At 45.8% G+C, this 71,074-nt stretch overlaps 4 protein-coding genes and 1 pseudogene across 6 annotated transcripts; 2 read left to right on the plus strand and 3 right to left on the minus strand.

The window, feature by feature from the left end:
- Positions 1 to 223: 223 nt before the first annotated feature.
- Positions 224 to 12,067, minus strand: LOC119389587 (E3 ubiquitin-protein ligase RNF185). Of its 3 annotated transcripts, none has more exons than XM_037656929.2 (6): positions 11,958 to 12,067; positions 6,347 to 6,508; positions 3,477 to 3,605; positions 2,104 to 2,161; positions 1,742 to 1,859; positions 224 to 1,608 (listed from the first exon to the last, which is right to left on the minus strand). In XM_037656929.2, exons 2-6 carry the CDS (start codon positions 6,502 to 6,504, stop codon positions 1,511 to 1,513), a joined length of 561 nt encoding a protein of 186 aa, XP_037512857.1. In that variant the 5' UTR covers positions 6,505 to 6,508; positions 11,958 to 12,067; the 3' UTR covers positions 224 to 1,510. The 3 variants fall into 3 exon arrangements, with proteins under 3 accessions (XP_037512857.1, XP_037512858.1, XP_037512856.1); XM_037656930.2 differs by having other exon boundaries at positions 224 to 1,605; positions 11,712 to 12,008; XM_037656928.2 differs by having other exon boundaries at positions 11,712 to 12,008.
- A 2,415-nt stretch (positions 12,068 to 14,482) lies between these two features.
- Positions 14,483 to 19,216, minus strand: LOC119389588 (glutathione S-transferase C-terminal domain-containing protein homolog). The gene has a single exon (XM_037656932.2). The coding sequence runs from the start codon at positions 19,092 to 19,094 to the stop codon at positions 17,274 to 17,276; it is 1,821 nt and encodes a 606-aa protein (XP_037512860.1). The 5' UTR covers positions 19,095 to 19,216; the 3' UTR covers positions 14,483 to 17,273.
- A 2,444-nt stretch (positions 19,217 to 21,660) lies between these two features.
- Positions 21,661 to 26,371, plus strand: LOC119389589 (tubulin alpha-1C chain). Its single transcript, XM_037656933.2, has 5 exons — positions 21,661 to 21,757; positions 23,330 to 23,593; positions 24,072 to 24,348; positions 24,988 to 25,515; positions 26,006 to 26,371. Exons 2-5 carry the CDS (start codon positions 23,343 to 23,345, stop codon positions 26,303 to 26,305), a joined length of 1,356 nt encoding a protein of 451 aa, XP_037512861.1. The 5' UTR covers positions 21,661 to 21,757; positions 23,330 to 23,342; the 3' UTR covers positions 26,306 to 26,371.
- A 6,653-nt stretch (positions 26,372 to 33,024) lies between these two features.
- LOC119389590 (mitochondrial fission process protein 1) lies at positions 33,025 to 37,613 on the minus strand. Its single transcript, XM_037656935.2, has 3 exons — positions 37,444 to 37,613; positions 35,734 to 35,861; positions 33,025 to 33,359 (listed from the first exon to the last, which is right to left on the minus strand). Exons 1-3 carry the CDS (start codon positions 37,577 to 37,579, stop codon positions 33,057 to 33,059), a joined length of 567 nt encoding a protein of 188 aa, XP_037512863.1. The 5' UTR covers positions 37,580 to 37,613; the 3' UTR covers positions 33,025 to 33,056.
- Positions 37,614 to 64,802: 27,189 nt separating this feature from the next.
- Positions 64,803 to 71,074, plus strand: part of LOC119389591 (mitochondrial sodium/calcium exchanger protein-like) — a 111,883-nt pseudogene continuing 105,611 nt past the window's right edge.

Raw genomic sequence — 71,074 nt, forward strand, 5'->3', positions numbered from 1 at the left:
AAGCTAGGAGCCTTGGACATGGAACCCCACCTATCCAGCTCCTAAACCCCTTCCCTTTCTCTCAAAGTTGTTATTCTTGCAGTGACAATAGCCACTACAAGATATGGCACAGCTCGTATTGTCCCAAGCCTGCTAATGTGTGCTGCGAAGACTTGGTACAGAGCATTACCAGTACCAGCTGTTGCTCTAGTTACAAGTTATAAGAGAAGAAAGAGGCAAACTGTGTGGTCTTTGTTTCTTTATTTCCCAGAGAACGAAAAAATATATAAAATTCGAACCATTCAATATCCAACAATTTCTAATCCATGAAACCAATGACTGACAAGGCCCATGGCTGCAAGGACTTCCAAAGAATTTTTTTTTTCTGCAGTAAATATACTCCATCTTGCCTAGTATCTCACAACAGGGCCGTTTATTTACACACAGTTGACAAGTACGACTGGAAAGATGAGAGAAAAAAATAAAACAACTGCACCATAAAAGCAGTGCAGAACACATTTCCACTCCGTGTATACACATTTATTACAAAATATCAACCCCAATGCAAATGCCTTGATGTGTCGCAGCGTCTGGTAGCGACACACAATGGCCAAAACTGTGGCTACTGTAGAATGGCACAAAAGCCTGAAAGACCTCGGCCTCTGCCACAGCTGGGAAGGAATGTCAGCAACAGGTGCAGAAATGTCCCAGAAAAGAAAAAAAATCAAGAAAAATATGGATAAAAAATAAATGAAATAAAGCTACATGTGAGCAGTCTCTTCTCGTCGTCCCGAACTTGAGGAAGAGAAAGAGTAAACAATGCAGTCCAGCCAGCTGCAGCGTCATCATTACGGAAAGTCTAAAGAAAGAAAAACAAACAGAAAACACACACAGAAATCACATCAGGCACACATTGCACACGTCTGTTGATCGGTAAAGCTGTTTTTCCATTTTTTTTAAAGGCTGATGCTTTGCACTAACAAAACGAAGTCTGACACCACGAGAGCGACACAGCCGGAATTACACAAGTACTATGCCCACCCCTTTGTTACACCCCAGACTCGACGAATGTATTTCTGGTCTGCACGCACGTGGTCTCTTCGCGAGGGGCTTGTTTGTCAACAGATGTCTAGGGGAGAGAGCAACAGTCAAGACCACGTTTGTTGCCCAAAAGCTTCCGTGCGCTCGTGCCCACCCGCCCACCTTCCGACACTGGAGGTGGCGGCGTAACGTCCAGTCTTCGGTGCCCCTAGGGGCACACCTGTCTAGCAGACAAGCCCGTCGCACATGCTTTTTAACGGCAACGTGACGTACAAAAAGGAGCGGAGAAGAAAGGTGGCGGGGAAGGGAGGGAACTCCAAAGGGGGGAGGAGGCCTTCGTTGAAATGGACGCGAGAATTTTCCGACCGCCGCAGGCTCCGGGGAGACCAGTCCAGTGAGAGAAGCGGTTCGGAAGGCATTGTTGCCCCACCCCCCAAGACTCTTTTGGCTGGGAACGGCACAGCTGACGTTTCGTGGCGGCGAGAACCAATCACGCGATGATCAGCCACACCAGAAAAATGCAGGCCACCCAGAGAAACACCTGGGACACGATCTGGTCCTGGCGGTGCTCTTGGCTGCCCATGGCTGCTGGGATGCCGCAAAGATAAATTGAAATGAGAATCACTAATCCGCGCTTTCATGACACGAACTTAGCAAGCGTCGGTGACGAAATACACATCAGTGACAAAATTATAAAAAACTAAAGCAAGACTGTACTCACTCGGCGGAGGACGGCCGTCACCGAAGTTGAAGGTGGAAGCAAACAGGCCAAAGGGAAAGGCACCGATTCCAAACGACATGTGAAAGCCGGTGTCTCCAAAGCCAAAGGAGGTGAAAGACTGCAAAGGAAACGAGGCTGTCAGTATACTGCGCAACGTCAGTACCCGACTACATACACACTCTCTTTAAGATCTGTTCTCGTGCAGCAAGAATCAGGCCCATCAACAGCAAAAGTAAGTGTACTACAACGAGTCAACAAACAAGGTCACAATGTAATTACAAAGTTTGACCTTAAGTGCACAAGACATTAAGAAAAACCCCTTTTACAATAGGAATATTCGTAGGAGCTTCCGTAATTCTTACCCCAGGGTGACTTTCTGGTTCGGATCTCTGTCCCGGTGGTCGAGGAGGCAATTTCTCCCTGCGATTAGCAAGCGGAAGACAAAATTTTATCGTGAGTGTTCGGCAAAACACCCAATAAGGAAATAATCTTAAATTCTGTCAGCATTAAGAGTCAAAATGTGTTGTGTGGTCAACTTTCTTGCTCCAGAACCCCATCCATCATTCAAGCAAGCAGCAGGCCCAGGTTCATAATCATGGTCAGCCTAAGTCCACAATAGCATGAAGGCCTCTCGCACCAACCTCCAATTGCACTAGCACCATCCTACAGCTGCAAATTTCCAGTTTTCATGAAATTTCATTACCTGTATCTCTGCTGTGCCACTCCCTTTGAACCCATTAGCAGCAGTAATACCTTATCCAAAGCATATGCACAAAATCATCTACAATGCTCCTAGTACATACCTATCCCAATGCTAGATGACTATCTATGCAAGCACTACCAGGTAATGACAGTCAGGACAACAAAATCCAACAATGGAGTGCAAGAGGAGGAATACCCAAATGTCCACTTTATGCACTAGGTTGCCTGCCAAGCTCCATTTCTTCTTCCTTTAAGATATTAACTGCCTCGGCTTTCATTTCTTATGCAGAGCTTGACCTCTTCCCGTCATGCCTCTCACTTTTGTTTCCGTCGCTCATGACGTGATCCTCAGCATGTTTCTCAAGCTTCTTTATTAACCAGCACATTACGGACCCTTATGTTAGTGCAGTCAGACTGCTACTGGTACCCAAGTTCATAGTGTATATTGAAGTCAAGAGCGAAAAATATGAGGACGCTTCAGCTTTGTTTTCAAGAGTAGAGCGCGATATAGTGATCAGGCCCCATTTGCATTGTCTTCTCATTCGCTGGCCAGGCTTCGCTTCTCAGCGGACACCTCAACTGTACTGTGAGTACGTCTGTGCGTGTAATACTGGCCATTTGAAACTCTCCTAGAATGAATGCTTATTGCGAGCGCAGTTGCGAAGTGCCCACTACTCCATAATTCATCATATTGCGAGTCAGCAAAGCACCCACTATGCATCTGTAAGGTAATACATGCAGCTGCACACTTTCTTGATGGTGTTGCTGCTGCTGATGAAATATTACGCTTTGACATGAATCCTCACACTACATGACGCCTGTATAGGACTTTTTTCCGAAGCACTGGCATGGCTCTGAGGTAAACATGATGAGACTGCTACGCAGAAGGCCTGGGTTCGATTCACACCCTAAACGACAATATTTGTTATTTCTTTGCACCTATCTCGATTTTTTGCTCACAACCAACGACATCAATGCCGATGCTGGGATTTCAGCGAGACGGGCTCTTAAACACAATTGCGTCAATACTCACCTGGGGTCCTGTTTGGAGCCGCCCCTGCCATAAAGGGGAATCACCTTGTCTCGGCTGATGCCTGCCTTGCAGACTGGGCACACCTGGCGGTTGGGCCGTGTCTCCAGCCACTGATGCAGGCACGGCCAGCTGCGAATCGGTAGGCAGAAACCGACATGAGAGATACAAACCTCGAGGAATGTCGGAACAGACAAGCTCTCGCTTCGAGGATGTCAGTGGCGCATCAGGCGTAATAAATTCGGAAAGGCATGGAGGTGACCGCATGTGCGCGAACCATTCCTAGGCCACTAACTGGAGTGAAAAGTGGAACAATCTGAGATAAGTGCCTGTCTACTGTCTAGCTGGCCTAATTAATTACAAAGACGTCTCCGACCAGAAATGTGGGATTTATTAAATTAAATGCTTCATAAACAACTGCGCTATATCCACTGCCAAGCCCTATTTCAACTTCGTTGTTCACTTTCATCACGAAAACGCTTGTGCAGCAAAAGTTGCAATGCAAACTACCTTCACCACATCCTGTGAGAGGGGTGTCCATGGGCCAATGCCTAAGCCACATTCCCCACGTGAAGACACTGACATGTGCACCTTGTGTTGTGGACTTGCTCAGGCACATGATGCAATCAACACAGATGCAATGAATCATTAGACACAAGAAAACAAATCCGAAACGTTTTTCACCGACATTGGCATGAAAGAAACGTATGCCTGTAATGAAGCTTCATTACAATGAAGACAGACTCTATTTAGATGTTTCACAAATTTTTGCTATGTCAGTGAGAAGTCTGCGGAATCTGTAAATCAAGTAAAAAGCTTGCGGTTTCCTTTCACTTCCTCCCACCCCCCTACAAATCAGAGTTACAAGAGTGCACCTGCATAAAAACCATACTGGAAATCTCCAAAGCAGATGAAACGTGTTGCCCGCAACAATGGCTCAGTGGCTGTAGCACTGTACAGCCGAGGTTTTGGGTTCAACTCCCTGTTATGGCAACCACATTTCAATGAGGGCGAAAATGCTGATGTACTCGGGTTTCAGTGCACATTGTGGACAACCCCAGGTGGTCACAATAGATCCATATGGCGTCTCTGACAATAACAACATTGCTCTTGCAAGGCAATGTAGGTCTGATTTACTTAGGTGGCGTTTAATAGTGTAGTTACCCCCTATGCACCTGTATGTGCTACCTGTCATAGTGATGTCTTTTTCTCATGCAGATAGTGAAAGTGACAATTGAGCACAGCATGCGGAACTGCTGTGATTTCTGAAGCCCACTTTCACCTTTTCTACCTGCACAGATGCATTATCTTGTGCACTTAGTGGAGCACAGCTTGCGTTTGCTGCATGTAAATATATGCGCATATCACCTCATGCCTTTGGCTGCATGTAGGCATAATTTATCTGATCAGAGCATGATGCTAATCTTGAAGGTCCGTATGCGCATATCTAATATCTTGTTTGCGTGCTGCATTTATCAGTATGCCGACACATCTACATCCTTATCGCACTTTCATCAGCTCTTTCGAATGTCTTGTATAGGAAAGCTTGATCTCTTCATCAGTCTGTACTATATCAGCCTGCATGCCTCGGAGTACAAGAAAACCTCGTTCACTCATTATGGCTAATTTTGTGTTTCGGTTTTCCATACCTCTGTACATGTTCTAATATTACATTTTTTTCTTTTAATAACTTCTATGTGATAATGCATAGCCGCTACCGCTGTTACATTACCAAACCTCAATTTCAATTCAATTTCAAAACAAATATTTAAAAAAAGCTCTACATAAAAGATATGTACATCTACAAATAACCGAAAAACATGCCCATAAATGTTAAGGCACCAATGAAAACAAGAAATTATAGCTTTTTTTTTTGTTTTTTGCAATAAATTTCTTCGGTGGTGTCCAAGTATACAAGTGCAGAAAAGGAAATGTTCATTCCGGTTTGCTTTCACGTTTCCTGCTTGCATGAAAGTGTGTAGAGTGCCATCTGCTGCTAAACAGACCACTCTAATATGCAACTTTCCACTTTTGCTGGCTGGCTAAAGCAAAAATGTTAATATTTTTCTACTGTGTTGCCTGTAGACAAGACCCCGTCACACAAGTTGCAACAGCACTACACATGCACATTAATGAAAAGTACACCGCCCACCTGTAATGGCAGTATACGCCTGAGAACGTAGTCAAGAGTTCGACGGAATACCATCTGGTCAGGTATAGGCATTGTTAAAAAAGCAGGCCACTGATCAATGTTAAAAAACAAAATGACATTTCGGGGTCCGTACGGATCCCTTGTTAACACTGGAATGACGGCAGAGCACCAAGTTCTTTAGCGTTGAGTGCATGATGCAAAGTCCAGGAGTACACGTGGTTTAGTGGGCGAGATAATCTATTGATTGCGTTACTTGTTGTCTGAATTATTAGTGATTCGAGATTAAGCCTCGTTGTCCAATTCTCCTCCGTGGCCATGATGCACGCTTTCCAGCTTATCTTGTGGCCCGTCTTCTCGGAATGCTCTGCGAGTGCATTTGTCACTGTGTGGCCCTTGGCGACGTCAATCTTGTGCTGCTTCAAACGTCTGCAGAAATTTCCGCTTTCCCCAATGTACACCGATTCGCAGTAGACGCATGGAATCTTGTAGACCACACCAGGGAAACGTTGCCGAGGTAGAGGGTCCTTCACATTATGCAAGTCACCCTTAAGCTTGCTTACTGGCACATGCGTGATCTGCACACCACGTTTTCTAAACACACCTGAGAAGTTCCTCGGCACCTTGGAAAATTAATAAGATGCCACATTCCACACACACAACACACACAGGTTGATAGCAAGTTGACCCATCTCTCCAGCATTTTGTCCAAACTGACACTTACCAGAACAGGTGGCCACATAGGCTGACCACAGCATCCTTGGCCGTGTCTAGGCAGATGTTGCACTCGAAGCTGCCATCCTGTTGGCCGCTCGTGCTGCCGCCTTCGTCGTTGCTCGAAGAGGCCGATGCCCCTTTTGGGTTCTCCGACGTCACCACCATGCCCCTGCACAAAAAGGTCGAACGAAATCACTGAAACGGCAGCCGAGATTCAAGTAGCGTTCAGGGATAATCTGAGTGCAGCGAAAGCAATCTTACAAGCCATCAGAAACTATGTGCCTTTTAAGCCTTGCTGCTACCTACTTACTGCTAAATGGTAGAGCAAACCATGCATAGCGACCAATGCCACCACATGCAAGGGAGTACTGGTATATGCGTACAAACTAGCAGCCATTGTGCCACTTGTTCACCTCATGCACATCTGTAAAACCCACTTACCCATTTAGCTTCAACATGAATCCACACTAATTAACTTTTTTCCCGTCTTACACTTAGTTAGATAGTACCACTATCTTAGTTGCAACCCCTATTCACTTTTGCATTATGGCATCACTCACCTCGGTGGTCTAGTGGTTATGGTGCTTGATTGCTAACCCAAAGGTCGTGGGATCGAATCCCAGCCACCGCGGCCACATTTCGATGGAGGCGAAATGCTAGAGGCCTGTATACTTAGATTTAGGTGCACATTAAAGAACTCCAGGTGGCTGAAATTTCTGCAGCGCTCCACCACGGCATTCCTCATAATCATATTAAGGTTTTCGGGTGTAGGGGTGCCCCTACAATTATTATTGCGTTACGGAATCACTGACAATTGCAACCTGCTTAACATACATCTTTGGTGAACAGTATTCCAGGGTGCATTTCTCTTCAAGCACCTTGAAGCCTCGTTAATTGTTCTTCCTGCAGAGTCCTATCATTAGTGCATGTATATATAATTGGTAAAGCTCATAATGTGCCAGTAACAAATATCTGAAAACTTGCATTTCCAGCATGCTATAAAATATCAGGCATCTTCTGTCCATAATACATCAGCGAAGACAAGGAGGTTATGACACCGGGGAAGAAAAAGAAAGAGACTGACATTTCAACACCTCTGCAAGCTTCTTTATAAGTGAAAAGCGTGACACCCTTACAAATGTGACTGGTTTTCCTTGTGGCTATGCTATCTCCCTCCCACTGTTGCCAAAGGCCAAAAGGGCCCGTTGAGAAAGCGCACACAAAGGAAACAAATCCTGCTAGTGATGCAATCTATGATAAGCACGAGCCACCTTATCAGCGAGGCTTTTGTCTCTCGACTGCAAAGTACAGAGACAGGAAGCTTCAGCACTGCCAAATTGTCAGATTGTGCCGCTAAAGTGCTGATGCACATCCTGACAACGAAGTTTAGAGGAATTCCAGCGAATGGGCACTGAACTGTAAAACAAATTGGCAGACAAAGAAAACAAACATATGCTTCAAAATGGTTTCTTTCTGCCTATACTGCAGCTCTTTTTTGCGAGAGGAATCGGAAAAACAAATATCCAGCTATCGGAACTCCTTACATTATCGCAGCAAGATAACATTCTTCTTGCAAAGTGTCTATGACAGCCAGCCCCCCCCCCCCCCCCGTTGTCCACCTTGCATCCATCCCACAATATGGTGTGTTGGCGACAGCATCCTACTGTCCACAGAAGAGGTCAACAATGACTGACTGATTGATTGATTGGCTGTCTGATTCATGGAGTTTAATGTTCAAAAACTAACAATGGAGCTTATGGGGTGCTGCAGGGGAGAGATGCACGTTTGCTTTAGCTGCAGTTTCCCAGCCAGTGAGAGTCTGACAATTCTAGCACACAGAGTGGTCTAAACACTCATTAGTGCTTCAAGCGGCCTCACAACTTTGCGAATAGATAATTTTGAACGATGTGCTTTGAAGCATCAACAAAATATCGCGCTGAAAGAGTCCATGAAACAATTTTTGTCACACCTACAACTGCCCAGATACAGACAGCATCTCTTGCAAAATTTTTCCTGACAAGTGTACACACTAAACATCATCACCGTACAATTTTTGCCTTTTAGAAAGATGCGCAGTCCACACCTGTAGTGTCTACTGGCATGTCATTCTATCTGGAAGTGGCTATTAGATAACTGAACATATTACATTATGGTCTTTAATGTTATTATGTGAAATTTTGTTTGTAGCAATGACTAACCGCATATGACAAATTTAACCTCACTTTCCACAGCTACACTCAGTGACCGACTTATCCTAAAACTAATACTGAAAGAAGTAAAATTGAACGTGAAAGAAACAAAGATGAAACCAATTAGCACAAGCTCGTTGAACTTCCAATATAATCTGCACATTCGTTCTATCCTAAAGAAAATATGCAGATCCAGTGCACTTATCTGAAGCTATATGAGGCAGTTAAGCGCTTTAGAACTAATGGCAGTGCATGTGATTTCATTTTATTTCATTCCATGTAATGCGAGATCTCGGACAGTGTTTACATTTGTTCTTGTGTAATTTTTGGGTCTACATAGTAGACCACAAGTTGTGCCGAAGTGCAAGCACATGATTAGGAGGATGCACGGTGATGTATGATGCTTGCTGACAGATCTATGTACAGAGACAGGCAATGCATTCACAGCAACATTTAAGAATTCTTTACCTCAAACTGCTGCAATGATGGACAAGTTAGTCGCAATAACTTTTTTTCACAGCACACAAAGACAACGCAAGAAAGGAGACAGGACAGGGTGCTAGTCTCAAAAGTTGAGTTGAGAGTAGTGTCATCCCCTTTCTTGTGTTCTCGTTTTTCACTAAGAAACAAGTTATTTTGTACCTCTTGTGGCATGCACCTTAAGAATGGGCAACACCTTGATACACCTACCGAATGGTTACGTCACAAGAGATCAAATCGAAGAAATTGCTGAATATGTTCCATTCACAAGTCGGTGTGCTTCAGAGACACCTGTGGGCTACATATCTTCCCGTTATATCAGCACGGCCTCATATGTTCCTATCATACACGGCACAATGGATTTAAATAGGAAAAAGGATATAGAAAGTTTTATGCAAACAGAGGTGCACATATTGGCACCAGTTTGAGGGCAAACATACCATGGCTGCATAAACCTGTATGCTTGTATTTGCATTCAGTGCACATGTATGCTTTGTCGATTGAGCTGTATACAGCTCAAGTCTGTCAAGCATCTTGCGTGTACATAACATAAAGATGCTTCCTAGCTTCTCCCAGACCAGCAACAATGCCGAGTCTCTTGTCTAACAGTGCTAATGTAATGAAAGCAACGTTATTATATTGTTACGAGGCATTGTATGAGCACGCCATTGAAGACTGCCGAACGACAAAGAGAGAAAGAGAGTGGCATGCCGTACGAGATGCTGTCAGCGATTCTGTGGCGCAGCTCCTTGAAAATATTGTAATATGCTCGCTTCCGCCTCTCCTGTGTATTCATGATCCCTGCAACAATATATAACTGACACTGCCCGGCTCAGAGCAAAAACTCCATAACAATCGCCGCATCTAGTGAAGTTACATTTGGACGTGTGGCAGCTGTTTCCGGAATATCACCCTTCTGTTGCTCGCATGACGCACTGACGTAAGCTGCTACATCCATACATGGCTAGTGCTTAGGTTTATTTGAGTCTATAAATGGCTTGCACTGACGTCACTGAAACCGCAATGTTGGTGCACTGCATGGAAGGATACAAGATTTGTGATGTCATGCTAACGTTATCATTACATCACTTCCAAGGTGTTTCGTTACTTACACACATAGGCCAATAACAATGTGGTTGCATTGCTATCATATTGAAGCAGGTTAAGTGCAATATGATTATACTGCCTTTACGTCATCATGCCGCCACGTTGGTGGACCAGTACGTTATGAAACTGCGTCCACGACATCACGTGCAAGCTATCTAAACAGCCGACTACATTCATAAATGGCTAGCGCTTTGGTTTGTTTGAGTCTTCACAGCTGACTACATTTCTGTCTAACTAAAGTCACCGTTGCATGATCAGTACGTTGGGAAAAACACAGAGGTACACCTGGAGGTCGGGGACTAATCCACAGCACAATCTCTGTCGTGCTAAAAAATAAAAAAAAAAGAAAAAGAGGCGCCCCGAAGTGCAATTAATAATGCGGGGTAACGGAGAAGATGACAGAGACAGATATGCGGGTATTAACATTTCAAGCAGGCCCGGATTTCGACAGTCCCGAACCCACGTCGGACTGCGCCGGCAAGGGAGACGGCGGCAAGGTCGCACTTCCGTCTTTACGTGCACGCGCGCTCAGCTAGCGACGTCCTCCACCAGGCAGTTGTTGGCAGCAGCAACGGGCAGGTGAACGTCTGCGCCGCTTGCACGTAGACGCGGTTGAACAGCTTTCCATCGGAGTCTCGTTTCTTTGTTTGTTCGTTTCCTCTCTCGACTACGGCGCCGCATCAGTCGCGCATTGTGTTAACTATACACACACCTACATTCTTCCTCCAGTGTGAGAAGTAAAAACGGAGGGATCTAAGTTTACGAACGCGACATACAAGCATTCTTCGTAGGAGGTCGCGAACTAAGCGGCTGTAAGCAAAACCATCACGGACTGGATTTCGTTTCGACCTTTCGCGCTTCGGTTAGCGAAGTGGGTTTCCAAGCGAGGTCACTTACCGCGTACTACACAATACCCGCAAACTTACTTCTAGTGCACTGTACGCAGACTATACATACGTGTTTGTCGGGACGCAGTCGCTAGCGAGTGGTGATAAGGGTCGGGGGCCGTAAACGAGACCATTCGTCGTCGTCCCGGGCGCTCTTTTTCGATTATTCTTACTTTCCTCAGTACCAGAGGCGCACGCACCGCAACGGAGCGCACGGACACCTGAGGCGCGCACCAGGCTATTTCTATATAACACTCGCAGGAAGTAAAAGTCGGAAATGGGCACACGTGCTCACCGTTCGGGGGTGAGAAAGAAAAAAAGAGAGAATGTAGGTTGTCCGCGTGTGCCGAAAAGAAACGAGGCGATAGCCTCGCTTGGGAGGCGGCCTCCTAGCCAGCGCCCGCTCGTCAACTATGGTCGCAATCGAAATCCGCTTGTACGACGATCGAGTCAGGTGCACGACACGTAATAACCATCGAGGCCGATGAGGCCCGTTCAAGGTCTCGTTTTTCGTTCTTTCACAGAAGGGTTATATCATATGACGCACGACAAGCGATCTTCACGATGAAGGGTGGGGGGAAGAAGCGGCGGTGTTGGGGAGGTCGCGATGAGCTCGTTTCTCGGCCGCCGACGCGAGAAAACGTTGAAACGTTCTATTGCCGACGCAATAGACACTGAGATGCAAGCCCGGGCACAAACTGCATCTTACCTCGAAGTTTCCCTCGCAGAGCGCGGGCTTCTTTACGGGCAGAGCCAAATCACCACTACTTTCACTGCCAGCAAGCCAAGCGTGCTCCCAACCACAGGGACGGCGTTCTCTCACAGCTCGGGGGGATGTACCGGACAATTCCTCGTAGCCGACATGGCGCAGCAGTTCCCTCAAGCTACGTGTCCTCTCACGCGCGGCGAAATTCCACGACCGTTTTCAGAGGCAAATTAAATTTACTGCACCTACCTATCCTCGTATTCCTCTCGTCAACAACAAAACTCTCCGTCCAAAGTCATGGCGTACTTCCGATGACGTAACATCCTTCGCGACCAGCGTGAAGAGATATCTTAAAAAACGAAACAAGAAAGAATCACTCAAACTTAGAGCAACAAGTAGTCAGCTACGTTTAAACGTGGTAATTCAGGGCAATTTTTTGTTTCTCATGACGCGCTGGCAATGCCACGTACCCATCGCCGTTGCTGTCGCTGACGTCACCGCCGGTGTCCGCCGTCAAGGTCACGTGACATTCCGTAGCAGACGACATTTTTCTCGAAGCTAACGGCACAATCCTACAGCGCACAGTCCAAGGCACAGTCCCTGTGCTTCATTTGAGCCCGAATGAGTTGTTTCGCTGCGCTGTCGAGGAGCGTGAGCACCATGCCACCTTTTTCGCGAGCCCACTGTGCGGTGCGCTGATCAGCCTTGAGTCGGAGACGCAACTGAACGAACGAGTCGAGAGCGCTTACCGCCCCTGCGCTGCGATGCCTGCCAAGTTTTAAGCCTTGCCAGCATCTATCCCCGTTGTTGAACCAGAGATCTATATCACCGCATAGCCGATTCGCCGTGTGGTTCCTGCACGCAATTGTATTGCCCAAGCGCTGACGTTGTATTTAATGCATAACTCGAATAAGCGCGCAAGTCGCACACTCAAATTATTGGCGCACGGCGGCTAAATCGGTCGGATCACGTCGCAATACAGCGCAGTGTTTTTGTCACGCAAACAAGCGCTCGTGGCTGTGTAATATGGGTGGAGATTGCTAAAGGTGCCCCGGAGGAGCGCGAAATAAAATAAGCACCGCTCAAGGCAACCCACAAACGTGTGCCAAGTTCTGGCAATATGTATAAACTCCCTGCTCCAGTTTTGCCGGCTATGGCTGTCTGCGCAAGGTGAACAAAAACGAAAACTCGCGCCCGCTTCGCGTTTATTATCTTTTTTTTTTCTGAAACCGCTCAAGCATTTCTATATATCAGATATGCCGAGAAAGTGTGTCAAGTTCCCTTGGTGTAATGAAATGGAATACTTCATGGATTTAATGAAACAACCCTGACACTTCACTTACAGAGCATGTGCTTACTTATAATTTATATAAACACTTCTACGTTATAGTTAATGCAGATAATTGCATATCATATGCGTCAAGCAGGGGCGTAGCCAGAAATTTTTTTCGGGGGGGGGGTTCAACCATACTTTATGTATGTTCGTGCGTGCGTTTGTATGTGTGCGTGTATATATGCGCAAGCAAAATTGAAAAATTTCGGGGGGGGGGGGGTTGAACCCCCCCAATCCCCCCCTTGGCTACGCCCCTGGCGTCAAGCAATCGTTTTATTTACCACTTCAGGGAGCAGAGGGCATGGAAAGAAAAAGCTCTTGTGAGCTTGACTATGCTTCCCAGCCTCTCATTTCCAGTCTGTTCATTGGTTTAATTTTTAACCTACCAAACAGGATTAAGACAAACACGCAGTGGTATAGCCAGGAATTTTTCTTGTGAGGCGTCACATCTTTGACCCAGAAGAGGCTGCTGTTGTGTATAACTTCAGGCTGGCTATCTCATGGTAGACATAAATTTAGGGAGAGGCTTGTGCCCAGTGTTCCACCTGTTCTCTACACTTCTGCCCACACCTAACGACTGTTGACACCGAGCTGGCCCAAAACAAAAGTACTCTGATTGCAAATCTAGGGGCCAAGCAAAATGCGTGAGCAAATGATCTAGTACGCCGGCAAACTACAGGACAGCCAGAACGCGTACAGGTGACACTTGAAATATGAGCGTGTTGCTAGACAGGGGCAAGCGCATACTACCAACTGAAAGTTTATTTGAAAGCAGAGACATAAATATACAGACAGATAAATTTTTTGGAACAATATGCAAGATGAGAACACAAATGACAAAAAACTTCTATGACTTGCCAAAGTCTGCATTACCTGGTATAAAATAGTTAATGCCTGCGGCATGTGCCGCTTTCTGAAAACCTCAGCTCCTTATCTCACAGGGCGATTGAGGGTTTAGTGACACAAGACCGGTGATCGCGCGCAATGCTTGCAGCTTCGATAATGATTTATGTGTGTTCATGTTTATGTTTATCAATCACAGTTGCACTGCCAAACCGAACCTTGCATCCACATCTGCTGGATGTAAAATTGGGAAGCAGTACATGCTGCAGGTGTTAACTATTTTCTACTGGGTGATGCAGACCTTGGCAAGGCGTGGCAGTTACTTTTTGTCGTTTGTGTTTTCTCGGATGTTGTTCTGGAAAATTTATCTGTCTGTATATATATGTCATTGCTTTCCAGTAGACGTTCATGTGTGTAGCAATGTGCTCGTATTTCGAGTATCACGAATCATCAGCTTGCCCTATCAGCCACACATAAGTGAAATGCTGGGTGCAGAAATAACACATTTATTTCCCTTCCGTGAGCCTAATGATAGCGACCATTACTCTAGTGAGAAGTATCTTTGGAAAGAAAGGTTTCAAAATGATTACCAGAGATGTACCATTTTATTTATGACGGTGCATGTGCTAAAGAAAGGCATGCAGCCACCCACTAGTACCATTTTAGGAGCTCTTTTGAAAGACGAACAACTTACACTGCTAACCTTACAACAAAGCATGGCATAGCAGCTTGGAATGAGCGCAATGTACAGGCTTGGTTGTGATCCACAGTAACTCTGGTTTTTGCTGCAACTTCGCATGAGAAAACCAATGTGAGCTTTGTCTCAACGACTTTTGTTCTGATATCACTAATAATTAATTCAGTAACTGTATAGCACTATTTCTACAGAAGTTTTACAAAGGGGCTTCGGGTGAGAAATTTTGTTTCATAGGTTTACGACTGTTGGTTTCTTTTGCTGCTGAAGAGGCCTGAGAACACTATCTACTTGGTGGGCTTTGCAGAACCATTAAAAACATTTTAAAACATTCTGTTGTTTCATGTGCAAAAGAAATTAAAGCAACTTCGCACTAGTGGAGCCAAGCCTGAAGGAAGTGCGGAGCTGGGCAGCCTTCCTTGTTCCTCTTTACTTTTCTCTTTCATTCTATCTCTCTATTTCTTTTTTTGATTCTTTCTTTCTAGCTCTCTGTTTTTTGTACCCCTTTTTTGTGTCTATTTCTTTCTCTTTATATCTTTTTCTGTCTTCCTTCCCATCTTGTTCTCTTTCATTCTATCTCTTTCTTTCTCTCTGCACTCGTCCTTTCGTCCATCAGACTTATTGCATCCCACGCCAGACAGAAGAGCACATGTGTGCTGGGAGCGAAGCAGAAGATAAACATGGCGTGTGCTGGTTCATAATGATGATAATTTTTTTCGTGACTTATGGGGCTTCTCCGAGCTTAAACAGCTCTGCTGTTAAAAGCACAATGTGATTATAAGGCACACCATAGTCGTGGACTCCACATTATTTTTAATCGCCAGGGGATCCTTAATGTGCACCTGTATCTAAACAAGTGGATGTTCTTCATTTCGCCTCCACTGAAATGCAGCCGGTGCGGCCGGGAATTGAACCTGCGCCCTCGAGCGGTGCAAGGCACTAGTTTCTAAGCTACCACATCTCGCAAGGGAAACATCAGGCATTTTATTTCCTATTCACAGCAGGCTTGCAAGGGTATAAATGCTCACGTCCTTTTCAGACACATTTTTGTTTCCCACACATGACAAGACGTTAACTTCTAATCCCAAAAACCTGAGCAATTCTGCAGGGATTCAAAGTAGGACTTCACAGAGTTGACTTCTCATTTCTTGTGACTGTGCTTTGCACGCCTGACTTTTGTTACCATGCGTAAGCTTTGATACAAAAACTTGTATGAGCCAAAAACTTGTACTTATTTACGTGCTTGGAACCATGGTGCTTTTATTTTTGTTTTGCAACTCTCGCCCCTGTTTATAATGTTTATGGCTGTGAGAGTAAAAAAAGCTCCATTGAAACAAAACACAGCAAAGTATGTTCCATCACATTGGATGAAATCAATGATCAGATGGATAGAATACCACCTGGCCTGTGAAGATCGTGGTAACTGAAATAAGTCATACTGATTGAGTTCTAATTCTTCAAAAAAACGGACATTTCAAATTGTGCCGTTGCTCCTAATGTGAATGAGGCTCCCTAGGTTAAGAAATCTGCTCATTTCTTAAAAATTTGAAAGCTCTCTGATGCTCTGTTTTCATTTACATTGATTGCACATGACATCACACATCTAAAGGAATGGCAGGAGTCAGGGGAAGATGGAAGCTTGTATTGAAAATTCATAAACAGGAGTTGTGCTAGAGCCGACATTTCGACAAGCTTGTTGAAACGTCGTCTCTAGCACAAGCCCTGTTTATGAATTTTCATCACAAATCTAGGATGTTGGTGTCAGTGAAAGCCTTGTGCAAGCGTAAGTGCCATCCTGTTGTAATCAAGAGTACAAATTGTGGATTACATTCCTGGTTACTGTGGTCAGAATACAGAAACACTTGCATATACTTGAATTCACGCACGTGTTTAACTAATTACAGCATGTCTCAATTTAACTGGAGCCATTCACTAGTTGGATTTCTCACATTCTGCTGTGCCGCTTGAGTTTTTCAGCTCTAAGAATTAATCCGCACAACCGTCAATGAGTTTGTGCTTCGGATACTGAATCAAATATTGTGCCATCACATTTGATACAAATATTTACAACACAACAGCATAGTTACCCCAAGCAGTGTACACCTTCACTCGTATAAAATATAAAAAAAGAGGCAGCAGCAAATTATATAACACTTTTTTTATGCAGTGCCGCTGCCTATGTGCCACTAGCAAATTAGCATGAATGTTAGCTCTAGTTATGACTTAACAAGTCATTGCCACTCACATTAAACATCGAGACTTCATCTTAAAAATATCATTTACCTTCAACATGTGGTAACAAAAATGGTGTTTATTAAGCAACTACTTCTGATTCATCCGACTTTTCTTGACTGAACAGTGTTTGCTAGAGGCAGTTGCAGTACTGTGCATTTGCAGGCAACAGCAAATAACAAAATGGACTCATGCCACGCAATCTGTTGATCCTTACTGAACCCATCTGCACTAAGAGGATGCGATGACAGCTCCATATAAATCAATATGTGCGCTTGGAAGGATGTAAGAATGGGCTTATTGAAGGTAATACATGGTAAAACTTGCAGTGCACTGAGGACATGGACACAGAAAGTGAAGACGGGACAAAGCGCATCGCTCTGTCTTCACTTTCTTCGCCCATGTCCTTCTTAGTGAACTTCAAGTTTCACCATGTGCACTTGGCAACAGGCAATCTGAATCTTCAACACACTTTAGACGTCCGTTTGCCGACCAACACGAGTCCCTTGGGCGAGCAATCGTGCGGTATCATCTGCGTCACAATTACTTCGTAGCCGCTCTCGGCTGCCCCCATGGCCCGGTCTCTGTCCACCAGAGCCATGCAATAATGGCCCTGCTGGCACGTAGGCGTGTCACGCTCAGTCCGGTCGGCGTAGTGGCACAGCAGCGTGTAGTCCTCTTTGGAGATCCCTGTATCTCTAAAGGCACGACTTAGAGGATAGCTGATTCTGTCTGTTGCCTTCATGGCACCATAGCAACAGGGGCACGACACGAATGCTGCATTGCGTTCGATGCACTTCTGCAAAACCAAGTCCGTGGCAACGCCGCAAGCATGCAGAGAGATGCCCAGGTCAAAATCACCCACGTAGTAGTCCATGTTGCACTGATAAAACACGACATTTCGCAGGCCTAAGGACTTGACCCTCTCCCGGGCACGAAGCATCGACTCTTCCTTGTTTTCGATCATCATGACCCGACATTCCGGTAGCAAGTAAGCCAGGACGATGCCCACATGGCCTCCTCCGGAGCAGAAGTCAACAATCGTGCAGCCATCGAAGGCGTGTTGAAGAGCTAAAACAACGAGGTTCTCGATCTGCTGACACTTGCGCAGGACCCTGGTTTTTGGAAGACCTCCTCCGAGGGGATGCACTTTCTCCGGAAACTCCTCCCAGGGTAGCGGAAGGGAGTCTTCCCCGGGGTTTGGTTTCAAGTCTGGCGTTATGCAGGCCTCCCTGAGCGTGTTAATGATGGACTCCGGGTTCTTGTGCCGGATCCGAGGCTTTGTGCGTTCCGGATGAGATGAGTAGAGGCTGTCCTTCGGGAGCTGAGACTCTTCTATGAACATGCTGCTGCCCTCAACTCGCTCGACCTGTTCGATGCGCTTCAGTTCCAGGGCTTCTAATGCAAGGAGAGTTTGCGCCTGAGCAGACATCGTGTGGTACCACTTGGCAGTGAGGGGCAGCCTTTCGGATATTGCCCCCTTACTCGTAACCGCGGCTAGTTCGGTGAATATGAGATGAAGGACGGGAAAAAGCACTACGTCGGCCAACGTCTGGTCAAAACCTTCGACGAATCGGTGTTCCAGTTCGGGCAGTTTTCCGTCAATCGGCTTACGCTCTGCGGGCGAGCCGTCTCCACCTTCGCGACGCGACGCCCGAAACACTTGCTGCTGCTTCCTCTGGACGTTGTGCGTTTTCACGGGCTGTCGCATGTGGGCCTCCAGGAGGAGAAGCTCCTCGGGAAGCCTCAGAGGCGGGGATTCCAACCCGCTACCAGCGGAGCAGCGCGTCCGGAGCTTCGGAATGGCCCTCTGTACGTCCAGTTCGCAGAAGCGAGTCCAGAGCGAAGACTCGGAGCAGGCTGCGAGGCAGCCGCCGCGGAATCCCAGCAGCGCCTTGTACTCGAGGTCCCGGGTTCGACTCCCCAACTGACCCAGCGCCCATCGGAGAACCCCCGCGAGTCCGCCGATACAAGTCGCGGTCGTCTTGTCGGGTAGATAGACTGCTGGAGGTTCGCAGTCGAGTAGTTCTTGGGGCGTAGGCGAATCGTCTTTCGACTCGATGCATTTGAGTTTTGGAAGAATGCTGTAAGGCAAATCGAAGAGTGGCTCGTCGTTACAACCACCGTCGTCGCTGGCGGAGTCGCGTGGCACCAGAACGACACGCAGGCCTTCTATCTCGCAGTAGGCGAACGTGAAAAGAGCCACGAGTGTGTTCTGCGGTACACGTAGTAACGATCTGTCGTCGTTCCTGCCGCTGAGCATTACGAGGTGCTCGATAGCCATAATTGTTTGCTCTCCGCGCTGCTCTGCTGTGGACAAAGAAAGCACGGATTTTTCTTCATCGAGTTATACTCCCACCGCAATTACCACGACTACAGTGCCTAATGACAGAAATCTCTCATTTCCATTTTGCCGCATTTAGCGCTGGGCGCCGCCATCTTCGTTTTTATCAATGTTTGTGGGCGCCTATCCTTTGTTCCACTGAAACATCATTGAAAAATATCAGAAAATTATGTGGCTGATCTGTTCGGCAATCTTATTTTGCAGACAAATTCTCGCGCTCAATAACGTTTAATTTTGTAAATTTTTATTTTTTCTCGAAGCTCGACAAGAGAGCGCACATCTTTCGTTCAACAATCGTTGGGATTGCTGCAATCCCGCAATCGATGCATAGGCGTCGGCCCGTTTATGACTCACTCTGACAGCGGTATATATTATGCATGATAGTAGCAAACACCGCGGGCACCAATAATGTGCGGACCCGAATTAGAGCGGCCTTCTCTGACCCCACAGGCGTGCGAAAGGTTCCCCTTCAGATACGGTCCCTAGATATTAGGGACCGTACTTCAGGAGTGTTGGATGGATGGATAAGCAGGATTATCTATGGGTTGTACCCTTTAGATCTGGCGGCGGCGAATGTTCATTTAAGTTAAGTCAATGTATGGGGCATACTTTGCCCCCCCCCCCCCCCCCCCCACGTGCGCGCGCCTATGTCTGACACCAATCAATACACAGACACTGCAAAGCCATCCCGTGTGTGCGTCTGATATACGGACAACAGTTGTGACGCTGGCTTACATCATTGGCGTCATTTAATTTATATTTCCTCCATGGCTGGAGCACAGGGGAGGGGGGGCTGTTAAAAAATGCACTGCAGAGGCTGTGACTTTTATACCCCCGTGCAACAGTCCAGAAAGGGGGGTGATCCTTCTCGCCATTGAAAAGGTCACAACGTACACACGAACACAGAGTATGGTTGAATTCCCCCCCCCCCCCCTACCCGAAAGAAAGTTCTGGCTATGCCCCTTCTGTGCAGGCGTCGTGTCCAGTGTGGTTTGTGCTGAGGTTAATTTGCTGCAACCGTTCTTCAAGCATAACCTCTTTTTCATCTAAAGGAGCGAGAAAGGTAAATCGCGAAAGGGGAAGGGTGCGCCGGCGGGACGTCGGGGTGACGCACAGGCGCAGCAAGCTTGACCGTTGTCATGGAAACGCAAACAGCAACAAAATGCCGTCGCCGGCGGTGTTTTCGGCAACCGTGACCGCAGGCATCCATCCGGTTTCTACGGAGCATCTCGTCCGCTTTTCCGGGAGCCGGCCCTTTCTTCTCTCTTACTGCTCTCGTCTCGACTTGTGTCAAAGAACCCGTCAACCGCGAGTACGAGAACAAAAAAGAAACAATAAATTAAATAAAGTGCTATCCGTAGTGCTTCAGGTCCTTTGATTCAGTGAGTGCACATCTATTATGCAACGTGTCGCACTGAGATACGGAACGGGTGCGATATCGTCCGTAGATAGCAGAAACATTTTAACTACAGCTAGACTGCTCCCGGTCGTGCAGATAATTTTAGAATTTGAAAATAGCAACTTAGTCCCTAAACCGGTGATGCGATCTCTGCCGTGTTGCGATACCCGCCACGTGCTTTTGTTCCTGATCGATATGAAGGAGCATTTAAAGAAGTGATTAAAAAGTTTGACACTATACAACCAATAAAACTCGATGTGCTTGCTACATGAGATTTGCATGACCTACAACGCAACGTGTCACCAAGTCCTTAAACCTAATTTTAAAAGCGATACGTTACGTAATTGTCTATACAAATGGACGTAACGTAGAAACTACGTTTCGAGCCATTGTGTTTCTTCCATTTTCTTTTCTTCATATTTACAAGCTCAACTTTTCCAAATTTGAATTACCGCACGGACGGCGAGTGAAAGGTAACACGTGTTGCGCTTGCCGGCATGCCATTTCAAGTCTGAAGTATTTCATTGTGTACGTACAATAAATAAGATAACACCGACATATCCACTGATTTACGTACGTGAGAGTCTGCGAATACACACATCTGATTGCATCCGTTAAATGAGACGCCCATCGCGGATAATTAAGCGCCGACAAGTATATATAAACCGACAAATTTAACGTTTTTTGTATGACAAGCACTACCGGGAGGCGTTGAGGGCAGCGAAGGGCGTTACGTTGGGTTCAAATCAAGCCCGCAGTTCGTGACACACGAAATGTGTAAGTTTGGGCGTTGCCGCGTTGGCCTGTGTGCCCGCATCATCCCACAGGTTTCTTTGTATTTTTCTTCTCTCATTCATCGTCGCGCCAATTTGACGCGGAAGAATGCGGGATGTGACGTACGAGCGCTGGCACTACGGATTGCGCTACAAGAAATAGTGCGCAATTTTATCGAAATAAAAAATGCATACTACTAGAAAGGAACGTGTCTTTTTTTTCGAAAGTCACTTTTACATTTGTTGAAATAAAAGAAGTACAATTTAAAGTTTTTTAAAGGTAAAGTTATTTAAAAAGCATTGCGCATGCGCAGCAGAGTGTACGTGCCTATAAAAGCACCTCGCCGCACTTCTTTCTCAGACCCATCAGTTTACGGGCGTTCCTTATTGACGTCGAAGTAAACGTTTCTTTGGGCCGTCAATTCCCTCAAGTAAGTGCTCACTCAACTATTCGTTGCTTTTAGACACTCGCATGAGCTTGTTTGGAGGTTCTACTGCTCATAATTCAGGAAAATGGTCCGAGTCGCGATAGCTTGTGTTGGCGCGGTCGCCTCTCATAGGCCTAGTGCCGGCATGGTCTGGAACTCCACGAATATTTCTACAAATGGAAGCTTATTTCCTCTGAACCTTTCCTACGAGTTCCAGCTGTGCTACAGAACGAGTAAGTCTTCGCTTGCGAATACCTCAGTAGGTGTAGCTAAACTCCTCTCGTAGCCGGCAACTGTCTCAGTAGGCCTAACTGTGCTGGCGCGTTTTGTCGCTCAGTACGCCTGTGCAGGGTAAATTAATCGCCCTTGGAAGTTCTGCCGATAGCGTTACATAATCGTATCAGTCTGTAGAGGTGTATACCTCTTTATAGCGTTTCGCGACGCGTGCGGGTTAACTGTAGCTTATCTCGGATCTCCGCCCGGCTAGTTTTAAAATTTTCAAAATTCATCATGGCGTCGTCTCGCTCCAACGGTCATCAGCCGGCGTGCATGACCGTTCGTTGGGGCGGTTTATACCGGCCTTTGGTGGGGGGTGTGGGGCGCGTCTTCCGTGACCGAAACCGGCTTTGAGGGGGGGGGGGGGGTGTGCTTCTGTGTGCGCTGAACCGTTTTTAGGGCGAGGCCTTATTCGTTACGGGACGCCTCTGAGAGTCACGTAAGCGTCTTTTACGAGCGGGACCGCAGCCGTCTGCATGTTCACGCTATTCTTTCAAAAGAATACGGCTCCCCTTGGGAGCAGGATTCTTAGTAAAATAATTAAAAAGTATCACTCCGCAAAATAGAAAGGGCAGTACCGTGACTGCAACCAGCGACATTGCAATCCAGAGACACACGAGGCGTTAAAAGCCAGATCGTCAAGGTTGTTTAACAGACTGCATTTTTATAAATCGTCGTGCATATAACTGTCTCCGGTATCGGCACACTCCATAGTGCATATTTTTTGTGAATACCGACATATTGAGGCGCGGTTGAGGGGAGTTGCTGCCTCGCGTGGCGCTTCGCTCCCGCCCTCGGGCGTGGCCCCCGGAGCTGCCCTGCGCTGGCAGTCGGTCCACAGCCACGGTGTCGAACACAAACTGCCGTCCCCTGACGCTTGCGTCGGGTGTGGGCGGTGGTCCCGCATATTCCTGATCTTCGTGCCCGTCCTTGGGGGCAATGGCACTGGGGAAAGACCATGCGGGGGACAGACCGGTCCCGTCCGATGCATTATCGGCATTGATGGAGCCAGACTTTTTAGTTTCCTGTAGGAGTTACGACTGAACTGCTGCGATCCTCCTTAAGGGGATTGAAAACTGGCCGATTGTACTGTCTCTTCATAGAAAAGAAAATTAATGGCGCATTAAGTGGGATTAAATCGGACTCCTGTCAATTGGGTTTGTCCACTGCAACTTGCTACCTCGACATGCAGTCCTTGCTCCTTCGCCAGAAAGTTTGTGTCGCGAGTTCCGACTTGCGTTGTGCACGACTTTTCAAAAGACCTTACTTGCGTGCCTGTGTCTTTTTCCCGTCTCTCAGCTAACCGGTGAAAATGCGTGAGTGCATCTCTGTTCACGTTGGACAAGCGGGCGTCCAGATCGGCAATGCCTGCTGGGAGCTGTACTGCCTGGAGCATGGCATTCAGCCCGACGGCCAGATGCCCAGCGACAAGACGATCGGCGGAGGCGACGACTCTTTCAACACGTTCTTCAGCGAGACCGGTGCTGGCAAGCACGTGCCTCGCGCCGTCTACGTCGACCTCGAGCCCACGGTCGTCGACGAAGTCCGCACTGGCACTTACAGGTGCGGTAGTTGCTTTCACTCGCAATACTTTAGGCCTGTCGTCAACTTCACCCATTTTGCGAGATTTGAGTCTGAGCTACCCTGCTTCGGCTATTTCTGCATAATATACTGAAAAGTCCGATGTGACAGAAACACCTGTATGCAGTGCAAATCCGGATTTTATTCTCTCCAGTTGTAAAGGCATAGATTAGCTTAGGCTACTACTGGTTGAGTGGTGCTGGTAATGGCTCTGAAGCAGTTATGACAAAATACGCAGGGTCGGTTCAGAGTTCAATTGTTTGAGGCTCTATGTAGTCCCATCTTAAATTTGTACCTAAATTTGCCATGTGGCTTTACACAAGTTGAGTCTTAGTCCCATTGGTCACAACACATGCATCTGTTAATGTTCACTGAGGAAGGCAAGGTACTTAGCCCTTCTTTGCACACAGTGCCTCAGCGTGACTCGTTGGACTGTCCTAATTTTTGTTTGCCGCTGCAGGCAACTGTTCCACCCCGAGCAGCTGATCACTGGCAAGGAGGATGCGGCTAACAACTATGCTCGCGGCCACTACACGATCGGCAAGGAGATTGTGGATCTGGTGCTGGACCGGATCAGGAAGCTGGCAGACCAGTGCACGGGCCTGCAGGGTTTCCTCATCTTCCACAGCTTCGGAGGTGGCACTGGCTCGGGCTTCACCTCGCTCCTCATGGAGCGCCTCTCGGTGGACTACGGCAAGAAGTCCAAGCTCGAGTTCGCCATCTACCCAGCCCCACAGGTACATGCCAAGCCTCTCTTATATTAAGGCGTTTACTGTAGTTTCGGCTCTCGAGCAACCAAGACACTATGGAGGTGTCGGCGGCCCGGCTTTTTGGCTCGGCTGCTGGCTAATCCTGTTGGCCCAGGAGCTGCTCCATGTCAGTTGTCCACGCCAGTGTGTCTAACAGCATACCTGTCCCCAGCCGTGTGGCTGGTGAGGGCTGCACTCCTGCATATTCCTGTTCTTCGTGTAGTCCATCGGACGAGTACACTGGGGAGAGACCATGCAGGAGACATTGCCATTGTAAACATAGTTGTTGTAAAAGTGAATCATTGGCATGCCTGTAGATTTGCCATGCAGTGCTGTGCTATGATCTTGTACCACTTGCTGCATTTACGTTGGCTGCCACCAATTGTCTCTACTGCCTCTGAATTCTTTGTCCAATTCTTTGCTTCAGTGCAAGGCACACTTGTTAGTAAATGTTCTCGTCATGCTACTACCAAAACATGACTGTGGTCTAGGAGCGCTTTTAATTTGGCAGATGTTAGCCTAATAGTATTTGTCATCTGCTAGTTAATTAAGCACATGCTTGCTTCTGTTGCCAATGTCTGGAACCAGTGCGTGTGCTCGTCCTCACTCTTCCTTCTCTTGTTGCAGGTCTCCACAGCAGTCGTGGAACCCTACAACTCCATTCTCACCACGCACACCACCCTTGAGCATTCAGACTGCGCTTTCATGGTCGACAACGAGGCAATCTACGACATCTGCCGCCGCAACCTCGACATTGAGAGGCCCACCTACACCAACCTGAACAGGCTCATTGGCCAGATTGTCTCCTCAATCACTGCCTCCCTGCGGTTCGACGGCGCCCTCAACGTCGACCTCACTGAGTTCCAGACCAACTTGGTGCCCTACCCTCGCATCCACTTCCCTCTCGTCACGTATGCCCCCGTCATCTCTGCCGAGAAGGCCTACCACGAGCAGCTCACAGTTGCAGAGATCACGAATGCCTGCTTTGAGCCAGCCAACCAGATGGTCAAGTGCGACCCCCGCCACGGAAAGTACATGGCCTGCTGCCTCCTGTACCGCGGTGATGTTGTGCCAAAGGATGTAAACGCAGCCATTGCGGCCATCAAGACCAAGCGCACGATCCAGTTTGTGGACTGGTGCCCCACTGGATTTAAGGTGCGTTCTTGCTGCTTTGCATCGTGGCTAGTGTAATCTGCAAGGAAGTATTGATGGGGACAAGAAAAGTAGTATTACGAAGGAGCAAGAGATTGAACGTGGCATTTTCAGGGTCTTTCACTGTGCTAAAGTGACCGCAATTGGAACATGCTTAAATTTGTGACTTCTTGGTCGTTAACATTTCGCTGCAAAATTAAGAATATTAACCCTTTTCTAAACTACCTGCGCTTCCCAAATAAGTTATGAATCCCAACTGGCTTAGTATTCCTTGTGAAGTGGTCACTGCTGCTGTAGCGTGTACAGGGTCAACATCTGAGGTGGAAGCCTCATTAGTATGAAAGATTGCATAGAAGCTGATGTTGAATACATAATTGCATGAATTGTTTCTAAACACCCCATGTGTTCTAGTTTTACCGGGTTGAATACTGGTGAGGTCTATTGCTGCTTTGTGTGTTATCTGGTGTTAATTCTCGAACCCTCTGTATTGCAGGTTGGCATCAACTACCAGCCCCCAACTGTTGTACCTGGTGGTGACCTCGCCAAGGTCCAGCGTGCAGTGTGCATGCTGTCCAACACAACAGCCATTGCGGAGGCCTGGGCACGTCTCGACCACAAGTTCGACCTCATGTACGCCAAGCGGGCGTTCGTCCACTGGTACGTCGGCGAAGGCATGGAGGAAGGAGAGTTCTCCGAAGCCAGGGAGGATTTGGCTGCCCTCGAGAAGGACTACGAGGAGGTCGGCATAGACTCTGCAGAGGGTGCAGAAGACGATGGTGGCGAGGAGTTTTAAAAAAAAGTGTTGGTGCCCTCCTGCTCGGGGCCACGGAATAAAAGAGCAGTTTTGATTGACTCAAAATTTGTTGGTCTTTACTGCTGTGGTTGCTTTGTTCAGGCCACTGTTTGGAACACTTTGAAACTTAACTGCATTACTGACCGAAGCTGGTAGGCATGTTATATTCCAGTAGGGGTGTCTACAGACATGGAAAACCTGTAATTGTCAGGGAATTTGGACATGTTTAGAGAAGCCTGGGAATTGTTGGGGGTATATATATTTTTGAAGACAGTCTTGAAAACAACTTACCTTTAATCAAAGCTTATGATCCTTTTTTTTTTTTTTTTCTGCAACTGCAGTAAACAGCTAAGCAGATGCGTAAAGAAAAGGACAGTGTATACTGTTTAAGATCACACTACGTACCTCTATTGCTAAGCGTGACTGCTCATGCCAATAAATTTGTGCTTCTTGGTCATGGCTGTGACCTGAGCTTGGCTCGAAGGCTGCAGTCTGGTTTGACCAGAAGCACTATTCAGTGGCGATACAGCAATAGACATTCTCGCTTCTGCACTCTGCAAGTGCCAAGAGTTCTTTCCCTTTTTCTTTTACCACTAGGGGCTCGTTTCCAGTATGGAGTTGCAAGGGTTCTTATTAGGTGGGCTAGTTCACTGATATTTTGGCAGAACAGTGCAAAAAAAAAATGCGGGACGGTGCTTTGTCCTGTGTGTTTCCTTGTGCCATATTTTGCTCTGTTCTGCCATGATGACGAATAGTCTGTTTTCCAAGCAGGCCTACCAGTCTGGAATACGCTCGGAATCATCATGGAAAAGTCAGGGTATTTGGAAAAATTAAATTTGTAGACACCCTGCTAGTGTCTACCGCTTTTTAGAGTAAATGTGGTACAGGCATAAAGGAAATCTAGACACAAATAGTAATTCATGCAGTACCATACTGCTGTTGCCTGTAGGCAACTGAATGTGTCGGTTGCTGGTCGGGAACTCTAGGGCAATACAATCCCACAACTGCTTTCAATGGTTAGCCTATGCTTGAATAAAGCTCATAATAGTGTGAGCCAGCACCGAAATTACAAGGTTCTTATGGAGGCAGGTGTTCATGGTGTCACTGCTGTATGATTTACTAGGGAATGTTGTGGGAGCTGTGCAACAAGTTTGGTGAACAAAAAATATATACTGCAGTGAGTTAAGTGCTTGACTTCAGTGGCTATTGATGCTTCTGCAGGTACTGCATTCCAGTCTGGTTCTTCCTAAGGTAGGAAGGTGTCTCCAATTGCTACTTGGTGTAAAGGAAGAACTATTTTTTGTACCTTTCTTGTTCAGGCAGCATTTTCATAGCTTGCTGCCAAGGGACTGCCAGCAGAAAAATTGATGCAATCCGACACCATGATCAAAGAGCATACACTGAAGCAACTCCTTGTCATTGAGTGCACGACTTTGCACTCCACATCATTTCCTTGCTCTCTTTGGCCTTCCCTGGTCCTGTTGCCATATGGCGCCATACATCATTGACCAAATTTTGTTACCGGGTCAGTCACTGATGCAGGAGGATGGGAGGTCGGTTGGGTGATCCCTTCTGAAAAAAAGGCTAGTAATCTGGACCTACACCCCTGCCCACTCTGTGCAGTGTGTGTCAAACATGAAAGGTGACCCTTTCAGTGTTGTAGCTATAAAATGCGACTTTACTGACAAAATGGAGCCCTGGAACATTTTTGTGTCAAAATTCAACATCCACAGCACTTTTGTGCCACATTTCAAGAATTGACCATTGAACAAAAATGCAGTACAGTACAAGGTGGTACTTTGCGAAAGGGAACATGCAAGGCACGTGTCTCGTGCTCCGTCTGCTTTTCGTGTTATTTATTTGTGGCCAGAACAAACCATCTGGCGAAGGAGGCACTCTAGCAGACACTTGCCTATTGGTCGTGCCTAGTTATTCTGCCAGCCAATAGACCTTTTCAAAGGAGAGGGGACCACCTCCTTTCTGGACTATTGTACGGGAGTACCAAGCATGACATCGCAACCTCGGCAGTGCATTTTTGGGAGGTCACGCGTATTAACAACAGCCCATGAGCAGCACCCAGGGAGCCTTCGTTGACGAGGTGCATAAATTGCGTCAAAAGTAGATGCCCTTCCTCTCGCCGACACTCGAAGCAGCCACTGCAGAGCACAGGCCGTGTGTTCTCTTTCGTAAAGGACTGCCCTGTTACATGTCTCAACAAGAAAGTTAGTGGCAAATTTCTTGAAATTTGTCACAAAACTGCTGTGGATGCTGAATTTTGGTGGAAAAATGTTCCAGGGCTCCAACTGAAAAACAAGTACATTGTAGGAACGAAGATTTATTTTATTCATTGCTGTAAGCCCCTGCTGTAACGTGAACAAAGGTGTATTTATGTGTGAACGAAGTTGTATTATGTGTGCGAACGAAGATGTATTTAATTCAATGTTGTAACCTCCCTGCTCTAACATCTTTGGGCGCTGCAGGGCATCTGTTGAATAAAGAATAAAGAAAGAATAAACAGGAGTTCAAGGAGGGAAAAGAGATTCCCCCGACATTATGCGATTCTGTGCTAGTCCATTCAAGACACTCGTCACTTTAGCACGATGGAGGACTCCTCCGCTACTTTGCCCTCACTGAAGTAATTGTCACTCTTCGGATATTTTTGTTGACACTATAAATGTTAATGTTTTGTAAAGAAAGGCCATGGGCAAAAATGTGTTGAATCTGAATGACTTGGGCAGGTCTGGACTAGCGAATCTAAGCAGCAGGGTTTGTGGCAATGAGGAATTACAAGCTGGTTAGTAATTCTCTTGCATTTGCTTCGGTCAGTTTCGTTCAATCCATTTTTAAAATTATATGTGGGGTCTTTTATTGTGTCGCCAAGCATAGCAAGTTGAGACAGCCCCACGCAGACAAAGCATACACAGATGCAAGCCTCGCATTAGCTACTGCGTCCCAGGAGCTAATGCGAGTTTGAGGCCCGTGGTCTAGAGCGTGCTCATTGGTGCAGGCTTGTATGCATCTGCCTCTGAGGTGATAGTGCCACCGTCTTCTAAAATTATACCCAACAGTAGTGAAACGTACACCAATATGACATTTTGTAACCATGGACATTTTATTACTCTTAGCAAAGGCTTGGCACATTGAAAGTGTGTTTTATGTCTTGTGAAACTAGAACAAAAATTATGTAGAATGCCCACAGCTGCAAAATTGTACTACAGTACATGAACAGCTGCACTTGGGTCTGACTTCAAAGGAACTTTGTCCTAAGTTGATTATAGGTGAGTGGAATGTACAATTGAAGTAGTCTCGGCAAAGCTGCGTGGCTGGGAAATGGCTAAATTTTAATATTGAAGGCCTTTATATAAAATCTTCACAGGCACTTCATGGCATGCATGATAATAACTCAATGTGACATGAAAAAAAAAGAAAGAAACACGTTAAAACTTCATATAGCCTTATGTGATGCAGGTACTGGAACAATGAGTTTGCATATGCCAAATTATGTGAAATATATGTGAAATGAGTTCCAGAACTGGGCACATGTAGTAATTCACAGCAGTTGCACATTAGTGGAGCATGCGATGGCTGTCAAATTAAACGTTTCGGGGTTTTGCATCATTAGGGTGAGTGTCGGTATTGAAAACGTCAACTTTGTGACATATCCGCTTTTGCTCTTGGCATAGATTTTTTGCTCGAAGGCTGCTTTTTATCTGCAACGAACACGTCTCTTTACGTTGCCAAAAAATTTCTTTCTGTTGGCTTTTAAGTGGATGACGGAATTGAGAAAAGTGCAAGCTGCGCAACATTAATTTGAGAAAGCTATCTCCTGTATAACACGTCTGGTATTCATGTCAACGTGTGGAAAGACTGGCGATTGCAGGTACTAGCCCGAACTTTGTTTCAGTAGCTGCTTAACATATGTTTGCTGCTACATGTGGACATCAGAAGTTCAGGGCAATATGGAGGCCTGAAGTGAAGCCGTCATAACAAAGAACATTAGTCGAGCCAGTGTTTTGACAAAGTCCAAGTAGAAAGTGATGCCCCAATGAAGGCAAGTTTTTAAGCGAAGCTTCTGTGAGTTGCAGATTTCGGTGGTGGCGGCATAGTCGATGATAAATGCGGCACCAACGGGTGTACAGAAATGCAGGTGTACACAAACGAGGCCTTTGAAGGCGTACCGGTCACGTGCGTATTCGAATGCGCCATTTTCCAATAACTGATGCTCTCTCGATAGTGGGTTTGTCGGCGATCGGCTGTTTCTGATATGGAAATCTGATCTTTTATTGAGGTCACTTGTCATTTCAGTTTGCCACATTTTTGCCTTTCATTGTTGCATTTCGTCGTTCCAAGCATGACCATCGTTGTTGCCTGTAGCAACAGAAGTGTTGCGCTGCTAAGCACGTGAAGGTCCAATTACCGGCATGGAGAAAGGAAAAAGTGACAAGGGAGCACAGTGCAATGCGATAGCAAAAAAGAAAGAAAAATGGTAGGTCAGGCACATGCACAGCAAGCTTCGCTTGCTCCATTTTCCCCACAGGGAAAGGGCTCCTAATTTTTGACAGAATGTCAGCTCTCGAGGCATTCCCTGTATGACTACTTCACATGCAGACACTTAGTAACCTTGTTGGAAGCGAAAAACAAAAAATGCTGATAGGCACTAAAAAAAGTCCACATAGATCCGTGTACCCATACCCAAATATGGGTAAGTAAATTTGTAAATACTGATGGTCCACAAATGTTTGTTTTATGCAAGCAGTCTAACTGACAGCATCAAAAAGTCAAAACACAATTTGCATAGCAGGCTACCTCTGGCAATAAAATAGCTTCAGTCGAAGTAATAGTATTGCTGAGATCTCGTGTGTTTGTGTGTGTATGTGTGTCTACAGTCAAACCCCACAATAACGAAATCAGCGAGAAAACCGAAAAATTTTGCTATCGCGAGAATTTCGTTATCACAAAATAATACGGTACAAATAGGAAAATGGTAAGCAAAACAAAAAGTTTATGCCAAAATTCAGTTAGCTTGCCTTGTCGACCGTTTCGATGTAGTAAACGCACAGATCTTCTTTCTCAATGCAGGAAGTTGTATTACGTGAAATCATCATGCGTTCCTCGGAATGCACACATCACTTTGAAAGTGTCTAATTCACACGTGCCATCGTGGCCATGGCAATCACTCATTCGTCGCTCATGATTGGCCACGTTGCTGTGTGGCTGCCACAGAACATTGCCAGAAGGGGTCCCGGACCCATTCTTCGAACGGCAAATCAAACTTCACATGCACAAACAAAACCGCTTGCGCTTGGCAGCCTGAGAACAGCAAACAGCGAGCTGCCGTGCTGCTTGTTTGAATGATGATGTGACTACACTATAATGCACCTATGAACACTAAAAAAAATCAGACTAAACAAGCAACATGGTGGCAAAGACAATGTCTGGCACGTGACACTGCTTCTGGCACTGTGCCGATTTTGTAAACAAAGGTGGTGGCACCCATGCAAGCACAATGTGGCGTTACTTCACACAGTTTAAGTGCAAAGCAACTACACTTGAGCGCATTTTGGAGTATGCTGGCCTTGTGCAAACAGAAAACGTAAAGGGAAACGACCCCTCAATTTTCGTCGTTGCAGGATTGCAGTTTAGCAACATTTCAGTAGGGTAGACTGTTGGGCTAGTTGGTCTTGCATATTAACAAAATTAAAATAGCGCAAACAGAGACGGCCACAAAGACGAGGCAGACAAGGAGAGGCACTGGGACAGTGCCTGTCCAAGGACATCGCCTGCCCTTGTCTGGCTCATCTTTGTGTCGGTCTTTATTTGCACTATTTTCACTTTGTTAAAAAAGCAACATTTCACTGTCGAGAAATATGAGGTGCACTGAATACAGTAAAATACCACTTGAACGAACGTCAGTTAAACAAGTTCTTCAGATGTACGAACTTTTTTAAACCTCCCGCCGAAGTGCCATTGGACTCAATGCTAACGGATTTCAGTTTAACGAAATTAGTGCAGAGTGCATTTCAGTCCTACGAACATATTTTGTGACACCATCCAATGGCTCTCACATCATATTGATCAGAAATTGTCTGAAAGACTGGACAAAGACAGCGTTTTGCGTTTTGAAGACTTTGTCACCTGTAACTCTCGCGTTGAGACATGCGCCACTCTGTCTACAGAAGAGATTGTAGCGAGCGTCCTACCCCAGGAAGAAGAAGAGGAGGAGCAAGAAGTAACCCTTTTAGAGGAAGCACCAAGGATTTTAACGAAAGAAGCACTGATGTACTTGGAAAAAGTGAAGTCATTCGCTGCCCAGCAGAGTGTTGTGCCAGAGAAGGTTCATGCGAGCTTGGACACAGTGACTCATTCCATGACTACAGCAGTCATAAGGGAACAAGTGCAGCAAAAGATTACTGCATTTTTCAAAACATGCTAAATAAGCAGCATTGCAAATAAAAGGGTTCAAATTTCATTTCAACAACTGATGTTTTCTTTAGCTACTGATAACCAGTTGCAACATAGCTATTTCAGTTCAGCGAACTTTCACTTTCATGAACTTTTTCCTGTAGTCCCTCAAAGGTCGTTCAAGTGATGTTTCACTGTACTATGTTGAATGACATGTTGCGAGAATTTCGTTGTTGCATGACTTCGTTATTGCAGGTTTCGAGTATGACTATATATGTTTTGTTTTATGAACACGTTGCACAGATCTTTGAACTAGTAAGTTATTGCTTGACACTAGGAGAGTGAATGGTCATTCGGAAGACTCCTTTGCATGCAGCCACGAACGAAGCGTCTTGTCCATGAGCCTGTGAACACCGTGGTCTATGGGCGACACGATGAACGGGATGCAGCCCAAACCCACACCGGTCGTAGTCCACTTGCAGGCATTGAGCGGCAGGTTCGAGTAACGCTTGAGCAGGAAGAGAGACAATGCGCACACCCTGTTGATTGTGAAGCCAGGTACGATGACCGAGGCCAACGCTTGCCACACCAGTGTGTCAACGGCCGTGTTCAGCAGCTTGTTCCGATGGGCTTCAGCGTTAGGGCACTTGACCTGGAAGACAGTGTTGCTTACGTTATAGTGAATAAATTGTGGAGCTCTCACATGCACAGATGCACACATTAAAAGGCCCCTACACCACCCAGAGGTCAAAATTTAGTTGCGGCGTTGCAGTTGTGCACGAGTCTACAATGAACACGTAGCCGTGAGAATTTTTCAAAATGGTGCCGTAATAGCAGAATTACACATGTTTGAAGCTCGAAACACTGCCCTTGCTTGTCTCGCTTTTTCCTTCGCTACGCTCTGTTCGTCGGTTCACTTCTCCTCCTTGCAGAGTGCTCCTCTTCGCATGGCGAGGAGGAATAGCAGGGAATGCGTATATGTCTGCAGCAGACAAAAAAGTCCTTGTTGGTGCTTACACGATGAGATGCTGGTAATGATATCATGGCTAATGCTGGGAAAATCAAAAGGCCCACAGAGGAGCACGAGATTGTTCTTCTATTTTGTGGCGTGCCCGCGGCTCGTGGCACTACCGCGTTTGGACGGCATTCTGAACTCGATTGTGTTTACTTCAAGTGTTAAAAAAATAGCGGAGGTTGCTTAGGGGCCCTTTAATGCTGCTGAGACTAGATGTGCTATGACTATGACGGTGCACATTGTGAGTAACACTTTATATTAGGTTTACTTCAACAGTCCTGGCTCGCTGAACGACACTTATCTGCTCTTGCCACTCCGCAGGTCATCACAAATAAGTAGGCCCAAAGCAGCATTTATAATTATATTCACATTTGATTCTAGAACGAACTATGGTTGAAGTCTAACACATGTTCAGTTCAAATACTATATGTCTGCATTTTCAGTGTTTCTTTTTGATGAAATTCAGTAGACAAAATTCGGGGATGAAATTCGGCGTTTCTAATGTTAAAAAATTCAATGTTTATGAGCATTTATTCTTTCAGTTTCCACTTATCTGAAAATTTAGAAAACTGTTTTTAATGGTTGCACATTGTAAGCACATTCTTCAGCGAGCTATACTCTGTCACATGCATCTGATGATGTGCTGCTTTGTTTCTTCAGAATAATTTTCTTAGTGAACCCAATACAATCAGCTCTCTATTGTTTTTCACTTACGACCTTCACAGCTGACCACACAACCACGTTGCTAATGGTATCAGAAGAGCTAAATACTCCAAGTAAACTGTTTGTTTCCAAACAAGCTTGCAAAACACTTATAGTTCACTGTATTTGTTCACTTTAAATACTGTGCAGCATGTAATTCAGTTGGAAAATTTCATATTGCAAACACACCCACTCTAAAGTCATATGACATTTAAAAGATTGCCTGGTACTATCAAAGTATGGAATATTTTACCTCCTTTAGTCGTAGAATGTACATACTTGATTAGAGAAAATTGCAAATGTAGGACACAAGACAAACTATTCGATGAGGACAGCACATGTCCATTGTAACATGCTTGGTAACGCGCTTGTCAATGTTAAAGCTGTTCATACGTGCTGGTAACTGAGGTGCTGACATCAGTTTTCTTGTGCAGACATGCGAGGCACCAAATCTGGTTCAATGTTGCCATGGTGACAGTGAAACAGAATACCTCCAAGTATTTTAATGCGTGTAGCTGTGCACTTCCTGTGATGTTGAAGATTAAATATAAGTAAAAAAATTATCGCACTTAAGTTTCGTCCATGCACAGCTTGAATTTGCTTAGTCCATCTCATCAAGAGTACTTTGTCTTAATGTTGAAAGTAGTGCAGCCGATTTTTGAAAAACAAAGGAAAACTTGGGATATGGAACACATGACAAGTGCGACAACTACAAGCACCTACCGATACTTGCCTAATAAACCGTAGCCATGCCAAACCAAAGCTTTATTCCAACACATACCTCTAATCCTCAAGGCTCTTTTCTACAGAGCCAAAGTAGGCACGGTGCCAAGTTCACCTGTACGAATCTCACTGCCCTGAAGGCACACCATGTTCATGTTTTTATCCTTTCATCTGAAGATGAAACTGCTACCCCTGAAAGTTATGAGTCTGTGCCCGTCCTCGTTACATATATGTCCTTTCTTTGTGTTTTTGCACTCCTGATCGGGTCTTCACATTTCTAGATGTTAACCTCCAGCCGTCTCATTTTGCTGTATAACTGCAGTGCGAGATACAATGGACAACAATAACTTCCGTTGTGGAGGGTCGACTACATTTAAGGTGACCATCTCATTAGTATTCAAGCTGATAAAACTGGAACGTTTATTCTACTTCACGAGGGAAATGTACGTTACATGACATCAAATCATGGTGTCAGTAAACACAATATTAAATTTCTGAATCATGTATCAAACATCAGCTTCTATGAGGCGTTGAATACTAATGCCTCAGATGTGGATGACCCTGTACATTGGTGGTGTGCATGTACCTTGTCTGCCTTCAGAACCTTGTCTGTCGTGTCGGCCACGACGTACACACTTGCTACTGCATAGGACAGCCGGACGACGTTGACGTGAACTAGGGACCGGAAGGCTTCTCCTACTTCATTTGCATAGCCTGAAAAGAGAAGTGAAAGACACATAATTGTGCAAGGACACATGGTTTGATAACCATACAAGGTCTTCACTCTTGTACCAAAAAGATCCGTTTCTACGATTTACACCGAATCGAAAAATAGATAGAACCTTTGACACACTCCTGCATCGTCTACGATTAGCTGTTGCATACACATTTCCCTTCTTGTGCCACGCCAAAAGAAGAGCGTCCCCACACTGCGACCACTGCGATAATCTTGATGCGTCAGTGGAGCATTTCACCATAGAATGCCCGCAATACGAAGAACAGCATGTTCGTGTGAGTGATCGGCTGAACAGCCTTGATAAATGACCACTCTCGATTAGCAAAGGGTTTGGACCATGGCCACATCCTGACAATCAAAGACATGCAGTGAGCGCTCTTCGGGATTTTTTACTGGACACGAATTGTATGAACTGCCTATAATTGTCTTTATCGCTCCCTTTCATAGTATTGTGTTATTTAATTAACGTACCTTATAGTCATGCCATATGTAAATGCACAGAAAACTATCTGTATAGACTCTATCCGCGGTAATCTATGTGACCACCCTGTATGGATTGGACTTTACGCTTAGGCTCTGCTGATTCTTTATACGCCACATGGTGCTTCTGATTGTTCTTCTCTTTTCTTATTTTTTTTACCCGTTCTAGTTTTTCTTATTTTTGTGTGTTTCTTCAATATTACCATCATGTTGATGGGATAGCCGACTCTAATGTAGCCTACCTTTCCATGTTTTTTCAATATATAAATAAATAAAAAAAAAATTACATGGCCATGCATCTGTGAATATCCTGCTGCACATATATATGTCGATTGTATATGCCAGGTGAAAAGTATGAAACATTTTTTTTTTCGCGAAAAAGAAAACATCGCAAGTCTGCGATGCACTGGGTTTATAAACTGCTTGGGGCGAGGATCTTCACACGTACAAACCCAGGGTGAAATGATGTTCAACCGGTCTCATTTACTGTTAAATATTCACAAGCGGGTATGACTAGTAGAAAACTAGGAGGAGAGAGCAAGTAAGAAAATTAAGACGTTGCACAAGCTAGGAGTCATACAATAGTCTAACCCTCGCACCTTATGGATAACGTATGTTACCACTACTTTCGCTAAAAATGTCGCCCTTCTCTATGGAACATCGTTGAAGTGGGGCTTTTATCCCGAAAAGATCGTCAGTACCACGCGTTCGATTGCGAACGCGAGTAAATATTCAACTTGAAGTTTTCACTGCTATCACGCACGTACGTACTTTCTAGAGACCACGTCTACATAATTACACGTAGCCTAGTTTAGAGAAGTCTAACATTATTGGGGGAAAAGATGTTAGATCCCCGTCCCGCGTTTGACTATCGGAAAAGCGATGGTGCCGAATGATCGGCTCAGAATACGGCCTCTGGCAACGTACTTGATTTTTCGCTCGTTTCTCCTGACAATTCACGAGAACTAGTAGCGAGGTCGACGGATACACTCGTTAATATTCCACACGTGACGAGCATGCGCGTGTATGCAATCAACATCGCAACAATTGTCATCGTAAAGAAAACGTTCAGAGGCATACCTAGCAAGCGAACCGGTGTATCTCTGAATATATCGGTCGGAGGTGCCGTCGATTTCTGGCAGTGTGCTGTTTCGTGGCTTGTGCTCGCTTCGTTTGAATCTTTCGCATCTTTCGCAGCCATTGCGAGCGTCTGCATTCATTCAATAATGCGGCGTTTTCCCCCTTCAGTTTCGCCTGCTGACGTCATTGATTGCGTCAAAATGACGAGTCAAGGGCGCGCTACCAAGCTGCCTCAATGCTTGCTTAAAACACAATAAATTACGTAAAGTGTCTGGTATGTTATTTTTTATGTCGTGGACCTCGCTGAGATGACTCACATAACGCTTCGCACCTTTCGCGGGGCAAAACGAGTCTCGAATGCAGGACGTGCACTGGCATCTCGGAGGCCGTGTATCATGACGAAGGGTTGCATAGCCGACGGACAGATGGCAGGACAAACGCAAAGCCAGTGTCGGCGCGGGATATTTGACGGTAACATTTTGCCGGTGATGTGATGGACTACGAGTACCACATTCCAGTATCAGCAAAATAGTGCACTGACGCGTTTTCCTCGGTATCCGATCTACTATGATAACATATATACACTCTCCGTTTCATCCCCCTCGAGCTCCGACTGAATACCCAGCTTAAACAACCAGTTTCTGTGAACGGTGGTCAGGTCTGCGACCATCTTTCATAGTTCCATACAATTTCTGATGACCATTTGCAGAGTCATGTCATGTGCAAGTTGTGACTAAATCTCATATTATGGCGGCCCTGTGGGAGCACACTCGAGAAAAAAAAAGGAACTTGTAAAATCACAGTCATGTCGTAAGTTTATGATTTCCACTAAGCACCCACAGCCACCGGCGTCAGGCTGTTCATACATTAAAGGACCCTGACAGCGAAATTTTTGTTGGTGACTTTTTTGCTGTAATTTGTAACTTTGTGTCTGGTAATCTCTAAATTAAATCGTAGATGCTCGCGTATCGTACAACCAGTGGCGTAAATCCAGCAAAACAACAGGGGGGGTCCCGGACTTTGCATGGCAGCCATCTTGATTATTAGAAATGTGCATTTTATTTTACACAAAAATGAAAACTTTACAATAAAACAAAAAGAAAACACACAAATATTCATATATCGCGTTATTGCAATGCTCTTGACGATCTGCACTGCGCGACGAATGAGTCATACAACGTTCTGAACTAGTTTCTACAACACAGTTCCAAACAGCCGATGAGTATTCGATGAATCTACACACTGGATATGAAACAAACGTTAAAGGAACACTGACACCAAAATTGAAACCTCGAGATGTTTGTATTGTTTGATTGTCTGTATGCGTGCAAGGGTACTTCTGGCCGTTTATAACTGGCGGACGTTAGCTTTCAGTTATCTTAATTTGATTTTGAAGCAAGCGTGAATGCTCATCTGAGTTGACAGCACCTCGCGACATCTTCACTAGTATGGCGAAACATTGGTATTAATGAGAACTAACACACAGCAATGCCAAGGAAAGTATAGGGGGTGTTATTTGTAGTAATTATAATATAAATGTGAAGAAAGTAAAGTGGACGAAAAGATAACTTGCCGCCGGCAGGGACCGAACCTGCGACCTTCGAATAACGCGTCCGATGCTCTACCACTTCGCTACGGCGGCGGTAATCACCCCGTCCACTTTATAGGGTATATATGTGGATTGAAACTTCAGGAAAATTAGGAGTGTTAGGATTATTGGTCAGTTGCCTGCTCGTATATAGATCACGTGCTACGTGACGCCAAGAAGGCAGAAAAAAGAGTGTTCCACACTCGACCCCACACTATTCCCCCTCGCCTCGTTCTCTCCGAAAGAGCATATGACAAAGAAAGTTAGAGGTGACCGAAGTCACTTTCATGTCCCTTTCATCAGGTGCATACACAAAATATTTTTACAGATATCAAGAACTCGTTGCGCAGCTTATGTTTGCATAACAAAATTAGAGCCCGGTATACACATAAAGCCTTCTCCTTGCTTTCTCACCGCGGGAGCGGTTGATTGAAGGAGCCATGGGGCCACGCCCTTGGACGGTTCGCTCTGTGTTACATCACTTCCTGCTTGATGTCCGAATAAACACGAAGAGGGCATCATGCCATCTTGGGATGTTTTGTGTCATTAATATACGGGAGATTGAAGTATGCGCTTTTTAATATTTTTTTCTTCACAAATACGCAACTCTGAGCCTTCACATTGCGAGGGTGCATGGCATGCGAGGGTGCGTGGCGTGTGGACTCGGCGCCGCGCCCTTTCCCTATGGAGTGAGAGGACGCGCGGCTACACGCAGTCATGGGCACGTTACCAGTGAAAAGTAACAGTGTTACAGTTACAGTTACCTAAGCCAAAAAAGTAACTCTGTTACAGTTACAGTTACAGAGTTTCCAAAAGTAACCTGTTACAGTTACAGTTACTCTGAAAAAGTAACGTCGTTACTTTTCCGTTACTGTATAGAATATGTAATAGATCACAAACCAAATGATAGGATTTATTTAATGAAAAAATACGGCGGCATGCGCGGGTAGTCAAAATTGCGCGTTGTAAAACCATAGACGAAGGAAACCAAAAAGATGGCCCAACACCAGCCTCCTTTGTGTAAGCCTCATTTTGTTGCATCAATTTATTCGTTCATGCACCGCTGGTGAAAATGGACTTTATTTGCAAATAATAAACGTCCTTGGACACTAGAAGTGGAAAGCATAGTTGATGCACTGGAACGACAGCATTATCCTAGGACGTTTATAGTGATACCCAGAAGCGCATGCGAAAAAGAGCGGGGAGTGCGTCACGAGTCAAGACAACGCCCATTGCGTCTATTGCCTACGTTCAAGGTGTATCAGACCCTGGTCGGGGGGCTCTGCGTCCGCTGAGCGCAAGCTCTCCTTATAACAAGTGTTCGTGAAAATTACAAGCGCGATGCGGGGATTGCGACGCGACTTAACATCGGCGAAATGGGCAGGAAAGAATCGACAAACGGAATATTGCTAAAGCAACTGATGCAACGCGTTCTAAAACGGGGCTTGTTGGACACTGCTGGACAAGTGGACATAGCTTTGACCTAAACAGTGCGATGACGCTGGCTCGCGAACGAAGTTGAGTGGCGAGAAAAAACTCCAAAGGTGTTTTAAAAATGATTCGCTAGTTCACGGTATTTCCGACTCTCAACCCTTTTACGCTCTGCTGCTGTCTAGCCGCCTATCAAACACGATTAGCTCGGAGCTTCGGACCAAGGAGACTAAACTTGGCGTCCTAATGATTCACCGGTACACCAAGAGCAGAGCTAGCAGCTCAAGTGACCAAAAGGATATATATGTCGAAAAAAAAAACGGACCTGAACTTAGCGACCTCCCCTCCCAAACTGCGAGGGGAGCGGTGCTGTGGAAAGGTGAAAGGTGGAGAGGATATGGGAAAGTAACTGTAACGCTATTTCCCGTTACAGTTACTACGTAAAAAAGTAACAGTGTTACAGTTACAAGTTCCTCTAACTTAAAAGTAACTAGTTACAGTTACAAGTTACTGAAAAAAGTAACTACCGGTAACGCGTTACTAGTAACTCGTTACTGCCCAAGACTGGCTACACGTAGCTGCGCGACCTCTCTTTCCATAGCAGTCGAGAAGGTGTTGAGAGGAAAGACGAGCTGATGAACGAAGGAAAGAGAGAAACGAGCGAGGGCCTTTTTTGTATCATCAAACACGTGTAACTCAGCTATTACAGCAGCGTTTCGAAAAATTCTCACGGCTACGTGTTCGTTGATTGTAAACACTTTTGTTCATGAATAAACAGGCTGTCCGAAAGTTAGCCACCAGCCTGGAGATCGTGCGTGGGGAAACTTTCGCCTGCTGGCATATTGCAGGAAAGCTGGGAGGCTGAACATTACAAAGTTTCGAGGTTCCTTCGCGTGATTCAAGAACCGCGCTAGGAAAGCCACGTAGATGGTGCGTAGAAGAGTTTTCGGGTAGCTCGTCACTGGACTCAATGCCTTGATAACATGTCACTGCTGTGCGTGCGCTTCTATCAACTCCAAGGCGATGACGATTCATGCTAAAATGACTGGGCGTACAAGCACGGAAACAAGAGAGAAGTCAAGACACCACAAACTCCGCTTGCGGCTCACTAGTTCGTCTCTCTGTTATTATTCTAAGGTAATGAAGAGTTGGCCGAAGCGTCTAAATCACTCTTCTAAATGGCATTAATTCCTTCGGTGCGTGATCCTGGAACCGGTGGATGAAACCACCAAACATTCCTTGCTTTTTAGCGAATTGTATGAATTAGGGTAGTCCTAATAATAGCTCCATTGAAGCTAGTTGCAACGTAGTTCACGAAACCATTGATTTAAAAGTTATCTAGCAGATTCCTGTTAGTTGTTTAACGTAACGTGGTAGTTCTCCACCTGTCTAATGACTGCAAGCCATTTTGGGCTTTCAAGGCGGCATTCAAGTAACTGTCACTTCCCCCTTTTTTAATCAGAATAAAAATCCTTGTATGTTGCACTAAGGGTACCCGACAAAACAAAATTATAATCAATGATCAATTACATGAAAGGCTCACCTCATCAGTGTTTTTGGTGACAATGTCTTCCGAAGAAGGTCGCTTGGAGTTCGGAACGAGCTCAGCGAACTCTGCCGCTTGTGCGGCATCTTCTCAGTCCAGTTGAAAGTCACAAGCACATATTACGCCAAGAAGGTTGCGCGGCCGGTTGCAGTGCTGGCAGCACTTCTGTGGACGCGTGCAGGCTCAAACTGCCGAACGACTGACAAGTGATGTCGTATTTGTCGAATATTGGGAAGCAGCCCCCACTTCGAAGCAGCTTTAATTGGAAAACCCCGCGGCGAAAAGGAGGAAGAGGGGCAACCCGGGGGACGCATTTTCGGGGTTGCAACCAAGGAGGTTGAAGGCGACGACGAGTACGGGAAGAGCGGAGAACGTCCTTGACATTCGTCGTTTTACGACCCACGCGCCCACCCCGTGAAAGAACACTGAAAGCCACAGGGAGCGTCACCCAACACAGGGAAAGCGTTTTCTCCCTCTGTTCTTCAAGTTTGTTGCACGTGCGGGGTGCAGAGAAAATATTTTGACTGTGCTTGTGTTTCTGTATTTCTGTTTTCCTTTTCATTTTCCCTCTCTACGAGAGCACTGTAAATAGTGAACAAACAAAGCAGTCTTCGTGATGTGTTCAAACCAAGCGGACGTGTTGATTCTCTGTCGTCGTCCAACCTACTAAAGAAAGTTTTGCCTCCCTGCTTTTCCGCCACAAAGTGAAACCGGAGGACAGGCAGTCTTCGTTTGAACTACAGTGTACTAGAATTGGGCAGTGGGCTCACTGCCGTATCTCTGCGCCGCGCCTCCACGGCCCTCTCCGCGTCGATTGCTTGGGCGCCCGCGAAGGGCCTTGCCGCCAGTTTCTCCTGAAAACTTCTCTTGCGGGGTGTGAAGCGCGTCCTCTTGGTCGGGGTTACGCTGGTTACGCTGTAATTCCGGGGGGGGGGGGGGGGGGTATCAACGAACGCGGGGTTGGAGGCGGGGAGAGGGCCACCACAATGACACAACAAGAGATCACAAAAAAAAACAACAACGGAGGGAGAAGGGGGTTGAGCACTTTATTCTTTTTTAAAGCTTACCCAAGTAGTAGAAGCTACTGTTTCCATTCGTGCATACCCTGCAGCGCATGTTCCTGCCATTCATTCGCTTGAAGGACCTTTGTCGGCGCCACGCGAGCAGCTTTGCTGCACTTATGTATGCTTGTTTTTCTGAAGGAGCGGCATCTGTGTCTATCCGTACACTGCAACTGTCTCAAAGACGGCCCGCCGCTGCATCTGGACGGGAGGGAGGCGCTTTTTACAGTCTCCGGCGGTCGTGCACATAGAGCATGCAGCGTACGTGCAGAGAAATATCTGGTGCAGCGTTTGACAACAAAAAACAGCTGGACGCAACGAAGCTGAGAGTGACCGCGCAAAGTCAAGTGCGATAACAATAAAAACAAGAAAATACGAGGGCGGTGACAGCAAAACCTTACTCGTGCTTTGGTAAAGCGGTCAGGGTACTTCTGAAAAATGATAAAGAATTCTGGCTGCTTGTTTCGCTCGAAGTCCTAAGCACAGAACTACTGCCAGATGAAGCGGGCTGGATAGAGATCGATGTACAAAAAAAAAAAAAGAGATTTAGGGGGGATGATTGAAGTAGCAGGGGAGGCCCACGGGGATTGGGCTCCTTTGAGATGCTTCAGTTAGATCGACGGTTGTCATCGGCAGTTTATTGTTTTATCACGAGTGACCATGCATGCATTGTTAATCCATATTGCGATATGGCCAGCATTTGCGCATACATAGGCAGGGTTTCGTGTAAATAAAATTAGTTTGTCAGCACGTGACGCTGTCGAGTGTTATTTTGGTGGTGCAATTCTGCGGTGTAATAAAAATGTACGCACGTAATGTATGTTACTTGTTATGTACTCATAATACCTATGTATAGGTAGTTTTTTTTTTTTTCATTGGACCCGCACGTACCAATATATATCGCCTACGAGTCCAACCAGTTTTGGTAACCTTGTATGATCTATGTATGCAAATAAAAAAATTTAAGATTACCGTGCGGATACATTTAATACAAAGCCAAGTGATTCGGCCCGCCGATTATTGATTCGCGAAAAAAAAAAACAGCATTAAGTAGGTTAGTCGCAGAGACCAGCTCATGCGAAAGCAAATAAATAAAAAATGAGGCATTGTTTATATCCGGTATAGTGGGGCTCGAAAGGCGGGAGTGAAGTCGCTAGGATCGCTACAGTGGCGAAAGGGCATTGAAAATCGTATCGACCAGCAATAAAAAAAAAAAAAAACTTGAACGCCCCACACGCAGGAGCATTCATATTCATCATAGCCTATTAAAATATCGCCCACTCTCTGTAAATCGGTCACAACGACAGCACTTTATTTCACAACTCACAGAAATTTGCACGAAAAGAAGTTTCGTGTGTTGCGCACCGTAAATCAGACTTTTCTTACGCGCAAAACAGCAACGCGAGCTAGCCGCGCCCTGCAACCCGCCGGAAAGTTTCAGGTGACGTAGAGTTACTGCATATGCTACCTCTGACTCTAAGTGACTCTAAGGTGACGCTGCGAACACTTCTAGAACACTGTAGTTTGAACGATCGGGTGGATCGGGCCCAGAAGTTCGTCAAAAACGCGCGCGCAGCCAGGGGCTCCGGAAGTATACATATGGGGGCGACGGAATGAACAGGGGTACTGAAAAATGCGTGCAGTTTCAGTTGGGTGCGAAAAGATGACTCATTTGTGGCGACATTTGCAAGCAAAGGCCGAATATCTCTTACTCAATTTCTCTCGCCCCAGCCTCGGTGCTGAAGAAATGTCTTCACGAATCTCGTTGCTCTCAGCGAGTTAGAAGGCGCAATGGTACGTCACCACGAGGATAAACGGCCGCTGCATGGCAGCGGCTTTCGTGATTGGTGCTATGGATGTGGTTGCAGACTTTGAACATCGCAGGGAAGATGTCGTAAAAATATTATCGTAAGTTGTTGAATTGTGCTTATTTCTTTCGTTGTATCTGAGAGCTGGAACTCTGAGGCGATTTTGAATGGCTCGTGTGAAAATAAACTTCAAGCAAGTCAAGATGGAAGATGTTCGAATGCAAAATCTCAGGGGGGGACCATTGCATAGGGGGTCCCCCCCAGTCTAAACACAGGGGGGGTCAGGACCCCCCTGACCCCCCCGGGATTTACGCCACTGCGTACAACTAATTCTAGCGTAGTTAATTGTGACCATTTTATCATCACTTCAAAACGCCCGCCTAAAAACCACAAGAAACTGGCGCCCCATGCGGGGGAGCGTCAAAGACCACGTGCACTCAAGCTGTGGTGACGTTGACAGCGCGGTTTTCAAATCGGGGCCCCGCGCGCGGTAGAGATTGAAAGTATGTGGGTGCCTCGGTATGGGTTAAACCTGTTAAGCGCGTGTCCCCTCACGAAAACTACCTCGAGAGCAGCCCGACAACAGAGTCAGAGGGGTGCGGAACAATAGGCCTCGCCGGCTGCCAGTCGTCGTATTGTGCACGTGCGCCCCGCAAACCTTCTGTGACGTCCACAGTACTTGCTTTACTCGTGGAACGTCACACGGGGCCTCTATCTACGTCATACCAGGATGTCGCAAGGTGCAGACAACTCAAGTGAGCACTCACGCTTACTTTAAAACCAAATAAGATATGTTAAAAGCAACGTTCGTCACTAATAATCGGTCAGATGTGCCCCCGTATACAGGAAAGTCAAACAACACAAAGATCTCGAGGTTTCAATTTTGGTGTCAGGGGTCCTTTAAAGTGGCGCGGCTGAGCACAAAATAATATATATTCGTTGGAAACATATCATTTATGGCAGCAAGGTAACAATTACGAAAGAGATGGACTACGTGTGGAATGAAGTCCTGTAGTGGGGATGAAATTGGAGCTCCTGTGCACGATTACATGAATGAATGAAACGAACAGCTATGATGGCGTCATATGAAATACGCGTTAACAAAGTTCTGTTGAATGAAATGATATAAATGACAAAATGCAATGACCGAATGCAAACTTGACTACTACCACTGCAATAGCAATTGCTGCTGCTGCTGCTACTACTACTACTACTACTACTACTGCTGCTACTACTACTACTACTACTACTACTACTACTACTACTACTACTACTACTACTACTACTACTACTACTACTACTACTACTACTACTACTACCGTGCTACTATTGTTAAAGCTGTAGCACAGTGCTACTGCTGCGTTTGTCGCTAGTTACTGATTAGTTAAATTATCGCAACAACGGACACAGGAAATTTGCGTCAGCACCATATAAATCAATAATTCATCCTGCTGCTACTACTACTGCTACAGCAGATTCCAGACTGAGGACACTTTTTTTGTATGGATGAAGTAAAGGCAGTAAAGGTGTCAGTTAAAAGGCTGGTCCAGGCTTCCAGTGGCTGAATCTTTGCTTAAGGTACGCATTGTGTTTGTTTCCCTTGCTGCTATGTTAGCCTTAGATAAGCACATGTAACGCATTGCGCTCGGTTGGAGTTTCTATTAGCCGTTCTACTTTGTCCTGGATAAGAGCTGTCGAAATATGTCGAAAATCATTTCAAGCAATTCCCTTCCCCGTCGCGGTCAGCACGAGTGCTCACGAATTTTCTTTTTAAAGGAGTACCAACACGAATTTTAAATATTTTCGGGTTGTTACTCTAAATAAAAACACTGGTGTCGAGAACAATAAAAAGTATATTGTGGTGCCTTGGATTGGATCGAATATATTTTTAATACCGCTAGCTTAAAAAAACACTTTCGGTTTCGATATCAAGAGGGCGGCTTCTCAGTGATGTTTTATCGCAGTATGACGTCACGCGGGGACAGCAACCCGCGACGTACTAGCGGCAAATCTGTCATCTGCTCGTGGTTCACGTAAACAGCAATGAGTGAACTGGCGCCCACTGACCCCGACAGCGATTTCTGCGATTTATGCTGCATGCAGGACTTGACTCTTTGGGATAATGTTGATTGCGGGGGGGTGGGGGGGGGGGGTGGCTTGCAGATGCTCAACGACGAAAACTTCAAAATCAAAGTAAAGCATTTTGTACATGTTGTCTGACTCCGGTGTGTGGAGAGCGTTGACACTGCATACCAAGGAAACGAAAAATGTCCCTTTTGCGATGTCTCTAAATCGCCCTTCATCCACCGGGAAAACGAAAGCAAGCGAAGCTTGGCGGGTGCCTGCCGGGCCTACTACCTTTCTTTCTATCTTTCTTTCTACCGCATTGACGAATGCTTACTCCATGCCGGTAATCGGACCTTCATCCACGGGCTTAGCTGCGCAACACTTCGGTTGCTACAGGCAACAACGACGGCCATACGTCCATACCCAGGTAACAATGAAATGTGGCCCTGTGGAACGACAAATCACCTCGACAAAAGATCGACGGCCGCTTTTCTGTACGCTCGCCGGCGCCGGGTTTTTCGCGTAGGCTACGATGCCGGCGCATCCGAAATCTGTAGCTCGCAACAAGCTTCGCATGAAAAGAAAAATCGAAATGTGGGAAGTGGGGCGATAAGCCCCGTGAAACTCAAGCCGATGTAAGCTTCAGAAGTGCGCTGTATTATCGCGTACTCATTGTTTCTTGGCGTCTGTCAAGTGGACCGAACCTTTGTTCTGGCCTGTTATCCGAAAACCGACGGACACTGCGTCGGATATATGCTGCGCTGGTCTTGCTACATAGCGGAGTAATATAAAGAAGGTGCAATCGACTATACGTATATGTTCGGGGAAATCCAGTTGGGAAGCCAAGGCAGAACAGGGCATCCAGTCTGATTTTCCAGCACCATGTATACAGCCGTGAGCAATGCAATAGTTAACAGCGAATTCGTGTTTACTCAGCGATTACCTGTAATGCACCGATATTAATGAGGCGCACTAAGTTGTAAGATACACCTTTCCGCTTGAGCATGCACTTAGAATTATGAACACTTGCGTTTGCCAACTGCGTTTAGCCGCTACGAACATTAAATCGTAATTTCAGTGTTCCCACTCATATTGCTTACGACTGTATACGTAGCCAGGGACGTCTGTTGGGGTGGAGCTATAGGCTTGAATTTTCGTGCAATATGGACATACAGAGTTTGGTTATCGTTGATACACTGCCAAACAAACTCGGTGTCCGTGATAGAGTTGCCGGGATAGAATTTGCACAGATGCGTCCCAGTCAGCTACGTTCACATAACGATGACGCAACTTCGGAAGCGAGATATCGGCGTCTCTTTGGCGAAAACAGTACACTATGGTTGTAAGGGTCGGTTATCAAGATAGGCAGTTAACTCCTCTATAACCGGTATTTCGTTATCAGTAGAAAAAGCTATAAAGCAGTCAAAGCAGCGCGGTGAAAGCAAAATTCCAGTAGTGTGGCAGCTCGTAGCGTACACTAGAGCACTGCACGGGCCGTGTTTCTCGGCCCGGGCCCGGCCCGGGCCCGGAACTCGTTCAAGTTTACCCGCTCGAACCCGGCCCGGTGACTCAAAGCGATACCCGGGCCCGGCCCGAACCCGAGAAAAAATTGCGCCTACCCGGCCCGGCCTGGCCCGGCCCGACCGCAGATCGGGCCTAACAGGGGCCCGAACCACTAATCTAGGTGGTGTGGCCCGAACATGGAATCGACATCAAGGTGGCAAATATTTGGCGCATGTTTCGCTAACAATTATGCTTTAACCTACAATAATGTCGCGTAAAAATGGGCTCACTGTGGAAAACAGTTGAGCGGACATAAAGGGTGGATGTTTGTTCAGCAGTGTATACTGTACCTATTTTTTTCTGCAAATACAATGGGGATCTTTAAGGGCGTTTTGTAGCAGATAATATTGTAGCAAGGAGAGTGATCTGCAGCATGAGTTCAGTTTCGATAGGGAGCACAATAAAACCAGGAGAGACAGAGAACAGAACGCCCTCTTCGCTTTGTTTTTGTTGCACTCTCTGTTGAAATGTAAAGCATTCTCTAACGACAAAGCCAATCGTGCACCCTTCTCGATATGTAGCGCCTGTCTTCAGCATTGTAGCACCTTGCCACAGGAAGAGAAATTGAGGAAGAAAGCCAAATTTATTATCTTGTTGTCGATACACAAACTATAGAGAAAAAGAATTATAATGAACCGCGTGCGCAACGTGTACTTTTACAAATACGTATAAGCAGCCAAAAGGAAGTAAAGGAAACTGTTTGTCATAGTATTATTTTCAAATATCCCACCGCTGCTAGGATATACAGTCTGTAAGTTTTTTAAGGCATATTTTATAGTTCATTTCTTCACCTGTTATTGTGCAAGAAATCAAATTATCAAGAGATTCCGGCTTTAAGCACACCATGCGCTGTTGCATCACATATCCTGCCGCGCTAAAGTTTCCCGCACAGCTTGCACTAGCCGCAGGGGCACACATCTACCTTGTGAATTCTGAAGGCGTCAGCAGTCGTTGTTCTTAACTTCCGCCACCGGATCAAATTTAGAATATCTTTGTGGACCTCTGCAGAACGGACATAGCTTTCCAGCTCATACCTTCATTTCTCTCGTTGTCGAACGTCGTGTCACTCTTCAATGTCATCAATTAAAACTCGTCTTTGAGGGCTTTCAGGGTTTTCAACAGGGTATTTTATGCACGGTTTGCACCATGCTCTTTTTAGATGCGAAGCAGCTTTTGCTCGAGGCTGTGTCCGCCGTCGGTGGTGGCGTCCGCGTTCCACTGCGCATGCGCCTACTTCTCTCCCACTCTCCTCCTTTACGCAGGTGTTCTGTCGCCTTCTCTCCTCTCCTCCCCCGCGCTGCAGCCGCGGCGCAGACTCTCCTCCCACGTTATGCAACCGCGCCGCGGCTAATTACAGCCTGTAAACCACTCTCTCCTCTCCCTCCCCCATTTCATGTATATATAAGCGCGTGCGCTCGGTCGGCTTCCGTCATTCTCGCTTCGCTCCCGTTCTGATGAGTTGTAACGTCAACGTCGGCGCCACTCGTTCACTCGGCGCTAACGGAAAACAACGCACAAACACAACGTAATGATAGCACAAACACTAAATACAAACCTCACACTCTAACGGAAACGCCGAGTGAACGTAACGGAAACTTGGTGTGCTCCCCCAATGCTGCTTCGCATCCACTCATGGTTCCCTTGAGTGGGAGATGGTGTAATTTTCCATATTATAATGGTGTATGGCTTCCTAACGATGTTGTACTGGTAGAAGAGAGAGAGAGAAAGAGAAGAGGGAAGGCAGGGAGGTTAACCAGAAGAACGTCTGGTTTGCTACCCTGTACTGGTAGAAGGTGGTCATTGGACTATGCGGGTAAAACTGGCACGAGGTGGACGAAGCGATTTCGATCAATTTTCGGGGTTCGTTAGCAGTTTGGTAATAATTAAAGGTGCGAATAAGCTTCTCGACGCTGACTCATTGGATGCATATTGTTCGAGGTAAAGGGACATCACCCGGCACGGAATTTGCAATTGTCTTTTTTTCAAGCCAGATGTTTCGTCAAGCGAATGTACTTTGTCCCACGCTTTGTTTAATGGGCCTATGATATTCCCGCACATTCCAACGCTGTTGCGGCAGTATTATGTATATCTCTCGCACTACATAGCGAAGGGGTCTCAAACCCATTCGCACAAGCGCGCACACGTACGACTGTCCCATTTTTTTTTCTTTATAAGTACCTTCTTAAGCTACGCAGGCATGACCGGGCTAAAGAATATTTTTCGTGAGGCATCCCCTGCGGCCACCATGTGTTGATACATAACCGTTAAACAAAACTCTACCCTTCAGAATCGGCGTCCAGATTTTGGTCATTTTGGAGATAGATATCCATATGTTGTTGGAATTCTGCCGCCGAATACGCTTCAGAAAGGACCCATATAGGAGATATGGAAAAGGTCTTTCAAGTGGCAACGTTAGCTGACATTTGGTACGACCTATCGCCCGCCCCCCCCCCCCCCCCCCCCCCCCCCCCTTGTCACTCTGTGTTTTCCCTGCATGCGGGAGTTAGTTTGCGTGAATGCGGCCCGTTAGCTGAGGTGAGCTTGAGAGTCCTGATATAGCGGTACAAGACGAAAGCTCTGGCGTTAACAATGTGGGCACGCAGAGCAGGCTGTGAATGTATACCTCCCGTCACATGACCGCTGGGAGCAGTGACGGAAGCATGGAAAAAGAATGTCTTTATAGGAATTCTACGTAACGAGACTGTAGTGCGTACAGTCTTTTCTTTTAAGTGGATGGCTGGAACTCTCAAGAACGTTTCCCCGTTTTGGATCTCTGTTATCGCTTTTGCGATAAGTCAGAGGTATAAATTTGTTATCTTACATTTAACGCTGCGATTACAGAATAAAATTTGGGATATAAAATAATAACGAATGCAAATAAAGCACACAGCAATATGTTAACTATATAAGCGCCTTGTCTATTTACTTTCAGCTCGCCCGTTTTAGATAAATCAAGTAGCCCCATATGCGAGAAGCAAAAGAAGTTCAGCACTTCTCCCCCATAAAACTTCTCCAAATAGCTTGCCCGACATTAAAAAAATTTTTTTAGGGGCGAAGCTCCTTAAGGCGGCACCCGTTCGTCCCTCGTAGTCGTAGTAGTCCTAGTGCGTAACCAGTCTTACGCTTTGACCTCCAAGGTGGTGCCGGTGGGAGATATTTCCTGTGCGTTGTTGAACAATAAAAAATTCGCAGCGTGCGCGTTAACTAGAAGCCGACTTCTTCTGTCTCTCATTCCCATTAGCAGCCATTGTTTACCTCCAAGGTAGTGCCTGGTGAGATTTCTCCTGTGCGTGATTAAACAATAAAAATTTTGTTCAAAACGCCGTTGATTGATGAAATAAACCAACGAAAGACGCCAGATGTTTTGTAAAACCAAAACGAAAGAACGCCAGATGTTTCTAAAGCAAAACGAAAAGACGCCAGCTGCTTAACGAAAGACGCCAGATGTTTTCTAAAGCAATGGTTTTCTAAACAATGAAAATTCACAGCGTACATGTAAAATTAAAGTGAGCTGCAAGTCGTCATAACTCATCGAACCTTTAGTATAAACGCGCCCGATCTCACGTCGGTGATGATGTACTGGGCAGAATTCACGGAAGATTCACGGTTTACCGATGAACCTCCGCAGCTTCGCCAACTCATCATCATTCACTCCGTGGATATGCTGTGATTTTTTTTTCTCGAGAGAAAATGTGAGGCATATGTATGCATGAACGTATGTAGAACAAAGTTTAAAGGGCCCCTGACAGCAAAATTTTTGTTGGTGACTTTTTTTACTGTAATTTGTAGCTTTGTGTCTGGTAATCCCTAAGTTAAATCGTAAATGCTCTAGCGTATCGTATAACTAATTCTAGCGTAGTTAATTGTGACCATTTTTAGCGTCACTTCAAAATGCCCGCCTAAAAACCACAAGAAACTAGCGCCCCATGCGGGGGAGCGTCAGAGACCACTTGCACTCAAGCTGTGGTGACGTTGAAAGCGCGGTTTTAAAATCGGGGCCCCGCGCGCGGTAGAGATTGAAAGTATGTGGGTGCCTCGGTATGGGTTAAACCTGTTAAGCGCGTGTCCCCTCACGAAAACTACCTCGAGAGCAGCCCGATAACAAAGCGAGAGGGGTGCGGAACAATAGGCCTCGCCGGGTGCCAGTCGTCGTATTGTGCACGTGCACCCCGCAAACCTTCCGTGACGTCCACAATACTTGCTTTACTCGTGGAACGTCACACGGGGCCTCTATCTACGTCATACCAGGATGTCGCGAGGTGCAGCCAACTCAAATGAGCACTCACGCTTACTTTTAAAACCAAATTAAGATATCTTAAAGGCAACGTTCGTCACTAATAATCAGTCAGATGTGTCCCCGTATACAGGAAAGTCAAACAACAAAAACATCTCGAGGTTTCAATTTTGGTGTCAGGGGTCCTTTAAGGGACACGAAAGAGAAAAATGATTTTTTTATTATCGGTAAATTACTTTTTTCCAATTCTAAAATCACCACGCTCGCCGCGACAAGACGCTTGGTGAGCGCGAAAACGCGCAAAAAGAAAATGCGGGTGGCGACGCCACGACCTTGAAGTTCGCGCAGCAGACGCCGTGACGTCATAGATTCGACAGTGTGTACTGGGGCCTACTATAGTTGCCAATCGGTAAAAAGGAAGCACATTGACCTCTGAGGGGGCCATATACTTAACATACCAAGTTCCGAAAAAATCCGGTAAGTACTCGCCGGTAAAATGTCTTACAATTCGGATTTATCCGATAAGCTCCGATTTTAAAAGGGCATCTTCAGCGTTCAAAGGGCATTTTCAAAGCTGACAATCATCAATCGAAAGGAGCGTACCTCCATCAGCGGCAGCAACCTCGTAAAGTATCCTTGCGTCTGTTACAACAAGCTTTAAGGTTGCAATACCTAATACGAACAAACGTAGGTGCTTTGTATTCAAGTACTGGTGCTTGTATGTACATGTGTTTGCGCGATCAAACCTTCCAGACATCTAAAATACACTTAGTGTGTTCACATGTTTTCGTGTTCAGATATCATTTCATCTAAGATTTCGGAGTATTGAGAATAATAACAGTTATAGGTCCTTTATTTTTCATCAAGAAGATGAGGGAGGCTGGGAGAAAAAGCTGAGAAGCAGCTTGACTAGTTCCTGCTCCCTCCAAAAGTACACTTTGGCGATTTTACAGCAGTGCACATCAACAGCCTTATTAACAGGGTAAATGAACAGGAAGTGAGAAAAAATGAAAGGATGGAAAAACCGGATTATCAGCAACAACGCAACGCATTTTCATTGGAAATAAAATTAATAAGACATCGCAACAACTTATAAATGCAAAATTGAACACCGAATTTTGGAGAATTGGAGATTTACGAGAAATAAACTCCGATAAACGCCGAATTTCCTTAAAAAAAGAAAAAAAAAGGCTCCGAAAACACGGAGCCCTAGCCATATCCAACGCGCCATGTTGGAATCAACGTACAGCGAATTGATCCTTCGCACCTTCGTCTATCACTCAACACGCAAGAGTGGCGAAGCGTCATCCTGTGTTCCGCACACGTTCTGTAATCGCGTTGCATGCATGATGTCGACGACCGTTTCTGACCTAACTTGTCTCATTAATAGGTATCGCTGTCAATTCTTACATCGTGCTCGGCTGCAGGTCCGAAAGGCGCGTGTTCGATCCTTAATAATAATGTCTGGGGTTTAACGTCCCAAAACCACGATATGATTATGAGAGACGCCGTAGTGGAGGGCTCCGGAAATTTTGACCACCTGGGGTTCTTTAACGTGCACCTAAATCTAAGTACACGGGCCTCTAGCATTTTCACCTCCGTCGAAAATGCAGCCGCAGCGGCCGGGATTCGATCCCGCGACCTTCGGGTCAGCAGTCAACGCGTGTTCGATCCTTTCCGCGCCGGTCGCATTTGGTGGTGGCGGTAAAGAGAACCGTATATTGTGCGATTATTAAGAATCCCGGGTGGTCGAAACTGCCGGCGGCCCTCCACTAAAGCGTCTCTTTCGTAAACTAACCTAACTCTCGCGTCCTCACCTGGTGGCCATAAAGGTCAGATAGACGAAGATAAACTGGCTGGCATCCAGTCTGAGGCACTTTACCTATGTTTCTGCAACTTTTATTGCTAATCGTGTTTCCCACCTTTACATTGAATTTACCTGGTGGTCAGAACTATCAGACAAATGTAAAGTTCCAGATCGCTTTATAGCTCGAAACCTCATTAGTTTGGTCATGTCCGTATTCCATATCAGCATCTAGCGCACCACACAAGATAAGAAGCGAGTGACAGCCGATGAAGACAGGGGCTTTATAGCGCATAATAAAACTTTCTTTACAGCCTTAAAGGTGTATAGTGGCGTTAGCCGCGCGCGAAGCAAGCTGCCGCACGCGTGCATAAATTTATTACGCTTTCTTCAGTGGTCGTACGTAGGGCAACTAGTTGACTCCATCGACATAATCGGTGCCACCAGTGAAGGGATTACAAAAGCCGCACTTTAACGAGCAACGCGTAACCCGTCTTTCTCTCGGGCGATATGAGTTGTTGCATGCGTGCGTGTGTCATGCTGGCATCGCACGCAACTTAAAAGCGTCGCACGCAACGCCTCCTTGTCTCTCGTTCAAACGTCTCTTTATGACCGAGTTTCCAGGTAAACGGTTGCATCACTGTCGATGGAATTATGGGATATGGTGCAACGCTTCAGGGTGCTTAACACGTGGTGCGACTGTATTATACGTGGCTCTCTTGCTGAGAAGAAATTCAGTGCTAGAGGAATGTATAATGATATTGGCTGTAGCTATAGAAGCTATATAATAATAACTGATGGGGTTTTACGTGCCAAAACCACCATATGATTATGAGGCAGGTCGTTATGGGGGACTACGGATTAAAGTTCGACCATCTGGGGTTCTTAAATGGGCACCCAAATCTTAGTACGCGAGTGTTCTCTGCATTCCTACTCCTATCGGAATGCGGCCGACGTGGCCAGGAATCGAACCCGCGACCTTGAGCTTAGCCATGCGAAACCCTACGTGCTAGGCTACCACGGCTGGTATAGAAGCTATAGGTCATAAATGAAGTGCGCGAACGAAATAACGAGAAGCAAATGATATCTACAAAATAGAAGGGAGGGAGCGTAGGCTTTCACACGGGGGGGGGGGGTGGGGGGGGTGGAGGGGCCTTCTGCCCTAATCATCTGAAGGGGGGTACCAGTTCTACCCCATATCTTTACTCAGCCGCACTTTTCACGTTAATTTTTTAATGCGCAGGGTTTATGGCTAGGCGTGTTTTTTGACGATAAAGGCCAGTGATGCTGCATTCAGAGAACTGTTTACTTCGTACCTTTACCCCGGAAAGCCGGGGACCAATGGCAGGCCAGTGTGAGAAGTTCACTAAGGCAAATGTCTGGGCTTGTTGGTGTTACATGACACAAGGTAAATGCACAGAAGACGAGGACAGAGAAGAGGCTTGACACACACAAGCGCTGCTTAGAACAATATTTTATTTGGAAACAAGCAACCGCATATATGGCAAACAAAAAGGGGAAAAAAAGTGACACACCACGTGTGCGCCGTCCGCACAGAAATCCTATCATGACGCAATAAACAGCTCTTTTCTAGAAATAGTTATTCACAATTTTAATACACAGGCGTCGCCTAACCTATCGATCAATAGCGCCTCAATAATCTCGCGGTTTAACTGATTTCCACTTCTGCTCACAACTGAACGCGCATTGTAAACCGGATCACATGTAGTCATTACAGTACAAGATCGACAGTGTGCATCTGAAAACTCCGCTCTTGTTTCAGACACGTTGTAACGATGCTCTCGGAGCCTATCGTTAAGGTATCGTCCACTTTGACAAACGTAATGGTTACCACAATTGAAAGGCAGATTGTAAACTGCACCTTTTACACATTCGTTTGCACAGTAAACAGTTTGCAGTGCTCGTGTGTGTTAAGCCTCTTCTCTGCCAATCAATCAATCAATCAATCAATCAATCAATCAATCAATCAATCAATCAATCAATCAATCAATCAATCAATCAATCAATCAATCAATCAATCAATCAATCAATCAATCTTTATTAGTCGCGTCGAAAAGCTAATACATTGCAGGTAAATATGCAGGAGGGGGTCCCAAGGTTACAAACCGCAGGCGAGACCTCCCATGTTAATACACTGGAAAAACGAAACAGCGAAGAACAAGGAATAGCAAGAGCCTTTATAGAGTGTTACTAATAACAATAACATTACTGAATGTTCAGGTTAGTACTTAGGGAATTGTATACATACAAAACAGCTTCCCAATATTAACAGAACGCAGCAGTTATGCATTGAATAAACACATCTTTAATTTTCGCTTGAATACATGGATGTGCATTATTTCTTTTAGGTCTGTGTAACGATGTCCTCGTCTTCTGCGCATTTACCCTGGGTCTGTGTGTGAAGCACGTCATCGCTTCATTTTCATCTTTGCATCCATTGCGGAAATCGTTTTCTTTTCGGACTCGACCAAGGAGAGGGGAGGGGGGTACAGTGAAGCTTGTCGTCCCCCCCCCCCCCCAAATGGAGAACCCTGCGCATGTCTATTGGGCGGGGCGGCGGGGGAGGGGGGAGAAGAGAGAGAGAGAGACTGGGCATGCATTGAGCTGTCTGCATATGCTTGCCTGCAGCCGGTTTTATGCCACTTGAGCATTTTCCTATACGCGCGATGCTCGCTTCTTTGCTTGTGTGGGACAAGGAAACTGAACGTTATTGCAGCTGTTACGCATTGCGAGGAGCAATTTTGCGCTTGTCTGTATATACGTTTTGTTAGCGTTTCTTTCGCCCAGCCAACCATGCATACAAGCCGCGCAACCTTGCGTGGGGGATCGCGTGTGTTGGCTTTTCGTGTTGCGCGATACCGGTCTTCAATATGAATATCCGAGCGTTGTTCGCAGCCAAGATGGTTCCACGAGGTGAAACTGGCTGCGCATTGTCGCGCCTGTGCCTTATATAGCCAGAGCGTTGCTATGTAGCACGTTCGGTTCGTGGCGCAGATATGGTTTCAGGCACCGGGACAGTGTTGCCAACTACTGACAAGAGAGTATTTAAAAAATGCGTTAGTTGAGTCTCGAAAAAAAAATATATATATATTCGCAGACAACTCTATCGTCGCATTGAGGTGTTGGATGAATAAAAAGCTGAATTTCCAAGTCTTTTCTTGAATTTCAAAGTCCTTTCTAAGTATTTTTTTATTGTTTGGTTCTTTAATATTACGTTTGTGTTATGTTTTATTTGCTTAGTTATTTTGCTCTCCTTTCTGTTTATAAAACTCAGAAATCAACATCAAATCAACACAATCTACTGAGAAGAAAAATGAGAAGAAGATGGCTTTCGGCTTCGAGTCGTCTTCAGAGGTCTCACTCACCTCAGCTAGAGGGAAGAAGTGGGGGGGGGGGGGGGGGGGTGCAGTTTGAGTAAGATGTCAGCCACCATTGCCCATCGAAAGAAGCGGCATTTTCCATATATGCTATATGGGTCAATTTCGAAGGAGTTTCAGCGTTAGGTTTCGATAAACATATCGATATTGATCTCCAGAATTACTGAAATGGACGACGATTCTTGTTTCACTCTCGTTTCAAACAGTGACCATTCTTGGTCACTGCTTCATTCACTGTTTTTATTCGCCCGACGAGTGCGCATAAAAACAGTGAATGCATGCACGTTTAATAAATCATTTCTTTAGAAGCAGGCTGTGCATTCTCTATTTTTAGCGGCTCTTCCGCCGCTATCTTGGATTTTGATCCGTGACCGAGCAAGCGCCCCCCCCCCCCCCCCACCCTCCAAATCTTATCGGATTATCCATCACCGAAGGAGGGGGCGCTTGCTCGGGATTTTACGGCAGAGTTTTTGTTCTACGGTTACGTCTTAACACGTGGTGACCGGATCGGATGCCTCACGAAAAGGATGCTTGGGACCAATCACGTCTGTGTAGCTCATGAACATACTTACCCAGAAAAAAAAACAAAAAAAAAACAAATAGATGGGACGAGGACAGTCATTTGCGGACCGGGCCGCGTGTTTGAGACCCAGGCGAACGCGTAAAGGGCCGTGTGGCTTCTTTTTTTTTACATTTTCAATGTGCATATGTATATACACGCACACGACAACACATAAAGAAAGTCAGAACCCCTCAGAGAAAATTTCTCGCCTCGCCTCCGGCGAGCGCGAATTCATATGGAGTATCTTGTTTATGGTGCGCCCCTTCAGAAACGCCAAAGTGCGCAAAAGGCCCGAGCCGAGCAACTGCTTATGGTCGTCTATCTCCAAATTGACGGTGTGTGTGTGTGTGTGTGTGTGTGTGTGTGTGTGTGTGTGTGTGTGTGTGTGTGTGTGTGTGTGTGTGTGTGTGTGTGTGTGTGTGTGTGTGTGTGTGTGTGTGTGTGTGTGTGTGTGTGTGCGTCTGTGCGATAGGGCGTGGAGTGGTGTGCCCCATTCATTGCGCGCGGTCGTCTCAGCTGCGGGGAAAAACACCGCTGCTCAAACACTGCGTGCCCCGACTCCCCTCCCTGTTACTCTTGGCGTTACAGAGTTGCCCATTTAGAGCACGCGATTGCAGCGGACCCTGGCGATCTTGGCGCGCGAGATTGCTTGTTACACCGCGAGATAAGCGCAATTTATTTCTCCGTTTGGTGTGTATGAAGTGGCTTTTATAGTCTGTTTCTTTCCCTGGCCGCCTCAGACGGCAGGGGGGGTGCCAGGATTCTTTTTATGGGGTGGGGGGGTTCGGGGGCCAAGGGAGGCTGGAAACTTGTGCGTTGTTTTTAGCAGACTGTAACGCTGGGCTAGTTGGTGCATAGCTTAACAAAATATTTGTGGCGCACCTGAGACTGTTTCGACTATGTTTGATCTTGGGGGCGGGTGGGGGGGGGGGGGTAAGGGTGGGTAGGCGAAAATAAGGGGGAGGCGCTCCCCCCTCCCCCCCAAATTCTTTTTTGAACGTCTGCCAGAATGTCGTCCACATATTTCCGGCATCCAAGTCACGGAAATACCGCCCCCCCCCTCCCTCCCCTGGCGCCGCCCTTGACAGACGGAGATCGAGAGAATGAGATAGGCCGAGAAGTTCCGCGACGCCTCCGCGTTTGCTTAATACGAGATAAAAAAATAAAACAGACTATGTCCGTGTTTTCCGTGACGCGAAGATAAAAGGAGCCAGTGGCCGGAAAAGGCTCCTGCGCTGACAGAGAACGCCGTGCACACATTTCCGGCATCCGTGACAGCTCCGTGAGGTTTGATAACGCTCTGATATATTTTTTTTTTATTTGAGAGACGTCACTTTTCTTTTGTTCATACGACATCAGAAGATGTTGGCGCACAAATAAGGCGCCGGCTATGCCTCAGTTCTTAGAGGTGTCGAGCGTACAACATACAGGGCTTATAATTAGCCTACATATATGTCAAACAACGTTCACACTGTAGCACCAGAAGTCGGTCCCGGCCGCGGCGGTCGCATTTCGAAGGAGGCGAAATGATAGAGGCCCGTGTACTGTGCCACGGCCGCTGGATGAAAAAGCGCTTTTTCATCCAGCGGCCATGACTGTGCGATGTCAGTGCACGTTAAAGGAACACTAAAGAGAAACAATGAATCGGTTTAGATGAATAAATTGTGCTCTGAGAACTCTAATGTTGTTAATTTCGCCATCCATGGTTTATTAATAGAGGAGAAAATCAAGTTCAAAGTTTCATTTTTAAATTTCGCGCCGAAAACTCCCGGCGTGACATCACGGATTTCAAGGTGTATTTATCGTATTTTGGCGCCATTGGCTCAGCAAAATTAACCAAAACTTGGTGTGTTAAGTCTGTGGCCCACTCAGAGGACGATGTACTTCATTTTTACCGATAAGGAACTACATAGTCCCTAGTAGGCGCCGTCAAAACATGTGACGTCACGGCGAATGGCGCGGAAACTTCAAGGTGGCGTCGCCACCCACATTTTGTTTTTGCGTGTTTTCTCGCTTGATAAGTGCCTTCTCGCAGCAAGCGTGGTGTTTTTGGTATCGTGAAAGAGTACTTTACTGATATGAGAAAAATCGTTTTGCTCTTTAGCGTCCCATTAAAGAGCACCAGATGGTCGAAATTTCCGGAGCCTTTCACTACGGCGTCCCTCATAATAATATCGTGGTTTTGGCACGTAAAACCCCAGATATTATAACAGTAACACCAGAGCGTAACAAAATTTGTAGTACATGTAATATACAATCTAAATAACACTATGACGTGGCAAAAGAAAGTCTCAGGTATATAAATAATAATGTTGCCTCATAAGACGATATCTATAGTCGGCGTTATAAGCGTTTCAGTAGCCTGGATCGGGGAAGTTTTTCTGAGCGTCGTAATGACTACGAGATACGTGCAATCGTCGAGAATTTCACTAGACATTAAAAAAATAATAATAATGCTTAGTTTCTCACGCTGGTTCGGACGCGGCAGTTCACCTCAATACACTTGTGTGCGTCGAAAATCGCCAATCACGCAAGAAAATCGAAAAAAAAAAAGAGATATCCATGATTGTATCAGTAAAGCTGTTACCAACCAAATCCATGAGTGCACATGAACGCCTGAGGTAGGTCAACCTAAATGAAAACCGAAAGACAATGAGGCTAAGGAAGGCATATGGGACGTTTCTTGCAGTCTTTTAACTTTGTTGGAGTAATTATTATATGAACGTGAAGAAATTAAAGTGGGGAAAAAGACAACATGCTGCCCGCAGTGAGCGAACCTTCGGATAACACGCCCTATACGGCGGCGGTCGTCCTCCCGTGCACTTTATCGGGTATTTCTGGTATATTTTTCTGCATGTACCCAAGTGCAGGGCAGCAAACCGGACGTGCGTCTGGTTAACCCGCCTGTCCTCACTTGCTTCTCTCTCTCTCTCTCTTTGTGCATGTAAACCAGGGAGTTTTAGTCAGCTTCGCTCGTAGCCATGACGGCGAGTGTGGAACACTCTTTTTTGCCGGCAGGTAGGTCATATGTACGTATCAGCCCACGCCCTCCGAGATTGCACGCCGGCGCGCAATCTCGGAGGCCATGATTAGCCGCACAACATTCGCCTATTTGATGCTAGGTGGCGCCACAGTAGGATATACGGTGTAAAGTGCGCACATATATGTATAGTACTCACCTCAAGAGCGTATATACACGGAATGGAGCAAGAAGTGATAGACATTGCAACCAAATGGAGGGTAACTGAAGGTGTAAGCAGGCAACTGAAATTCAATTAGAAAGCGAGAGAAACAAAGGCTGCAGATCGAGTGTAAAGTATACATAAGGAAAAGGAAAGACCATGGAGATGTGCAAACACGGTAAGAAAGACGTCAGGAACGGAAGTGATGTTTTGTACAATAACACAAAGGGCAATGCCTTTTCCTTTGTTGCTTGATGCTCGAGGACTGCCCCAGGACAAAAACACACACTGGAACAAATGTCGGCAGAAGCATGCGGAAAAAGCCCGTCATCAACTCAGCAAATCGCTGTGCAAAAGAAGTGTATTCACTCAGTGCCACAGAAGGCATTCGCCTTCCACAGGCGCTGGAATCCAAAGCGGAAATGAAGGTCAACTGTCCAAATAAACGCGATGCAATTTAGGATGTTGTAGGGGGAAAAGGAAGTGGAAATATCTGATAGAGCCATGTCTCATCGCGACAGACTATACGTGCCACATACTTTTCCCCGAGTCTATATTCCGGCCCCGTGCCGCTGTTGATAACGCGTAGTTGCGATTTGTGCATGATGAAATAGGCAAGTACAGGACCCAAATGCAGCAAAGGAAGTGCAATGTTGAGAGACACTTTTGTTCTATGCACGTCATCTGGTTTTGCGCTGCCTCCGTGATCGGCCCACTTTGTCCAAGCGTCGATGTCACGTGATGACGTCATTATCTGACGTCATGACGACGTCACCACGTTATGATGATTTTTCACGTCACTCGTGTTGACGCCCACGCCGCCGTGGGACGCACACGGTCAGTTTTCGCATCTGATGAGGCATATAAGGCTTTCGCCTTAAAAAAAAAAAAAGACGCCTATTCATGGCATCTCAAAAGGTTCACTCGTATTCGTGTTTTGTGTTAGTGAGCCGACAGTTTTTTTAGTAGTGATCGAGTGCCTTCAAGCGAGTTTTGTGCTATGTAAGTATTTTAGAACTTACAATTGCACGACAAACTTACTTCGAATCCTTCTCGATAAAATGTTGCACCTATATAGCGATATGCGTTATGTTCACTACAACTTTCGGATGACACAAATCGCTCCCTATTTCGGAACAAGGTCGGCAGTTCACATTGTGTGTGTAGTATTGAACTACAAAAAATAATACTGACAATATCGCATTGAAAACAATTAACGGTGCTGCCTTGTGTGTCTACGCGAAGTTACATGGGCGCTGCACAGAAACAGAATGCGTAGTGCAGCATCACCATCTTGTTCATGACTATCTTTACTTAGCGCCCGTATACTATGTCTTTCATGGCAAAACACTCACAGGGTCCCTTATGCATACGCCTGAGACGACTCGAAGGCGAAAACAATCTTCTTGATCTCACTCCATGTGAGATCAAGATCAAGACTCCATGTGAGATCAAGATGTGAATCAAGATCAAGAATCCTCCCCCGACCCCCTCCGAAAGCTTCCTGCACCTGATGTGGTTCTGCAGTATTGGAGACATTGCAAGCTTTCTGCACTGCATCTGCCTTTGCATTGCCTCCGTGATTGGTCCACCTTTGACCAAGCAACCATGTCCAAGTGACGACACAATGACGTCACAGGTTCTGGCAACGTGTGACGTCATGGTGACGTCATCACGTTATTATTTTTTGCACCACTCGTGTTGACGCCGCGGGACGACGGTCGACGCCGACGGTCAGTTTTCGCGCTCTATGAGGCATCTAAGACTTTCGCATTAAAATCCGCGCTCTATCGCGCCGCTTGAGTGTCGTTGGAGATGATGCGTCATCATCATCATCATCGTCATCATCAACCTGACTACGCCCACTGTAGGGCAAGAGCCTCTTCAATGTTTCGCCAATTAACTAGGTCTTGTTCTTGCTGCGTCCACGTTATGACGTAGTTCAGTTTTATTGTGCTCTAGGCAGGTGATAATTCAAAAGATACGGCGCCGAACAAAGTGTACCCTCCAGATGTCACTTATGTGCCCACTTTAATAGCGATGCACCAGGTCACAAAGGAGCAGGAACCATTCATTTCTGAACCCGCTTTCTGACGCAGAATCTGCGCCGACGAAAATGTGCTATGTAAGCACAAGTTTACTGTGTCCCTTTACAAGGACTTTATTATTATTATTATTATTATTATTATTATTATTATTATTATTATTATTATTATTATTATTATTATTATTATTATTATTATTATTATTATTCACGCCATGTTTCATAGACATATTCGGTCCGGTTGGCAAGCTTTCTTTGCAAGCGTTTGGTGCGGATTATGGAACGGATTGCACGAAGACGTGTGGGAATATGAAATAACACAGTGAGGGGAGGAAGAAAGAAAGGAGAAAGAAAGGGAGAAAGAATTTAGAAAGAAAAAGTTCGGCTATTAATGGTAGTCGTAAGGCGACCAGGCAGAGATCGTTTAGGAGTCGCTTTCTCGCCGCAGGGCAATCACTCTACGACAAATCGTCACGGGACGCTATAAAGTTCCGGTATATCTGTCTTAAAGCCCAGGAAGGCACATGCACCCATCCCAGTACATACATACATACATACATACATACATACATACATACATACATACATACATACATACATACATACATACATACATACATACATACATACATACATACATACATACATACATACATACATACATACATGTAGTGTAACATACATATTGAAGACGACCAGAGATAGCGCGAATCATTCACTCCTCGGTTTGTATGACTCACCATTTATTCAGTTGCGTTCCCGTAAATTGGAAATTGCCGGTGTTCTGTTCACGAGCTGCATCAAAAAGAAGAAAAAAAAAAGGTGGAAGGAAAAACAAACTTTGGTGCGGACGGGGGTGATAAACTTATGATCTGGTACGTAGAGCGTGGGCGGAGAGGAAGCGGACGGGAGGTAGTAAAAAACGATGCAACAAACAAGTGCGGTGGAATCGCACGTTGCGCCATCTGCCGCAATTCGCGGGCACTACGCGAACGGCGCGCTCCCGTCGCGTCGCTCGCGCGCCCTGCTCAGCTCTGTCTGTCTGCCACATGTTTGAAAGCGGGTGCGAGCGAGGCGCGCTAGCATCGCGATGGCATGCGCTCTCGGGATGCGTTGTTCTCCGTTCGCCGGTTGAAAGCAACAGCAGCGGCAGGTGCGTCGGTGAATATCCGAAACAAGCTTGGCATCGCGTTTTTTCGTCTCGACAGGAGCGGAGTCAGTGGCGCGTAAAACGCGCGCAGCAGTGCTTCAAGCCTTTAGTGCATTGTCTCGTGTCGTACGTCTACCTTTCGCCACCGCACGTCCTTCGCTTCGCCTCCTCTCCGTGCCGGTATCTTATCAAACTTTCTTCCTTGCCTGATAGAGGATTCGCATCTCTTGCCGCATCCTTGGGAGATGTGTAGGGCGTTATGGCTATTTGACGTTGTGCCTTTACCATACACGGTTCGTATTTAATTTAACTTAACATCGTATAGCTTAATTCACGTGTAGCTTGTGTGGCTCTTTGCACGCCGGATTGCTGGAGCACTCTATGCAATTTCTTCCACCTACACTTCTCGTGGTACTTATGACAGCACAACGTTTCGTCTGTAACAAAAATTAACGCAAATTTCCCACGCTTTGCGTCTGCGCCAAATTTCGCCTTCATCTATTGGTGTTTTATCGGAATTCATCTTCATCCTCTTTATCGCCGAATCAGTTTAGGTGCGCTTGGTTTTGGCTCCAGGGCCTTTGTGATTTGTGCCTTCACTTGTTGGTTGCACTGTCGCGACAGTAACACTCTTTCTTTCTCTCCCCTTCCATCTCTGTCTCTTGCAACTCTGAAGTTTTGTCGCGCGTATTCAGATTTCGGAGAGCAGGCGATGATAAGGGCGATGGGGACTTTTCTGCTTCGAGTGCTGATAGAGAGGTGCCGGTAGAGGCGCCGTCGCCTGTATACGCTTTGCTCAACATTTATCTTTTGTGTGTCTTTTTTTTTCTTTTATCTGCTTCCGTTCTTTCCAGTACTCAAGCAGTGGTTTATACGGTGTGGGTGGACAGTCGGTGTTAATCAGTATAGCGCTTGCCGCTGCAGCACTCGCGCCTGATAGCGACAGGTGGACAAAGTATTTAGCCCGGTGTTCGTACGCGAGGCGAACCGTTGTGACGACGGCGTGAGATACTCGAGAACTCCATCGGAGCTCTCAAAGAGCTCTTTGCGAGACACTCCTGACGTACCAGTTGCGACGCTGTCGAGACGTATAGGAGACGTCGTCTTGTGGGAGACTCGTTTTAGACGTGTGTGTTTTTAGTGAACCGTGGGTGCTGTTTGTCGTGACGACTGTTTTTGGAGAAGACATCGTGTTTCGTGCGTTTACTTGCCAAACTGCTCACCCCAGTGCTGGACTGATGAGTGCGAAGTCGTGCGTGTTCGGTGCGGTGATTTTTTTGCGCGTCGTGTTTCTTGTGCGACGTCGAGGTGGCGGAGACCGTTTCTGATTGAGGAGCAGAAAAGTGTACGCCGGTGGAGAAGAAAAGCTTGGTTGACGCGAAGAGGTGTTGAAGATATCATCCAGCAGCTTCCGGAAATCTGGGCAAGCGATGTCGCTCATGAATGACCTCGGCACTCACTTAGAGGTAAGCCGCATCAATCAATCAATCAATCAATCAATCAATCAATCAATCAATCAATCAATCAATCAATCAATCAATCAATCAATCAATCAATCAATCAATCAATCAATCAATCAATCAATCACAACTGAATCGACATTAGTTTTTTACCGAAGCGTTAAGCTGAGCTTAATTCTGTTGTTTTGCGTTCTCGCATTGTAGTAGTTTTTTGTTTTTCTTTTTAGAGTTGTTAACACTTCGTTCTATTTGGTAAATGTAAGTGCGTGTTGTCAGAACTGCTTGAAGGCTTACATAAAAAATTCGGTAACGGGTTTTTGGGAACATTAGAGCGCAAAACCAGACATTCACAAGAACGAGAGACACAGGACGTTGTCTGGTTGTGCGCCCTAATGTTCCCAAAAGCTACGCACCCTCTCGCCGAAGTTCAAGTTTTGGTAAATGATCGGTAACGGGAGCACGATTGTTTTGCTCAGTTTCGAAAGGCTGAGCGACTGAAGCAAAACCGTGGTTATGTAACCGAAGAGGTTTGACTTCCTTCTACTGTTTTCTCGTCCTGAGTTAGTATATTACAAAAAAACTCTCTAAACGGGCGTGGATGCGGGTTTCCTTTCAAAGAGCTTAAGGGTACACCTTTGAGACGGTGCCTGATGATGAAAGTGACGATCGCACGAGTGCTTACGCTCCATAACAATGATAAAGTTATTCGCGCGCGAGTGAGCGTTCTAAATACACAGAAACAGGTGGGATGTACTTCGTGACTTTGTAACCTGCCGTGCACAAGCGCTACGCACACAGACATCGAGAGGTGGGTCAGGACAACCTTCCCCCCTCCCCTCCCTGGATGCGTACAAACTTCTGACACCTATACATAGAGCGTTGCAGCGCTCTTGCAAGTAATACACATGTAGAGATATGTGCACACATGTCTTGCAAGTATACACGTGCTGCGCTTCCTGTGTCTAATCGTGTCTCCCTTGTGTCCGTGTCTCAGTCTCGAAACTTTGTGCATTCTAACACATATGGTGGCGTGAATATTGAAACAATATTTTATTCATGTCGGGGTATACAGGGATGATCGGCATTCAATTTAACGAGATTCTGAACTGTTATTTTCAAGACGACGACCGTGAATGCGACATAACAAATGCGCAGCGGCGCGATACTCAGTGAATGAAGGTCATTCGACTATCTTGTGCCGACTAAGGAGCTGGGGCGCGAGGAATCGAACGCCGTTTGGAGTACCTGCGCGTGACGGAGGTAGATATGCTGTTCCGCCGCCACAGCTGGACAAAACATACGGATAGCGATGATACAGGTCACTGCAAAACGATATGTGATTTATGAACGACTGATCTATGACAGCATGCATGCAAAACTTTATTGAAAAATCCCGAGGTGCGCGACTCAGATGAGCATCTTTTTTTTATTATTATTGAAATGATCAATAGGAGAGGCTGGTGCCGTTATGGCGGCACCGGCTACTTCTTCTCGCTTAGCAAACAAAATATACAGAACACAAAAAGGGCACAAAACATGACATATAGCAGAACACAAGATGTGGAAACAAATGCAGTACATCCAGCAGTAAATGAGTCACAACTTGAACGCAGAATGTTGCTGGAGCCAAGTGACCTTGTCTTGTTCAAGGCAGCAACGTCTAGGCTGTTGTTACATTAAGGAAGACAATACTACTTGTCGAAACGATGGCTCCAGCGACAACCCGTGTTCTAGAATATTCACCTTTTCAAGCCTCCATCTTGTCCTGAAGTTCTGCCTTGATCTAGGAATAGATAAATAGATACAGGAAGGAATATGCATATGGGGTCAAAGCACGTAAAGAGTTGTGAGACAGGCTAGCAGCGAATAACAGAACTTTTGTTCACGGACAGTTTAGATTAATTGGTTACTTTGTTGACTTCGAAATTTCATCTTCGAATTTCATCTATCAAATAGATAGATAGATAGATAGATAGATAGATAGATAGATAGATAGATAGATAGATAGATAGATAGATAGATAGATAGATAGATAGATAGATAGATAGATAGATAGATAGATAGATAGATAGATAGATAGATAGATAGATAGATAGATAGATAGATAGATAGATAGATAGATAGATCTGGTTCTGGTGTAGGCATACACCAGAACCAAATAAACATGAATAACCGACGGCTGCCCGATGCTCGAATCGCAATGGCGCAGACGAATGATTCATCAGCAAGCGCGCGGAGACGCTGGGAGCGTCTTGCACAACGCTGATGGTTGTGCAAGACGTGATGATGCGCTGATGGCTTCCTCAAGTATTTCCTTCGTGCAAGCTAGTGCGTTGACGCTATTGGCACATTTTTCACAACGCTGACGCAGTGTCGTCGTTATGTTAATCACATCGACAATGATAACTGACACCAGTCAATTTCTGCTCTATTTTTTTCCCCATTTGCGCTTTATAATGCGCAGATAAGTGAGGAGACCGCGATAGAACTGGCATATACAGACCACCGCTTTATCTTGTCTAATCGTTAAGGTCAGGAATGCGTTGCCGCGTGCCGTGCAGAAGAATATTGCGGGTTAGAAAGATAATGGTTACAATTGTCCGGGGTCTTCCCCGCAGGACGAATACACGCTATTGTTTCATACTGAGGTGCAGACCGGGCGACTAGTGTGCCCTGATAACGATTGTATCCAAACTGCATGCTTAGCGAAGTGTATGCTGTGCGGATGCGAAGAGAGATTGCGCATGATCTTTCTTTTTTCTCTTTTTTTTTTCTTTTCCGCCTGCGTCATGTCTCGACAGTAGGGGTGTGCGAATATTCGAAAATTTCGAATAGCGAATCGAATAGCATTCTATTCGATTCGGTACTCGAATCGAATAGTACATATTCGAAATATCGAATATATTTTTTAGCAGTTTTCGAATGATCAGCGCCGACGGGAGAACTCGAAAACAACGAAACTCTGGAACAGCCAACGATCATTTTTCTTCTTTAATCACTAAGTTACCAATATGCATGCAGCCCAAGATTTTACGAGACTATACCGACGCTATATTGATTACCGGATGAAGGTGTTTTTTTTCTGAAAACACCACTCTTACTCAATTTTTACTATGCTGCACTTGCATCGCATGCATTACCCAGTTCTTGTCTTCGTCTTGTAATAACTGAAGGTGGGGACTGCGCCTACATTCAGCTTCACGAATTACAACAGCCGCAAGTGGTGTGTTTGCATAAATTTTTCTTGCAGATACAGCTCTCAACACTGATGTTCACACGCTTTCGGTGCCGAGCCCCATGTTGTAATGACAGGTTTATCCGTTTTATTACAGCCTTAGCTGTACGCGTGGTGTTCGGTTCAAAACTGATTAGTTTTTGTGTCTCAATTTTATTTAAAAGCAGACGACAAACCTTGATTACGGTATCACTGCTGTGTTTCAACCTACACTTACAAGATATTTCGAAGGCTTAGGTTGCTGCTGTGTACGAGCTTACCTCAGTTTTCGTAACTGAAGTATTTTGAGTCGCTTAAAAGTAAGCGTAATTTTCTTTGGTGAAAGTTTGTGAATATTCGTTTAAGTGAAAATGTCGTGGAGTTGTCTTACTATTCGAAAACTGTTCGAAGAGTATTCAATTAGTATTCGTATTCGATTCGGTGTCATCACTATTCGATTCGTATTCGATTCGGTTCCAAAATTCAGTATTCGCACACCCCTACTCGACAGTTTTCAATCCTCAGCCAGGATTCATGTGTCATTAAGGCGCGATCACCGCAATCTCGTCGCGTGGCTGTAATAAGGCTTTATGCAATATAGGGAATAAAGTCAGGGGCCCTTGCCCTATCGGAAAAATGGCGGCAGCAAGCGAAGCTTGGCGTGTGTGTGTGCCTGACGTACTAACTTTCTTTCTTTCTTTCCTTCTTTCTTTCTTTCTTTCTTTCTTTCTTTCTTTCTTTCTTGACTGTAACAAGGTGGATAAAATGAAAAAAAAAACAGCAGAAAATAAAAAGAAAGAAGAAGAAAACCACATTTGAAATTTGTGACGACACAGTAACGTAACGGCGTTGGGGTGTCGACGTGAAATTTAAGAAATAATGTTTTATTTTCATTTCTTCCTTTTTATAATGCACATATGATCGCAAAAGATCGTAAGAATAATTTACCATTTTTTATTTCATTATATTCTTTTCACTAAAGGTCACTTTGGCAACGACATCGCAAGAAACTGCGCTCAGCACCATAGAATCTCTTATCGCCTAGAACTTTTTTTTCTTTTTTTTCTTTTAAGTTTTGCGTTCATCGTCCCTTCGAATTATATCGAACTGGAATGATAACGCTCCAGCTGTGTAGTCTGCAAACGTCGGCTGTTCGATCACTAATAGACGTGAGCTGTTTCAATAGCGAATGCTTGACTCTGACGTCACACGCGTCACGCTGAAACACGCCGTGTCGGCTTTGCATGTCGTTAACTATGCAGCATGGGCGGCATAGGCGCTTCGCACACATCCGTTTGATTCTGAAATACAGAAGTATATACTGGACAGGTGGCCGTACGATTTCATTGAGAAACGGGAAACCGATTCAATTCTCGCACTAAACTAGCCGAGTGAGATGTTCTTAATTGTTAATACGGGATGAGTGAAAGGCCGGTTGTGACGTCAGCTGCGATTAACCTGCTACCGTAGCTAGCTGCATATCTGAAAGTTCTCACGTTCAAACTAGTTCTGAGCCAAG

Source organism: Rhipicephalus sanguineus, chromosome 4 (assembly GCF_013339695.2).
Source record: "Rhipicephalus sanguineus isolate Rsan-2018 chromosome 4, BIME_Rsan_1.4, whole genome shotgun sequence".
NCBI classification, from domain to species: Eukaryota; Metazoa; Arthropoda; class Arachnida; order Ixodida; family Ixodidae; genus Rhipicephalus; species Rhipicephalus sanguineus.

Coding starts and splice junctions, on each gene's coding strand:
- LOC119389587 (XM_037656929.2), bottom strand. CDS start 6,504: ATGGTGGTGACGTCGGAGAACCCAAAAGGGGCATCGGCCTCTTCGAGC. Junction 3,606..6,346: donor CTATGTGGCCACCTGTTCTG/GTAAGTGTCAGT, acceptor ACCGATTCGCAG/CTGGCCGTGCCTGCATCAGT. Junction 2,162..3,476: donor GGCTCCAAACAGGACCCCAG/GTGAGTATTGAC, acceptor TGCTAATCGCAG/GGAGAAATTGCCTCCTCGAC.
- LOC119389588 (XM_037656932.2), bottom strand. CDS start 19,094: ATGGCTATCGAGCACCTCGTAATGCTCAGCGGCAGGAACGACGACAGA.
- LOC119389589 (XM_037656933.2), top strand. CDS start 23,343: ATGCGTGAGTGCATCTCTGTTCACGTTGGACAAGCGGGCGTCCAGATC. Junction 23,594..24,071: donor GTCCGCACTGGCACTTACAG/GTGCGGTAGTTG, acceptor TTGCCGCTGCAG/GCAACTGTTCCACCCCGAGC. Junction 24,349..24,987: donor CCATCTACCCAGCCCCACAG/GTACATGCCAAG, acceptor CTCTTGTTGCAG/GTCTCCACAGCAGTCGTGGA.
- LOC119389590 (XM_037656935.2), bottom strand. CDS start 37,579: ATGCAGACGCTCGCAATGGCTGCGAAAGATGCGAAAGATTCAAACGAA. Junction 35,862..37,443: donor TACACCGGTTCGCTTGCTAG/GTATGCCTCTGA, acceptor TTCTCTTTTCAG/GCTATGCAAATGAAGTAGGA. Junction 33,360..35,733: donor AGGTTCTGAAGGCAGACAAG/GTACATGCACAC, acceptor ACTGTCTTCCAG/GTCAAGTGCCCTAACGCTGA.